Raw genomic sequence first — 72,089 nt, forward strand, 5'->3', positions numbered from 1 at the left:
TACAACACCATGGGGAACTTTCAAATATGTTAAAATGCCATTTGGACTTAAGAATGTAGGGGCAACCTTCCAACGAGCAATGGACATAGCTTTTGCAAAAGAAATTCATGATTTTCTGGTCATATATCTAGATGATCTTACTGTGTTTTCTAAATCAGATCAGCAACATTTAGATCATTTGAAAGAAGTGTTTTTAAAATGCAGAAAGTATGGTATTTCATTAAATCCTAAGAAGTCGTTTTTCGGTCTAGAGGAAGGAAAATTGTTAGGCCATATCATCTCCAAAGATGGCATCAGAATTGATCCTGATAGAATAGAAGCCATTCTACAAATACCCTACCCTAGAAATGTCAAAGAACTTCAAGCTTTCCTAAGAAAGATTAAATTTTTAAGAAGATTCATACCTAATTTGGCTGAATTAATTAGATTGCTGAACAATATGTTGAAAAAAGATTCCTAGGTTAAATGGACATTAGAAGTTAAACAAGCATTTGAAGAAATTAAAATGGCTTTGACCAGAACACCAGTCCTTACAAGTCCAAAGTTTGATAGAGACTTCATAATATTTTCATTTGCATCAGAACACACCATTGCTGCTGTTTTAATACAAAAAGATGATCAAGGATGTGAAAAACCCATAGCCTTTTTTAGTAAAGCACTTAGAGATGCACCGCTAAAATACCCAATCATGGAAAAATAGGCTGATGCACTTGTGAAAGCTATTAAAGACTTTAGAGTCTATGTACTGTAGTCCCATGTAATAGCTTATGTACCAAGTGCTGTTGTCAAAGATATCCTGATTCAGGAGGGAATTGAAGGCCAACGAGGCAAATGGATAGCCAATATATTGGAGTGTGATATTGAAATAAAACTTACAAAGCTTATAAAAGGATAGGGATTGGCTAAACTCATGACTGAAACCAATTGCCAAGCCCTGGATATTAATGAACAGGAGATGGCGACTCGACAAATCAGCCAGGCCTTCTTAGAATCACCTTGGTATGCTGATATAACTCATGTATTATTAAACTTGCAGGCTCCTCCAGGGTTATCCAAAACAAAGAAAAGGTTTTTAAAAATGAAAGCTTCAAAATTTTGTATTTTAGATAATGCTCTTTTTTGGAAAAATCACGAAGTTATTCTATTGAATTGTTTAATAAAAGAAAAAGCTGACAAAATCCTCATAGAATTTCATGCAGGGGACTGTGGTGGACATATTTACTGGAAATCAACTGCAGACAAAATCCTATGGGTTGGATTTTATTGGCCCACCTTGTTCGCCGATGTAAAGAAATTTGTCACCACTTGCTACAAATGCCAAATTTTTGAAGGCAAGAGAAAATTTTTACCTCTGCCCCTTAGACCAATTTCCATTGAAAGACCATTTCAGCAATGAGGTTTGGACTTCATTGGGGAAATCCATCCTCCCTCTTCTGGCCAACATAAATGGATCCTCACTGCCACAGATTATTTCACCAAATGGATAGAATCCATTCCTTCCAGACAAGCCAATGATACAGTAATTATAGGATTCTTAGAAACCAACATACTTTCTCGATTTGGCTGTCCTGAAAAGATCATAACTGACAATGCTGCCGCTTTCAAATCTAAGAAAATGATAAATTTTTGTAACAAGTACCACATCACCTTAGGCCATTCCACAGCCTATTACCCTCAAGGTAATGGTCTAGCTGAGTCCTCCAATAAAACCCTGATTAATATTATTAAGAAAGTGTTGGAAGAAAACAAGAAAAACTGGCACAAGAAACTTACCAATGCACTGTGGGCAGACAAATTAACTACCAAGAGATCCATTTGGACTAGTCCTTATGAACTAGTCTATGGTATGGAGGCTATATTTCCTTCATCATTAGGGGTCCATGTAATGAAATTACTGCAAGAAGCTTAGGTGGAACCCAATGACATTCAAAGGAGAATAAATCAGACCATCCATTTGCAATAGACCAGAGAAGAGGTATACCAAAGATCCCAAGTGTTACAAGAAAAACTCAAGAAAATATTTGATAAGAGGACCAAGGCAGAAGATTTTTACTTAGGGAAAAAAGTTTTAAAATGGGATTCCAGGAGAGAAGACAAAGGAAAACATGGGAAGTTTGAATTCCTATGGAAGGGACCTTTTATTATCCAGGCCTCACAGGGGAACAATACTTACTTTTTGAAGAACCTAGATGGTTCAGAAATAGAAGAAGATGTAGAAACTTTGAATAATTTAACACATATTCACAGAGATTATCCTGATCATACAATTATAAGCGGAACATGTATAATACATAATCTCCTCTACGTTGATCATCAATTTACAGAAGTAGAAACATTCACAGGGGCACATAGAAGCATCAATCACACATATCAACACAGTATTTTCCTGGGGAAAGCATCTCGCTAAAAACCCACACTATCTGTATATTATATTGATTGAATCATGTAACAATACATAGTACAATACTCATCCCAAGTACTCAGTACTATCTGCTCATGCTACACACAATACATCTCAGATCTGATCTCCAAATCTCCTCCGCTGCTTGCCTGCCTCCACAGCTCAATACCTGCTCAAGAACTGATGAGAATGGCTCACCAAACTCGTATTTCACCTCAAAATAATCACTCACACTTTGTTGGACATGAGCAAAGGCTACAATACTGGGCAAATACGTGAGCAAGCTCATTGGCATACTCAATCCCTTGATTGTGCAAGATCTGGTGCACAACTATAGTCACAACTGATAGCAATCTGATTCTCTACCACCTGTCCTTGTTGAACTGAACATGCACTGACATGCAACTGAGTTAACTGATGTATTCTATAGTTGCATTATGAGTTAATAACTTGTGAATTAATTAATAACTAATTCACCCAACTCATCTCTAGTCTATTGATCAGTTAGACTAAATACAACTAGTTTAACAAAGCTAAACTGAACACAAGTCCATCAACTGTACCTCCAGTCCACTAAACTCAACTCACTTGAGTTCTAATTGAAGTCATGCATGCAATAACTCAACTGACTCATAAGAAAAGCGTATTTCCTTCTAACAGCTGCATGTGCCACCTCTGTAGCTCAAACTGAAGTGCTCCAAGAGAATAAGATCAAGTTTATAGTCCAAATATTATTATGAGACAATAATATTTGACTTTTCTATTTTTGACAGCCAGTCTAAAAATAGACTTTGATCACTCACACTGTGATCACTCACACTTTGATCAAAAATAGAAGTCCATCTATTTTTCCCAACTTGACCAATCATCCATAAACAACAACCTGCAATCCATAGACATGATCCATATGTCTAAAAATAGACATAGTCTAAAAATAGACTTGGGCCAAAAATAGCCTGCGGGCCCACTTAGTGAAGGCGACTCTTTTCACTAAGCTCCATGATCTTGTTGCACTCTCAACAAGCATTTCTTGTTGCACACTTTTCAACAGAAGAGCCAGTTAATGGTCGAATGCTGAAACACTACTTTGATCCAACCTCTTGATGAAGGTGAAGCCCGAAGAGAAGGCCCTCAGCCTCATAAGTGTAACTATCATATATAAAATAAAGCAACCAGCAGAAGGAGATTTCAGAGCACAGTCAAAGTTATGGAGAAGGCCATCTGACCTGCTGTCCTTGACTTTCCACCAAGAAAAGCCATCCCCAAGTGGAGCCAGTGTTATGCTCCTATACCAATAGGTGTCATATTTCATGATTGACTTGATTAGCTCTGTAATATGTTCATACCTTTTCTTGATTGCAAAGGTTTCCATATTTTCAAAAAAATCAAAAAATTTTAAAAAATGTAAAGAAGGTATACCCTAAAAGAAAGATCAAAGGGTAAAAAAAATAAATGGTCAAAAGAAAAAATGAAAAGAAATGAACTCCAAATAAAAAAGACCAGGAAAGTGTGGAAGTACAAATGCCACTACTATTTCATTTTCTATAAATAAAGCATCATGTATAGCTTATTGAACTTTTTACCTCAATTGATGAATGACCAAATAGCTTAATCTTGGCTAGTTCATGTTTGAATTTCCTGTTTTAAAGATAGAGAATAAAAATTTGTCCAAACTGTTTAAATCTTGGAAGATAAGTAGATAGGTAGAGAAGCAAAGGAGCTCAACTGCTTAATCTGAGCCCTTGGAAGAAATAAGGGCAGACTTAGATAGGCTTATCATGCAAAGAAAGGAAAATTGATGAGGGTTTTCCAGTCCAAGTGCACCCAAAACATAAAGAAGAAAAAATGTTAGGTACAGTAGGCTGGGTAGGCAGTTTTGGTGTTGCAGAATGAGACTTGTGATTGATTTTGTCTCTCAGAATGTTCATCTTACTGTTATCACAAGTTCCATGGCAGATGTCTGGATGCAAATCAAGCGAAGCATGACTAACTCCCCTTCTTACTTTCCCTAATCATTTAACTAAATTCCCCCAGAGATAATAGGATCTACTTGATATCCTCTAAACCACTTATCTCATTCCATTTCATAAATGGCCTAAGTGAATTCCTATTTTACATAGGGAAATAGCCTCATTTCTTGTATAAATCCCAGTTTTTCCCTTTTTGCCTAAGTTTTGTAACATTATGCTTAACATGCATTCACTTTCAAAAGTTTCATATTAACAAATTAACATTTATTATATTAAATCCCTTGTAAATAAACCCCTTCTCGTATTATGTATTTATAATACAATCCTCAAAATGTTAAATATCCTGCCCGGGTTTACTATAACCATAGCACTATTTTTGTTAGGGATTAATAAGTTCAATTGGAGCTTATTATGAACCCTTTCCTCCGCATAAATCATGGAATAATTAACCATCCAGGTTAATTATAACCAAACCCCCAACCAATGACATTGCACCCAAAAAATATTAAAACCATTATATATTATATTGGGCCCCCGCGCATTAAACCCCCTTCATCTCCATTGACTGCCAACCATCAAATCAATGGCCTCGCATCTGACGGCTGAGATCTATATCACACCCCCCTCTATCGCTGAAAGTTAACGCTCGGGAAACGGGTGGTTTTGCTCCCGTACAATGGACACGCGTCACACTCCCACGCTGCTCACGGTCCCCCCGTCCAAAACCGCCCTAGCCCATAAGCGGTGCAGGGTAAAACCGCTTACCCCCCCCCACTAAACGACAAGATGTCCCATCGCTCTGATGTCATCCACCCAATAAGTGCTAAAAAAAATCCCTGCCAACCCGAATTTCGTTAAAAAACGATGAAATATCATTCTTGCTGTAGTTCTCTTTGTTCAAGCTCCCATGCAAAATAATGATTGGAGCCCCTGTACCAGCTTTTCAACTGCCAGTCCACCAAAGAGACCATAGCAACGTGCTCTTCAATCCATCATTCGACCTACAGTTACTCAATTTGCCTCCTTAATCCAGGTATTTATCTATTTTATCGATAACCTTGTAAATTTCAGTTCTTCGCTGAAAATTCTGCCTGTGAAAACCAAATTCAAGTAAAAAACAGTCTGTTTAGTCCAAAAAAAGACTCCTAAACCTGATGTTTAGTCCAATACTCCACAGAAACCCAAATTCCAGTTTGAATACACAAGAACCAAACATGGAAGTCCCTGTAGCTTTGAACGTCGCACCCATCAATGCTCCCCACAAAGACCTAGATTATCTGCCTCTTGCAGACAAAGATTTTCAAATAAAGAAGTTAACCACTGATTATAATCATCTTCAGGCCTTCTGCCAAATTAGGGATAGTTATCTAAGCAACTTTGATATTTCTGGACTGTAGGAACCAAACCTTCCCATGTACTTCTTTCTCTCAGTCCATGTTTTCCCAGACATCATTCACTAATGTTGTGTCAGCTATAACCCTGTCCATAAAGCAGTTATGTCTCCCTCCCAAAGTGTCCTTTTTTCCATAACTTCTGAATCCATCAATGAGATGATACATTTCCATTCCACTGAGCCCCTTGCTTGTCTTTCCATGGGTTTTTTACTTGAACAAGCATCTCAATTACCCAAGTCAGAGATAACCCACATTGCTCAGATGTTCATGATACCAACGCACCAACCTAAAGGCCCTCCTCCTTATCTGTGCACCTTTTTCACTGAAACTGGTAAACTCATTGATGACATGATATCCTTGATCTTGGGATTTAGGTTCAGTGAATATGTGGATGATATCACCCTGGTTCTATTATCAATCTTTACTCCAGGACAGCCCCCTGTTGTTAAGTATGACTATGCCACTTTTATTGCCAACAAAATCCCTGATCAAATTATAAATTTGGATAGAGAAGGAGTCTTCAAATACACATCTTTTATATACCTTTTATTGTTATATCATCAGCCAGACAACTTTCCATTTCCCATCAGGAAATTAGACTCAAAAGGAAATCGGAGGTTTGTGATCTTTTGGAGCTCAGTCTTCCATGATACCTGTGAATCCCCTTATACTTATAGTCAATTCATTGACTTATTTGTACACCCAGCTGTAGAGCTATAAAAAGGATCTCTTTCACCTCTAGTTACCTCACATTAGAATGTCAATACGGGAACGTCTTGCTATTTCAAAAGAGTGTCTCAGTCTGAGGCTTAGCACTTGTTAGAGTAATGCTCGTAGTACAGCTACTTAAAGGCTACAAAAGTAAATGGCTGCATGTCTACAACTTAACTACTTCAAAAGGCTAAATCACACCAAGCATTGCATCAGTCGAAGGTTCGGTAGCAATAACCCATCCTTTTCATAACTGACAAGAACAAATCCGAGGTCTGGGAGCTAGGTAGCAGATGTTGGGGCTCACTACAGCCTGAGAGCGTCCTTGATGAATATAAATGAAACGGCAAGTAAAGGAAATAACAATGAAATGGAACAACACATCAGCCAAGGGTTTGGTGGCAATAACCTATCCCTTTCATAATTGATGGGAGCAGATCAGAGGTCTGGGAGCCAAATAGCAGAAGCTGACACTCACTACAGCCTGAGTCTATCCTTAAGAAATGGCAAGTAAATGAAACAAAAAATCAGCAATCTTGAAATAGACCAGCGATTGAAATGGAACAGCAATTCAAAAATGGAACAACAACTAAATGGAACAGCAATTCAGAAATGGAACAGCAACTAAATGGAACAGCAACTGGAATAAACAATAACCAAGTTCATCAAGCTGTGATTCTATCTAACTACTCCAATCAAAACATCAATCCTGCAGTCTCAAAGGAATTACAACCCTAGAAACACAACGTGCTCAATCTGCTTCTGTTATTGATCTGAATAAACACATGCGATTGCATTTCAAGATATAAACAGTAACATTCAATAATCATCTGAAATCAGATTTCTCAAGATAACTTGTCATAATGCTAAAACACAATCACCATGAACTCTGTACTGGAGTGATACGATCCTGTAGAGATTAATCAACACTTTAATAAATTGGTAACATAATGCAGTGTCAATATAAGACTTCAATTTGCAGGAACATTAAACAAGTTAAACATAATAGAGCATGTAATATAATGTTCATAAAACACAACAGATTACCAGATCACGCCTATTATCAAACCACACAGAAACCACGCGTAATGGTACAAGAGCAAGTGTCCTCCAGGGCCGGGCCCTTAGCCTCCAGGGGTACACCGCTTAAAGTTGATCCAGGATCAAAGATAAAAGAGTAACCAAGTCTGTATTAATGCATGAAATAAACTTACAGCAGAGCAAGTCTTAACAGGATATAAAGATCATAGTCTTGATCTGTTAAAAAGGAATTACAATAGAACCTTCTTTATAGCCAACAATGCTATCTCTTATATAAGGATGATGACGGAGATATCTAGATACAAAAAATAGATAAAATAGCGATCCCTCGGGATCTAAGATCCTGAGGGATTCGCAGAATCATTAACCCTGAGTCACTTCTTTCCTTTTCTGCTCTGAACTGGTATCTCCGCTTCCTTTTCTGGGTTGGTCCATTTTGATCTGGTCTGTTTGCGGTTCCCCGTCAAAGGGACAGCAGTTAGCTCCTCTTTGTCTTTCCCTTTGAGATGGCTAATTTCTGCTTTTCCTCCTTCTTGCACGTAAGAACGACGATTATCAGTTTTGCCTATTAACCTCACGTGTTTCATCATTACCTAAGTTTAAAATGCAGAAAGGTTTGTATATCCTAATGAAAAAGATACTGAAATAACCATCAAAACATACCTTCTTTGAGACTCTACACACCCCCCAGCTTACCCTTTTTCATGACCTCATGAAAACATTGTAGTTGATATGCAATGCAGTGAGTGAGTAAGCTGGAGATGGAATCTCATGTGAGGGTCTACAGCCGTGATGCGAAACTAAATAATCAAAGAAGTGGCCTGTCTAACCCTCAGGCATCTCATATAGGGCTTGGTATCCGGGTGCTGGATGCCAAATGATTGGACTTCGGAACCTATATCCTAACCAGGATGGCCCGGCTCTCAAAACAATTTCACCATAGAGGGGAAAACGGCTAGCAGCAAGTCTAAAGTTCTCGTATTTAAATGGTTCTCTGAACTGAATATTCGGATTAGATACTTGATATTGAAATTTAGCTGCATTAATGGCAGGGTCCTTAATAGAGGAAAAGTATTCAAGTCCCTGCCGAATGATTGCCTCATGTATGGGTCCTAGCGCTTCAATCACTCCTAGAGCCCTCATAAGGTTTCTATGACTCTTCCATAACTGCGCTGGATCCCTAGGCTCGACTCTTACCCAAAGATCTAATCCGTTCTCTTGTTTTTGAAAAGCGTTATAAGCTTTGAGCCATTTAATTTGATTAACTGCAAATGAGATAAATGCTTACAATTGAATGTCCCCAACAAAAGGGCCTGGGTTCAATTCAGTCTCTTGTTCTAGTATAAGGTTATGCAAGTAAAATTCACATAATAATCTCTGCACTTTCACCCCGTAATGTTTACAGCAGTTTATGAAATCATCCATAGTATTAATCTGTATAGGAGTGCCTGCTTTGACAGCCTTTATTTTCAATTGTAAATACCTCTCCATTAAAAATAGGGCATAATTTTTGGCAGGGGCTCTACATGCTAGAATGTCATTATATAAAGAACACAAGGTATCCATTTGTTTGATAACTACATCTAATCTACGGGTTACCTTGGCAGCTTTCTCCTGTTCCCTTTGCCATCCTTCGAAAGCTTGGCTTTCAGATAAGTTGACGTTCCTTAGCTGCTGCTGTAATTCTTCATATTTTTCTCGGGGGACCATTTGCTCCCTGAGCTTTTCTGCTTCTTGCTGGGCCTGCTTCAAATGTTGGTGGAGGGTTCTTGTTTTCGGGTCTCTCTTCCATGCATCCATGGAGGCCGGGAGCTTTACTTGAACTTTCTTATTACGCTGTTTTGAGTTCAGAGCCCTTATTACTCCCAATGGTGGTGCTTCCGTCTGAACCATCTTATCATCCTTTTCAATTTTAACACGAACTCCAGCCCACTGCTGTTCCTTTTCAAATGGAATAGCAGTTTGTTTTTCAGCTTCATTTGGAATAGCCGTTTGGCTTCTGTCAAGGTTTTGAGCAGTGGGACGGCTTCTGGTCCTTCGCCTCCTGCCCTTAAGGGGTCTTACTAGTGTAGTCAGACCTTTTCTTCTTGAATTCCCCTTCACCCCTTGCCTTGCTTTTAGAATCATAATTTGCTGGTGAAGCTGGGCTATTATGTTCAACAATATCCGCTTTTCCCTTCGTAATTCCATTATTTCCATCATCTCTTCCGAAGGAACAGCAGGCTGTTCGCTGTGGTTTGGATTGTGGCTGGCTTCCTGATTTTCTTCCTGAGGTAACTGTTCCGGGGTGAGAACCTTACTTGTCTCCGTTATTTCTTGGGTTGATCCCTCTTTTGCCCTTATTTCCTCCGGATTTTCTTCTGGTGGCTTCTGACTAGGAACAGGTTGTTCCTGCTCAGCATTTTCTAATACCTTCTCATTATGAACTGGCAAGTTTTCTATTTCTACCTCTTCTTCATGCAATTCCTCGGGTGCATCTTTCTCCTGGGTTTTCTCTTCGGCATGGAGGTTTGATGGACTCAGGGGTTGGCCATATTCACCCATATTGGCCAAAATGTCAGCCAATTCATCTTCCCTTAACGGGTCTTGTAATGGGCTCCCTTCATGCTGTTCCATTCCTTCCTCCTGCTCGAACTGCTCAACTTCTTCCTTTTTGTCTCCTTTTTCTTTAGTCTGCTCATCTTGTTCTTCTTCTCTCCCTGCAGATTGCTCTGGATCCTCCTTTCCTTCTTCTATTTCTGCCTTTGCAGATTGCTCTTCTCCTTCGACGTCTTCTTCTTCCATTTCTATTTCTGCAGACTGTTCTTCTTCCTCGGCATCTTCTCCTTCCGTTTCTGTCTCTGCAGACTGCTCTGTTTCCTCACTGCCTTCTTCCTCTGTTTTTGTTTCTGTGGACTGTTCTGTTTCCTTACTGCTTTCTTCTTCTGCTTCTGTTTCTGCAGACTGCTCATCTTCGATTTCTATTGCTTGGCTCGTGCTTGCCTGGGGCTTCTTCAGCCCTCCTTGCAACCCTGCGAGCCTTGCTGACTTTCTACGCTTTTCTGGTTGTTCGGGTGTACTAGCGTCATGTTTCCGCTTTTCGGGTCGTTTTTCAGATTGTTTTTCAGGTTGCACCTCTGTGCAAGTGTCCTGTTTTCGTTTCTCTGGACATTGGGGTGTGTTATCAACTCGTTTTTCATTTTTTCGGACGTCCAGATGTGGCCGTCCCTTTATTGATAATAGCAATTAGTTCTTCCCAGCTGCTCTGCTGCTAGGTGAGACTGTAATTTACTATCAAGCGAATTAATCCGTGGTGGCTAATAACTGATTCTACGTGTTGTGCCTTCTTCATACTTCGTGTGACATCATGCAATAGAGAATTCAACAATGCAGGCAAATTCACAGAACATTTTTGTTTTAAGACAGCTAGGAGTTTAAGATGTCGTGGTCTTACCATGTCTTTTCTGCCTTCGCAAGTGATGTAGCTTTGGATGATTTTTGCCAATTCCGCCCATGGCTCTCCTAGCGTTGCTGGTAGCACCCCCTTTCCTCGGATTGTCAACTTCTGACCCTCGTCCTGAAAGATTTCCAAAATCTTCTGCAACATTTCCTTCTTTATTGTCCATACTGGTCCCGTGGCCGGTAGTCCTGTGACTCTTGCTATTATGTCGTTGGTGACTTCAATTCGCCTTCCTCTTACTGTGGAGTATTCTTCCTGTAAGTTCTGTAAAAATTCTCTTGCTACTGTTTCATTAGACTCCTTCAGGCGGTTGAAATAGGTCAACCATCCTGCTCTTTTCAGGATTCTTCGGGCTGCAACTGAAACAGTTAATGTTTGTGGTTCTCGGCGGACTGACCTTCCTCCCATAGTTTCACTGCCAATTTTTAAAGGAACATCAGTTGTTTGTTGAAGCGCAGAGAAGCTGGTAGCGTATTCCTCGTTCAAATTTAAATGCAACAGCATATGCAATGGAAATAGCTTCGAACGTCAGCTCATGCAGAGGAAAACAAAAATAGCAAAAGATCATACCGTTGAGCCATGCCGTGCTTCAGTACAAAATTTTTCAAATAACGGACTGACACGTACTCTGGGGAATGATGAGGTTACCTCCCCCCCCGCAAAGTGATAGGCTGTCCCAGCCGTCAAATAAAGGAGCAGCGTTTGTTCTGCCGCGAGGTCTTTATGGAACAACTTATGGATATATGACATGTTCGCCAAAAATAGCGTAATACTGAAATCGAGGTAAAAAGTTAGATTGCTTTTAATATTATGGGGCTACGGTGATTTGATGGAAGTTCGGGGATAAGACATTTGCCATAAATAGAAGGTCTCATGCGGTCACTGTCAGTAGCTTCGTAATGATTGGCGATGATATATAGTCATATGCTATATGGTTGGGTAATATTATATAATTTAATTATCACGGCATAGGAAGCAAAAGGATGCAATCTTCATACCTATTGGTGTAAACATACGACTTCAATACCATTAACAGTGCTCTGCTGCCGACAAGTGTCCATAACCTTGGCAGAGTTGTTTGTTTCACCCCTGGAACCATAGTCCTTTGTGTATACGAGGAAGCGTTTGAGCAATGTCAAAATGTAGGCCACTATGCTGGCTTGGTGACTAGTTAGTCATAATGCCATTCACGAGGAAGGAGCGAATAGTGGGCAGGCCGGCTCATGGTGAGACCTCCTGTTCCAAGGATTATTTGTTTGATATACCTTTTGGACCATTTCCCAGGTGTGGTGGCCCTAATGGGAATGCCACTTCGCTTCCATCCTGATGATCATGGTAGGTCAGCTCGTAATGAGACTTCCTATCCTGCAATTTGACAGTCTTTAGAAATTCTGTTTTGCTTCTTTTTAATAGAGAGCCTTTCCTGTTTATGCACAAAGGGTGGTTCAACACTCCTTAAGAGTAGGAATGGTGGAAGAAGTCTTAATATCCCAATAGAAAGGTATAGATCTTTTGATCCTATTGCCATATGATAATTAAAGAAAAAGAACCATCATAATACAGATAACCAATCAAAACGATGTTAGTAGAACAATGGCAGCAAGAGATGATAAGTAAGCATGTCTTTCTCCGCATCCTTTCACCAAATCAGGGAAATTTCTTATAAAGATAGCGATTTATGATTTAGTGATTTCGGTATGCTGCGTTTTCGCTTTAATCTCTTAAATGTATAGCTGTATTCCAAAATACTTGAAAGAACATCAGCAATAAACATCCTTAATTTGAGGTAGAGGGAGCAAGCTGTTTCAAAATCGTATGAGTAATGTTCCTTTCAAGGAAGGTCATAACAATAGTTCACAGATGCTGTTCGTTTGGAGAAAGGAACAGTAGTTTCAAGGAAATGTCGTTCCCTTTTTTAAAAAAAAAGATCGGCAGAAATCAAAAGTGTTGTTCCTTTTGGAAGCAACAAAAACACACAAGTGCTGTTCCTTTTGAAAAAGGAACCGCAAAAATCGTAAGTTGCAAGTGTTGTTCCTTTTGGAAAAGGGACAGCAAAAATCAAAAGTGCTTGTTCCTTTTGGAAAAGGAACAGCAGAAATAAAAAGTGTTGTTCCTTTTGGAAAAGGAACAACAGAAATCAAAAGTGTTGTTCCTTTTGGAAAAGGAACAGCAGAAATCAAAAGTGTTGTTCCTTTTGGAAAAGGAACAGCAGAAATCAAAAGTGCTGTTCCTTTTGGAAAAAGGAACAGCAGAAATCAAAAGTGCAAAAATCAAAAAGTGCTGTTCCTTTTGGAAAAAGGAACAGCAAAAATCACCAGTGCTGTTCCTTTTGGAAAAGGAACAGCAAAAATCACAAGTGCTGTTTCTTTTGGAAAAGGAACAGCGAAAATCACAAGTGCTGTTCCTTTGGAAAAGGAACAGCAAAAATCAAAAGTGTTGTTCCTTTGGAAAAGGAACAACAAAAATCAAAAGTGTTGTTCCTTTTGGAAAAGGAACAGCAGAAATAACAAAACATACTGCAAAAAATATGTACAAAAATAATTCGATAAGTTATATACAAATTATAAAGAAAAGTAGATTTTTTAGTGAGTTACAGGCAGGGAAGACTTGTCTTCCTCCCCTAAGATCTCCATATCTGAATCCTGGCGTAATTTTTGGCAGAAGGACTCCCGAGTAAGTGGTTTGCGATAGAGACGGACTCGATGGCCGTTTGCCTTGAAGGTATATCCAGAACCATCGATAGTAGTCAAGGTAAGGGTCCCATTGTCATGCACTTTCTGAATTTCATATGGTCCCAACCAACGAGTCTGGAGTTTCCCGGGGAAGTCCTGAAATCTAGAGTCATACAAAAGAGCCTAGTCTCCTTCATGGAAGACTCTGTTTTTAATGAGAGCATCATGCCATTTAGCTCTCTGCTGCTGTATCAGAGTAGTGTGTTGAAGTGCAGAGAGCCTAATTTCATCGAGCTCGTTAATCTGTTGTAGTCGATTAGTCTGTGCCTCAGTTAAATCTAAACCAACTTGTTGTGTTGTTCGTAATGTCTAGATTTCAAATTCTATAGGAAAGATAGGTTGTTTTCCAAACATTAGCTGATAAGGTGAGTGACCAGTAGTGCTTCTCCATGTTGTTCTATAATCCCACAGTGCTTCTGGTAGTTTGGCTGCCCAGTCACGTCTATGTGATGCAATTGTTTTTGTTAGAATCGTCTCTATTATTTTGTTACTTCTTTCTACTTGCCCATTTGCCTGCGAGTGATATGGGGTGGTAACTTTATGTTGAACATGATAATTATTGAGTGTTGCCGCTATTCTGTTCCCAACAAACTGTGGCCCTCCATCTGTAATTATCTCTCTAGGGAGGCCATAACTCACAAATAGATGGAGCAGGAACTGTATAACAGATTCTTCTGTTGCTCTGGGCAAGGCCTCTGCTTCAACCCACTTGGTGACGTACTCTGTTGCCACCAAAATGTATGTTTTTTGGTTTGATGGCGGGTTGATTGGTCCCACGAAATCAAGAGCCCAACGCTCAAATGGTTCAATGACTAACTATGGTTTCAAAGGCATCTCATTTGAGTGGCTAGGGAATCCCGCTCTCTGGCAACTGTCACATGCTTGGACGAATTTCTTTGCATCTTTAAAAATTGTGGGCCAATAATACCCTGTTTGTAATACTTTATGTGCAGTCCTACGATCAGCGAAATGTCCACCACATGGTTGGTCATGGCATGCTTTCAATATATCAAAAATTTCATCTTGTCTAACGCATCTTCTGATTTGCATGTCTGCCCCTGTATGAAACAAATAACCCCCAATCCAGGAAAATCTGGTACTTCGTTGGACAATCTGTTTTCGCTCATTAGGGGTTAGATGCTTTGGTAACTTACCTACTGCTAGGTAATTTGCGACATCTGCATACCAGGGTGTTTGAACAGCAACAGAAAAGAGATGCTCATCTGGAAACTGATCTTCAACTGCTGCTGCATCGACTGGTTTTGGCACTCTTGAGAGGAAATCAGCTACCGGGTTTTCTTTCCCGGGTCGATCCTTGATTGTAATATCGAATTCCTGCAATAAAATCAGCCATCTAGTTATTCTGCCATTTGTGACAGGCTTATTTGCTAAATATTTTATAGCAGAATGATCTATGTACAGAATAACAAGATATCCAGTAATGTAATGTTTGAATTTATTGATAGCATGTATAACAGCTAAAAATTCTTTTTCAGTGACAGTATAATTCAATTCAGCAGGGGATAGATTTTTGCTAATGTAATAAATTGCATATGGTTTTCTATCCTCCTCCTGTCCAAGGACCGCTCCAATGGCTGTATCTGAGGCATCAGATGATATCTGGAATGGCAAATCCCAATTTGGTCCCCGAAGAACTGGGGCTGTAGATATGAGCTTCTTCAGATCATTGAAGGCACGTTCGCATTTTTCTGTCCAACAGAAATCAATATTACCAGTTAATGCATACAATGGTGCAGAAATACGTGAATAATGTTCTATAAATCTTCTTTAATAACCAGAGAATCCAAGAAAGCTATGTACCTCTGTTTGAGTAGTAGGAGTAGGAATAAGCAAAAGTATTTGGATTTTGACTGGGTCTACCTGAATGCCAGCTACTGAAATGTAATGTCCTAAAATAAGTCCTTCTGTCATCATCATGTAACATTTTTCATGGCTTAAACAAAGCCTGGTAGCTATGCAACGTTGTAGGACTTTTTCTAGTGTCTCCAATGTTGGATCAAACTCATCTCTATATGGAGTAAAGTCGTCCATATATACTTCCAGTCCTTCAATTATTAGATCTGCAAAAATGCTAAGGATAGCCCTTTGGAATGTGGCAGGGGCATTACATAAACCAAAAGGTAAAACTCGGTAGGCGAATGTTCCCCAAGGACAAGTAAAAGTAGTTTTGTCCTGATCTTCAGGGGCAATCTGTATTTGGTTATACCCATTGAAGCCATCGAGAAAAGAAAAGAATTTCTTCCCTGCCAAAGTGTCCAATACTTGATCGATGAACGGGAGAGGAAAGTGATCTTTTTTTGTTGCCTTATTCAGCTCCCGGTAGTCCACGCAGATCCTCCACTTCCCATTCTTTTTTGGTACCACCACAAGCGGGGAGACCCATTTACTATCAGAGATGAGGTAGATGAAGTTAACATCTAAAAGTTTTTGAAGCTCAGCTTTTACTACTTCTTTTAGGTGAGGGTTTAGTCTTCTCTGAGGCTGCCTAACAGGTCTTGCATCATTTTCTATATAGATGTGGTGTGTACATAACTGCGGGTCAATTCCTTTCATATCAGGGTAATCCCATGCAAATGTTTCTTTATATTTTCTTAAAATATAGATGAGTTTTGTTTCTTGTTCGGGTGTAAGGTCAGCGTTAATGTTTAAGTTCTTTCCAGGTTTGATTTCCACAATTTTACTATGTGCAACTGAAGTGATAGGGATTGTGTGATCGTGTGCATCTTTCAGAGGTTCCTCTTCTACTTCGTTATCAAATGCTGCTTTTATCATATGACACTGGGTACGAGATGTGAGTTCAGTTTGACTAATGAAATTACTGATGGCATCATCTTCTGTTCGGTCTTTGAACTCTAGTGCTTCTTGTATAGTCAATGGAGATCTGATGTTGTCAGTCAGGTATGATACAGGGTGCCTATTAGTTTTAACTATAGTGATACTTGGCTGCACTGGGGGATATAGTACTAAATTCTTGATATCTGTCCCCTTGGTTATAATCATGTTCCCTTGCCGACAGCCGATGTAGGCATCAGCGGTAGCGAGCCAAGGTCTTCCTAAGATCAGTGGATGTCCATCAAGTCGGGTTTTAGGGTTTATTATCAGAAAATCAGTTGGGTATTCCCAGGAGTCAACTGAGACCATGACATCATGCAGTATGCCTTCTAGTCTAACCACAGACCGATCGGCCAATTCTAGCAGAGTTGAGGTAGGTTCTGCAGATGTAATGCCTAGCTTTTGGCAAGTAGCAGTTGTCAATATATTGATTGCAGCTCCAAGATCAACTAAGGCATTGGTTAGGGTTTGACCATAAATTTGAACAGTTATTATTAGGTTTCCTGGGTCCTCATACTTAATAGGTGTTTCCTTTCCTGACAATAGGTCAGATAAAGTACCGACTACTTGAACTCTTGGGTTATCCATTATATTCCTCCTTGGCCTTTTTATGCACAATTCTTTAATAGTTTTTGCGTATATTGGGATGTCTTGAATGGCCTGAAGGAATGGAATTTTTATGTACAAATTTTGTAATTCTCCCAGAATGTCAAAATTAGATTGTTGTATCGGTCGAGGTATGACTAAACGTTCTGGGAACGGGGGAGAGGATGTGGTTGCTTGATTATGAGTTTGCTGTCTATTCATATCCTCTTCTTGTGACAGATGTTCTCTAGGTAACTGTTCTTCAATATGAACTGTTTTATTTCCCTCTGTTTGGATAATACGCCCAGATCTTAGCTGAAGATCATTGCACTCCCTCAGATCGGGTCCTTATTCTGGTGTTTCTAAAATTTGGAGTGCTTGGACCGGTCTGTTATTTGGATTAGGATTGGGCTGGGCTGGGAGTTGCGGTCTCAGATTAGCCTGGGGATTCTGCTGTAAAGCTGGCAGTGTAGGTTGAGGGAGAGGGACATTTCCTACTGGCTGATTTGTTGGTCTCTGCTAGTTATTCTGCCAGGCTGAACTTTGTGAAGTAGGGGGAGTCCATTGTGGAGGATATGGGCTGTTTTGCCAATATGGTGGGGGATAAGGAGGATTCGACCAACCGGATTGGCTCGTCTGATTTAGCCATGGATTAACAGAAGGATATGACTGTGGTGACCAGTTTGGAAATGGGGGCTGAAATTGGCTTTGCCATGTATTATACTGTTGAGCGTTATACTGGGGATACTGAAAAGAAGAAGTTGGATTTGAAAACATATCAGTTTTTCGCGGCTGCCACTAACGACGCTGGTTCAGCATGTACATGGTTTTTGGTTCTTCTTCTGCCTCCTTATATACTACTTTTAGTCCAGGTAGTGAGGGACAACTTTCTATCGAATGATCCTTTGCACAAATGGCGCATGCTTGGACTGCATCTAGTGGGCATTCATTATGGCTATGCTTCTTCCTACATCTGGGGTAGAAGATAGCTAAATTCTGTTCTACCTCCCTTTGCTTTTGCTTGGCTTGCAAAATGTCCAATTGTGTAGTCAGTGTTCCTAGTATATCAGTTTTAAAGTTTTCCAATAAATTTCCGATTTCAACCCGCGTTACTCCTTCTGATGAAATTTTGTTTTCTCTTGCAAACCGATCATGTTCTGCTGGTTTGATCCATGTACTGCCTCTCGAACTCCTGATGCATAGATCAATTATGTCAGCAAAATTTTCCTGATAAATATCCCCCTTTCCCATAATGTTTAATGTTTCAATCCATTGTTCTTTCATACCTCTTATTAATGCTGTTTTCAACACATTATCGGGTAAGGGTGATGATGCATAGGGCGATCTTTGCAAATTATACTGAAAACGCTCCACATATTCTTCTAATGTTTCGCTTGGTCTAGCCACCATCTGGAATATTTCATCTTTTAGTTCTCTAGACCAGCAGTAATCTTGATATTTTTTTAGAAAAGATTCCTTCATTTGATCCCAATTATTTATAACCCCACCACCTAATCCCATAAACCATCTTAAAGCAGCCCCTTTCAGGGTCGAGGGAAAGAGTTTTAGTTTCTGGGGGTCAGTGGTGTAGTCATATCCCCTGCATAGTATATCAAATTCAAATAAAACTGCATCCGGGTCTTCTGATGTAAATCCGTGAAATGTAGGGATATGTTGAAGGGGAATTGCTTTCATGGGGGCATTTGCTGCAGAATCCACTATGGGGTATTGTAATGTAGAGGTTTGGGTGTTTGGTGGATTTTGAGCCATTAGGTCAAATATATGCCAATAACCTTCCGGAATATCTAGAAGAGTGTTCCTTGGTTGAGCGGGGATGGTTTTGACAGGATTAGTTTTAATAGCACTTCCTTTATCTAGAATTCCTATCTGAGGGGATTGGATCTTTTCAATAATAATTTTTACCGCACTTCCTTTGTCTGGGCTATTCAATGGCTGAGTTATCCTAGGAGGAGATCTTGGCTCTTCCCCTGTTTCCCCTTCTCCTTCACAAAGATTACTAAAATTCCCTTCTTGCAATCGCTCTGGAATAGAATTTTCAATTTCTTGAAAGTCCTGTTCGTCAGTTTGACTATGCACTTCAGCAAAGGCTATAGATGGTGAACCTGTGGCCTGAAGGGAGCTAGTAGGATGTCTGGAAATAACTTTCCTAGGTCCTACTAAAGGCTGAGATTCGGCTTTCTTATAGATTTCGTCTATGAACGTTGTTCGACCAAGGGTCACTGGCCCCTTAGCTTTTTCTGGCTTCGGCAAAGGTTTGGGATTTTTCTCCGGCTTTTTCTGCTTAGTCATGCACTCAATTTAACTACTAAATCTTTCTTAAGCAGATAGCAGCAATTCTGCAAGAAATCGAGCAAAGGAGCAGGGCTTTTACATGCTCTGTATGTAGGTTCTTACCTTCCATTTTCAAAACCCAATTCTTCCCTAGCAGGTTCGTACACTACCCTGAAAAAGACAAATGGCTACACTCTTTCCCCGGCAACGGCGCCAAAATGTAGAGCTATAAAAAGGGTCTCTTTCACCTCTAGTTACCTCACATTAGAATGTCAATCAGGGAACATCTTGCTATTTCAAAAGAGTGTCTCAGTCTGAGGCTTAGCACTTGTCAGAGTAATGCTCGTAGTACAGCTACTTAAAGGCTACAAAAGTAAATGGCTGCATGTCTACAACTTAACTACTTCAAAAGGCTAAATCACACCAAGCATTGCTTCAGTCAAAGGTTCGGTAGTAATAACCCATCCTTTTCATAACTGACGAGAACAAATTCGAGGTCTGGGAGCTAGGTAGCAGATGCTAGGGCTCACTACAGCCTGAGAGTGTCCTTGATGAATATAAATGAAACAGCAAGCAAAGGAAATAATGATGAAATGGAACAGCACATCAGCCAAGGGTTTGGTGGCAATAACCTATCCCTTTCATAATTGATGGGAGCAGATCAGAGGTCTGGGAGCCAAATAGCAGAAGCTGACACTCACTACAGCCTGAGTCTGTCCTTAAGAAATGGCAAGTAAATGAAACAACAAATCAGCAATCTTAAAATAGACCAGCGATTGAAATGGAAAAGCAATTCAAAAATGGAACAGCAACTAAATGGAACAACAATTCAGAAATGGAACATCAACTAAATGGAACAACAACTGGAATAAACAATAACCAAATTCATCAAGCTGTGATTCTATCTAACTACTCCAATCAAAACATCAATCCTGTAGTCTCAAAGGAATTACAACCCTAGAAACACAACGTGCTCAATCTGCTTCTGTTATTGATCTGAATAAACGCATGCGATTGCATTTCAAGATATAAACAGTAACATTCAATAATCATCTGAAATCAGATTTCTCAAGATAACTTGTCATAATGCTAAAACACAATCACCATGAACTCTGTACTGGAGTGATACGATCCTGTAGAGATTAATCAACACTTTAATAAATTGGTAACATAATGCAGTGTCAATATAAGACTTCAATTTGCAGGAACATTAAACAAGTTAAACATAACAGAGCATGTAATATAATGTTCATAAAACACAACAGATTACCAGATCACGCCTATTATCAAACCACGCAGAAACCATGCGTAATGGTACAAGAGCAAGTGTCCTCCAGGGCCGGGCCCTTAGCCTCCAGGGGTACACCACTTAAAGTTGATCCAGGATCAAAGATAAAAGAGTAACCAAGTCTGTATTACTGCATGAAATAAACATACAGCAGAGCAAGTCTTAACAGGATATAAAGATCATAGTCTTGATCTGTTAAAAAGGAATTACAATAGAACCTTCTTTATAGCCAACAATGCTATCTCTTATATAAGGATGATGACGGAGATATCTAGATACAAAAAGTAGATAAAATAGCGATCCCTTAGGATCTAAGATCCTGAGGGATTCGCAGAATCATTAACCCTGAGTCACTTCTTTCTTTTTCTGCTCCGAATTGGTATCTCCGCTTCCTTTTCTGGGTTGGTCCGTTTTGATCTGGTCTGTTTGCGGTTCCCCGTCAAAGGGACAACAGTTAGCTCCTCTTTGTCTTTCCCTTTGAGATGGCTAATTTCTGCTTTTCCTCCTTCCTGCACATAAGAACGACGATTATCAGTTTTGCTTATTAACCTCACGTGTTTTGTGATTATCTAAGTTTAAAATGGAGAAAGGTTTGTATATCCTAATGAAAAAGATACTGAAATAACCATCAAAACATACCTTCTTTGAGACTCTACACACTCCCCAGCTTACCCTTTTTCATGACCTCATGAAAACATTGTAGTTGATATGGAATGCAGTGAGTGAGTAAGCTGGAGATGGAATCTCATGTGAGGGTCTACAGCCGTGATGCAAAGCTAAATAATCAAAGAAGTGGCCTGTCTGACCCTCAGGCATCTCATATAGGGCTTGGTATCCGGGTGCTGGATGCCAAATGATTGGACTCTGGAACCTATATCCTAACCAGGATGGCCCGATTCTCAAAACAATTTCACCATAGAGGGGAAAAAGGCTAGCAACAAGTCTAAAGTTCTCGTATTTAAATGGTTCTCTGAACTGAATATTCGGATTAGATACTTGATATCGAAATTTAGCTGCATTAATGGTAGGGTCCTTAATAGAGGAAAAGTATTCAAGTCCCTACTGAATGATTGCCTCATGTATGGGTCCTAGCGCTTCAATCACTCCTGGAGCCCTCATAAGGTTTCTATGACTCTTCCATAACTGCGTTGGATCCCTAGGCTCAGCTCTTACCCAAAGATCTAATCCGTTCTCTTGTTTATGAAAAGCGTTATAAGCTTTGAGCCATTTAATTTGATTAACTGCAAATGAGATAAATGCTTGCAATTGAATGTCCCCAACAAAAGGGCATGGGTTCAATTCAGTCTCATGTTCTAGTATAAGGTTATGCAAGTAAAATTCACATAATAATCTCTGCACTTTCACCCCGTAATGTTTACAACAGTTTATGAAATCATCCATAGTATTAATCTGTATAGGAGCGCCTGCTTTGACAGCCTTTATTTTCAATTGTAATTACCTCTCCATTAAAAATAGGGCATAATTTTTGGCAGGGGCTCTACATGCTAGAACGTCATTATATAAAGAACACAAGGTATCCATTTGTTTGATAACTACATCTAATCTACGGGTTACCTTGGCAGCTTTCTCCTGTTCCCTTTGCCATCCTTCAAAAGCTTGGCTTTCAGATAAGTTGACGTTCCTTAGCTGTTGCTGTAATTCTTCATATTTTTCTCGGGGGACCATTTGCTCCCTGAGCTTTTCTACTTCTTGCTGGGCCTGCTTCAAATGTTGGTGGAGGGTTCTTGTTTTCGGGTCTCTCTTCGATGCATCCGTGGAGGCCGGGAGCTTTACTTGAACTTTCTTATTATGCTGTTTTGAGTTCAGAGCCCTTATTACTCCCAATGGTGGTGCTTCCATCTGAACCATCTTATCATCCTTTTCAATTTTAACACGAACTACAGCCCACTGCTATTCCTTTTCAAATGGAACAACAGTTTGTTTTTCAGCTTCATTTGGAACAGCCGTTTGGCTTTTGTCAGGGTTTTGAGCAGTGGGACGGCTTCTGGTCCTTCGCCTCCTGCCCTTAAGGGGTCTTACTGGTGTAGTCAGACCTTTTCTTCTTGAATTCCCCTTCACCCTTTGCCTTGATTTTATAATCCTAATTTGCTCGTGAAGCTGGGCTATTATGTTCAACAATGTCCGCTTTTCCCTTCGTAATTCCCTTATTTCCATCATCTCTTCCGAAGGAACAGCAGGCTGTTCGCTGCAGTTTGGATTGTGGCTGGCTTCCTGATTTTCTTCCTGAGGTAACTGTTCCAGGGTAAGAACCTTACTTGGCTTTGTTATTTCTTGGGCTGATCCCTCTTCTGCCCTTATTTCCTCCGGACTTTCTTCTGGTGGCTTCTGACTAGGAACGGGTTGTTCCTACTCAGCATTTTCTAATACCTTCTCATTATGAACGGGAAAGTTTTCTATTTCTGCCTCTTCTTCATGCAATTCCTCGGGTGCATCTTTCTCCTGGGTTTTCTCTTCGGCATGGAGGTTTGATGGACTCAGGGGTTGGCCATATTCGCCCATATTGGCCAAAATGTCGGCCAATTCATCTTCCCTTAACGGGTCTTGTAATGGGCTCCCTTCCTGCTGTTCCATTCCTTCCTCCTGCTCGAACTGCTCAACTTCTTCCTTTTTGTCTCCTTTTTCTTTAGTCTGCTCATCTTGTTCTTCTTCTCTCCCTGCAGATTGCTCTAGATCCTCCTTTCCTTCTTCTGTTTCTGCTTCTGCAGGCTGCTCTTCTCCTTCGATGTCTTCTTCTTCCGTTTCTTTTTCTGCAGACTGTTCTTCTTCCTCGGCATCTTCTCCTTCCGTTTCTGTCTCTACAGACTGCTCTGTTTCCTCACTGCCTTCTTCCTCTGTTTCTGTTTCTGCGGACTGTTCTGTTTCCTTACTGCTTTCTTCTTTTGCTTCTGTTTCTGCAGACTGCTCATCTTCGATTTCTATTGCTTGGCTCGTGCTTGCCTGGGGCTTCTTCAGCTCTCCTTGCAACCCTGCGAGCCTTGTTGACCTTCTAAGCTTTTCTGGTTGTTCGGGTGTACTAGCGTCGTGTTTCTGCTTTTCGGGTCGTTTTTCAGATTGTTTTTCAGGTTGCACCTCTGTGCAAGTGTCCTGTTTTCGTTTCTCTGGACGTTGGGGTGTGTTATCAACTCGTTTTTTGTTTTTTCGGACGTCCAGATGTGGCCGTCCCTTTATTGATAACAGCAATTAGTTCTTCCCAGCTGCTCTGCTGCTGGGTGAGACTGTAATTTACTATCAAGCGAATTAATCCGTGGTGGCTAATAACTGATTCTACGTGCTGTGCCTTCTTCATACTTCATGCGACATCATGCAATAGAGAATTCAACAATGCAGGCAAATTCACAGAACATTTTTGTTTTAAGACAGCTAGGAGTTTAAGATGTCATGGTCTTACCACATCTTTTCTGCCTTCGCAAGTGATGTAGCTTTGGATGATTTTTTCCAATTCCGCCCATGGCTCTCCTAGCGTTGTTGGTAGCACCCCCTTTTCTCGGATTGTCAACTTCTGACCCTCGTCCTGAAAGATTTCCAAAACCTTCTGCAGCCTTTCCTTCTTTATTATCCATATTGGTCCCGTGGCAGGTAGTCCCGTGACTCTTGCTATTATGTCATTGGTGACTTCAATTCACCTTCCTCTTACTGTGGAGTATTCTTCCTGTAAGTTTTGTAAAAATTCTCTTGCTACTGTTTCATTAGACTCCTTCAGGCGGTTGAAATAGGTCAACCATCCTGCTCATTTCAGGATTCTTCGGGCTGCAGTCGAAACAGTTAATGTTTGTGGTTCTCGACAGACTGACCTTCCTCCCATAGTTTCACTGCCAATTTTTAAAGGAACAACAGCTGTTTGTTGAAGCACAGAGAAGCTGGTAGCATATTCCTCGTTCAAATTTAAATGCAACAACGTATGCAATGGAAATAGCTTCGAACGTCAGCTCATGCAGAGGAAAACAAAAATAGCAAAAGATCATACCGTTGAGCCATGTCGTGCTTCAGTACAAAATTTTTCAAATAACTGACTGACACATACTCTGGGGAATGATGAGGTTACCTCGCCCCCCGCAAAGTGATAGGCTGTCCCAGCCGTCAAATAAAGGAGCAGCGTCTGTTCTGTCGTGAGGTCTTTATGGAACAGCTTATGGATATATGACATGTTTGCCAAAAACAGCGTAATACTGAAATCGAGGTAAAAAGTTAGATCGCTTTTAATATTATGGGGCTGCGGTGATTTGATGGAAGTTCGGGGATAAGACATTTGCCATAAATAGAAGGTCTCATGCGGTCACTGTTAGTAGCTTCGTAATGATTGGCGATGATATATAGTCATGCGCTATATGGTTGGGTAATATTATATAATTTAATTATCACGGCATATGTTAGACCCCTATACTACTAGTGTAACCCCTTATTGTTATTAGTATAACCCACTAATTATATTGATGTACCCATGTAGTGCCCATATTGTTACTATTGTGCCCCATAGAAGCCCACTATTGTTATTATTGTGCCCTTACATTATTATTGTTATGTCGGCTCTGATTATGTTATAACCCCTTAGAATCCTATATATAGAAAGGAGGTTTTTTCATTTGTATCATCCAAGAATTGTTCATTTATGTAATGTAAAGGAGGTTGCCCCCTCGAAGAGGCTGAATTCTAAGGCGTTGATCTATCTTTTCTATCTTTTCTTGAGATGGTTTCATAACAGCATAGGAAGCAAAAGGATGTAATCTTCTTACCTATCGGTGTAAACATACGACTTCAATACCATTAACAGTGCTCTGCTGCCGACAGGTGTCCATAACCTTGGCAGAGTTGTTTGTTTCACCCCTGGAACCATAGTCCTTTGTGTATGCGAGGAAGCATTTGAGCAATGTCAAAATGTAGGCCACTATGATGGCTTGGTGACCAGCTAGTCATAATGCCATTCACGAGGAAGGAGCGAATAGTGGGCAGGCCGGCTCGTGGTGAGACCTCTTGTTCCAAGGATTATTTGTTTGATATACCTTTTGGACCATTTCCCAGGTGTGGTGGCCCTAATGGGAATGCCACTTCGCTTCCATCCTGGTGATCATGGTAGGTCAGCTCGTAATGAGACTTCCTATCCTGCAATTTGACAGTCTTTAGAAATTCTGTTTTGCTTCTTTTTAATAGAGAGCCTTTCCTGTTTATGCACAAAGGGTGGTTCAACACTCCTTAAGAGTAAGAATGGTGGAAGAAGTCTTAATATCCCAATAGAAAGGTATAGATCTTTTGATCCTATTGCCATATGATAATTAAAGAAAAAGAACCATCATAATACAGATAACCAATCAAAACGAAGTTAGTAGAACAATGGCAGCAAAAGATGATAAGTAAGCATGTCTTTCTTCGCATCCTTTCACCAAGTCAGGGCAATTTCTTATAAAGATAGCGATTTATGATTTAGTGATTTCAGTATGCTGCGTTTTCGCTTTAATCTCTTAAATGTATAGCTGTTTTCCAAAAGACTTGAAATAACATCAGCAATAAACATCCTTAATTTGAGGTAGAGGGAGCAAGCTGTTTCAAAATCGTATGAGTAATGTTCCTTTCAAGGAAGGTCATAACAATAGTTCACAGATGCTGTTCGTTTGGAGAAAGGAACAGTAGTTTCAAGGAAATGCCGTTCCCTTTTTTAAAAAAAAAGATCGGCATAAATCAAAAGTGTTGTTCCTTTTGGAAGCAGCAAAAACACACAAGTGCTGTTCTTTTTGAAAAAGGAACCACAAAAATCGTAAGTTGCAAGTGCTGTTCCTTTTGGAAAAGGGACAACAAAAATCATAAGTGCTTGTTCCTTTTGGAAAAGGAACAACAGAAATAAAAAGTGTTGTTCCTTTTGGAAAAGGAACAACAGAAATCAACAGTGTTGTTCCTTTTGGAAAAGGAACAACAGAAATCAAAAGTGCTGTTCCTTTTGGAAAAAGGAACAACAAAAATCAAAAGTGCTGTTCCTTTTGGAAAAAGGAACAACAAAAATCACCAGTGTTGTTCCTTTTGGAAAAGGAACAACAAAAATCACAAGTGCTATTCCTTTTGGAAAAGGAACAGCGAAAATCACAAGTGTTGTTCCTTTGGAAAAAGAACAGCAAAAATCAAAAGTGTTGTTCCTTTGGAAAAGGAACAACAAAAATCAAAAGTGTTGTTCCTTTTGGAAAAGGAACAGCAGAAATAACAAAACATACTGCAAAAAATATGTACAAAAATAATTCGATAAGTTATATACAAATTATAAAGAAAAGTAGATTTTTTAGTGAGTTATAGGCAGGGAAGACTTGTCTTCCTCCCCTAAGATCTCCATATCTGAATCCTGGCGTAATTGTTGGCAGAAGGACTCCCGAGTAAGTGGTTTGCGAAAAGGAACATCAGAAATAAAAAGTGCTGTTCCTTTTGGAAAAGGAACAACAGAAATCAAAAGTGCTGTTCCTTTTGGAAAAGGAACAGCAGAAATCAAAAGTGTTGTTCCTTTTGGAAAATGAACAACAGAAATCAAAAGTGCTGTTCCTTTTGGAAAAAGGAACAACAAAAATCAAAAGTGTTGTTCCTTTTGGCAAAAGGAACAGCAAAAATCACCAGTGCTGTTCCTTTTGGAAAAGGAACAACAAAAATCACAAGTGCTATTCTTTTTGGAAAAGGAACAGCGAAAATCACAAGTGTTGTTCCTTTGGAAAAGGAACAGCAAAAATCAAAAGTGTTGTTCCTTTGGAAAAGGAACAACAAAAATCAAAAGTGTTGTTCCTTTTGGAAAAGGAACAGCAGAAATAACAAAACATACTGCAAAAAATATGTACAAAAGTAATTCGATAAGTTATATACAAATTATAAAGAAAAGTAGATTTTTTAGTGAGTTACAGGCAGGGAAGACTTGTCTTCCTCCCCTAAGATCTCCATATCTGAATCCTGGCGTAATTGTTGGCAGAAGGACTCCTGAGTAAGTGGTTTGCGATAGAGATGGACTCGATGGCTGTTTGCCTTGAAGGTATATCCAGAACCATCGATAGTAGTCAAGGTAAGGGTCCCATTGTCATGCACTTTCTGAATTTCATATGGTCCCAACCAACGAGTCTGGAGTTTCCCGGGGAAGTCCTGAAATCTAGAGTCATACAAAAGAGCCTAGTCTCCTTCATGGAAGACTCTGTTTTTAATGAGAGCATCATGCCATTTAGCTCTCTGCTGCTGCATCAGAGTAGTGTGTTGAAGTGCAGAGAGCCTAATTTCATCGAGCTCATTAATCTGTTGTAGTCGATTAGTCTATGCCTCAGTTAAATCTAAACCAACTTGTTGTGTTGTTCGTAATGTCTGGATTTCAAACTCTATAGGAAAGATAGCTTGTTTTCCAAACATTAGCTGATAAGGTGAGTGACCAGTAGTGCTTGTTACACTAAAATTTTTCACCATGACTATTTGCAGTTAGTATGGCTCCATCAACTGTCATACTATCCTCCTTGGCAAGTCTTATACCTCTGCTCCTCATGTCAAACTCCAAGAAACAGAGAAAGTCCTTAAAAAGTCAAATAACTCTGGTTACGCAGTTTCTCTTAACCTTACCTGCGTGTACGCACCTCAAGTTCACAATACCTGCGTACTTGTACGCTCTGTCTGTAAAGGGGTGGGTGCGTACTCCTGTAAAGGTCAAAAGGCGCGAGTTTTACTTCAAAAAAGTTACTTGTGGTCGAATCTAGAGCATTCTAGAAGATGGTTTGACGTGTATTGAGCACCCCCAGATGGTTCATGCATCCCTATGAAAGAGGAACTTATCCCATCAAGAGGGGAGCTATCCCATTCAAAAAGGGGCTTATCCCATTGATGGTGGACCTGATTAACTTCCTCCAAAGCATTATAAATACAGGCATTGGGCTAGAGGGAGGAGAGGTTGAAAGCTGAACATTCCTAAGGGTAGATGCTGCTGAAATTAGGACTCCCTTATAGAGCTTGAGAGGAGAGATTCCCATTCTTTCTTAGCTTCATTTGGAAGTGGGTGAGCTGATCAAATTAAAGGAGAACTCTTGCTGGACCCTGGGAGGGACCTGCACAACACCAAGGCACTGGTTGTAATGGTTTCTTTTGTTTCCACTTAATACAATTAAGTTCATTTTTCTCAACAAGTTGTTATATATAATTTGTTTCATATACTCCTTGGTCTTTATGATGAATATGTTTTATTTTATGAGTTATTCAGGTGCTATGTAATCGTTTGCTTGTTAGTGAATGCAGGTTTCAAAGAGAAGGAGGAGCTCATCTGGATTGGAGAGGCTGGACTGCTACAAACAGTGTTGGGCTAAAGGTATGTTTTAAACACCTGATTTCTTGTATTCTAAATGCATATTTAGGGAAAGATAGTGCTTAATTGTCTTGTTTGTCACTAGAAAGCCTTAGCTTCTAGGGAGGTCGGTTTTGTCCGCAAAATTGACTCTTTCCGCATGACAGTGCTTCTCCATGTTGTTCTATAATCCCACAGTGCTTCTGGTAGTTTGGCTGCCCAGTCGCGTCTATGTGATGCAATTGTTTTTGTTAGAATTGTCTCTATTATTTTGTTACTGCTTTCTACTTGCCCATTTGCCTGCGGGTGATATGGGGTGGTAACTTTATGTTGAACATGATAATTATTGAGTGTTGCCACTATTCTGTTCCCAGCAAACTGTGGCCCTCCATATGTAATTATCTCTCTAGGGAGGCCATAATGCACAAATAGATGGAGCATGAACTGTATAAAAGATTCTTCTGTAGCTCTGGGCAAGGCCTCTGCTTCAACTCACTTGTTGACGTACTCTGTTGCCACCAAAATGTATGTTTTTTGGTTTGATGGTGGGTTGATTGGTCCCACGAAATCAAGAGCCCAACGCTCAAATGGTTTGATGACTAACTGTGGTTTCAAAGGCATCTCATCTGAGTGACTAGGGCGTCCCGCTCTCTGGCAACTGTCACATGCTTGGACAAATTTCTTTGCATCTTTAAAAATTGTGGGCCAATAATACCCTGTTTGTAATACTTTATGTGCAGTCCTATGATCAGCGAAATGTCCACCACATGGTTGGTCATGGCATGCTTTCAATATATCAAAAATTTCATCTTGTCTAACGCATCTTCTGATTTGCATGTCTGCGCCTGTATGAAACAAATAACCCCCAATCCAAGAAAATCTGGTACTTCGTTGGACAATCTGTTTTCGCTCATTAGGGGTTAGATGCTTTGGTAACTTACCTACTGCTAGGTAATTGGCGACATCCGCATACCAGGGTGTTTGAACAGCAACAACAAAGAGATGCTCATCTGGAAACTGATCTTCAACTGCTGCTGCATCGACTGGTTTTGGCACTCTTAAGAGGAAATCAGCTACCGGGTTTTCTTTCCCGGGTCGATCCTTGATTGTAATATCGAATTCCTGCAATAAAATCAGCCATCTAGTTATTCTGCCATTTGTGACAGGCTTATTTGCTAAATATTTTATAGCAGAATGATCTGTGTACAGAATAACAGGATATCCAGTAATGTAATGTTTGAATTTATTGATAGCATGTATAACAGCTAAAAATTCTTTTTCAGTGACAGTGTAATTCAATTCAGCAGGGGATAGATTTTTGCTAATGTAATAAATTGCATATGGTTTTCTATCCTCCTCCTGTCCAAGGACCGCTCCAATGGCTGTATCTGAGGCATTAGATGATATCTGGAATGGCAAATCCCAATTTGGTCCCCGAAGAACTGGGGCTGTAGATACGAGCTTCTTCAGATCGTTAAAGGAATGTTCGCATTTTTCTGTCCAACAGAAATCAATATTACTAGTTAATGCATACAATGGTGCAACAATACGTGAATAATGTTCTATAAATCTTCTGTAATAACCAGAGAATCCAAGAAAGCTACGTACCTCTGTTTGAGTAGTAGGAGTAGGAATAAGCAAAAGTATTTGGATTTTGGCTGGGTCTACCTAAATGCCAGCTGCTGAAATGTAATGTCCTAAAATAAGTCCTTCTGTCATCATCATGTAACATTTTTCATGGCTTAAACAAAGCCTGGTAGCTATGCAACATTGTAGGACTTTTTCTAGTGTCTCCAATGCTGGATCAAACTCATCTCTGTATGGAGTAAAGTTGTCCATATATACTTCCAGTCCTTCATTTATTAGATCTGCAAAAATGCTAAGGATAGCCCTTTGGAATGTGGCAGGGGCATTACATAAACCGAAAGGTAAAACTCGGTAGGCGAATGTTCCCCAAGGACAAGTAAAAGTAGTTTTGTCCTGATCTTCAGGGGCAATCTGTATTTGGTTATACCCATTGAAGCCGTCGAGAAAAGAAAAGAATTTCTTCCCTGCCAAAGTGTCCAATACTTGATCGATGAACGGGAGAGGAAAGTGATCTTTTTGTGTTGCCTTATTCAGCTCCCTGTAGTCCACGCAGATCCTCCACTTCCCATTCTTTTTTGGTACCACCACAAGTGGGGAGACCCATTTACTATCCGAGATGGGGTAGATGAAGTTAACATCTAAAAGTTTTTGAAGCTCAACTTTTACTACTTCTTTTAGGTGAGGGTTTAGTCTTCTCTGAGGCTGCCTAACAGGTCTTGCATCATTTTGTATATAGATGTGGTGTGTACATAACTGCGGGTCAATTTCTTTCATATCAGGGTAATCCCATGCAAATGCTTCTTTATATTTTCTTAAAATATAGATGAGTTTAGTTTCTTGTTCGGGTGTAAGGTCAGCGTTAATGTTTAAAGTCTTTCCAGGTTTGATTTCCACAATTTTACTATGTGCAACTGAAGTGATAGGGATTGTGTGATCGTGTGCATCTTTCAGAGGTTCCTCTTCTACTTCGTTATCAAATGCTGCTTTTATCATATGACACTGGGTACGAGATGTGAGTTCAGTTTGACTAATGAAATTACTGATGGCATCATCTTCTGTTCGGTCTTTGAACTCTAGTGCTTCTTGTATAGTCAATGGAGATCTGATGTTGTCAGTCAGGTATGATACAGGGTGCCTATTAGTTTTAACTATAGTGATACTTGGCTACACTGGGGGATATAGTACTAAATTCTTGATATCCGCCCCCTTGGTTATAATCATGTTCCCTTGCCGACAGCTGATGTAGGCATCAGCGGTAGCGAGCCAAGGTCTTCCTAAGATCAGTGGATGTCCATCAAGTCGGGTTTTAGGGTTTATTATCAGAAAATCAGTTGGGTATTCCCAGGAGTCAACCGAAACCATGACATCATGCAGTATGCCTTCCGGTCTAACCACAGACCGATCGGCGAATTCTAGCAGAGTTGAGGTAGGTTCTACAGATGTAATGCCTAGCTTTTGGCAAGTAGCAGTTGTCAATATATTGATTGCAGCTCCAAGATCAACTAAGGCATTGGTTAGGGTTTGACCATAAATTTGAACAGTTGCTATTGGGTTTCCTGGGTCCTCATACTTAATAGGTGTTTCCTTTCCTGACAATAGGTCAGATAAAGTATCGACTACTTGAACTCTTGGGTTATCCATTATATTCCTCCTTGGCCTTTTTATGCACAATTCTTTAATAGTTTTTGCGTATATCGAGATGTCTTGAATGGCCTGAAGGAATGGAATTTTTATGTACAAATTTTGTAATTCTCCCAGAATGTCAAAATTAGATTGTTGTATCGGTCGAGGTATGACTAAACGTTCTGGGAACGGGGGAGAGGATGTGGTTGCTTGATTATGAGTTTGCTGTCTATTCATATCCTCTTCTTGTGACAGATGTTCTCTAGGTAACTGTTCTTCAATCTGAACTGTTTTATTTCCCTCTGTTTGGATAATACGCCCAGATCTTAGCTGAAGATCATTGCACTCCCTCAGATCGGGTCCTTCTTCTGGTGTTTCTAAAATTTGGAGTGCTTGGACCAGTTGGTTATTTGGATTGGGATTAGGCTGGGCTGGGAGTTGCGGTCTCAGATTAGCCTGGGGATTCTGCTGTAAAGCTGGCAGTGTAGGTTGAGGGAGAGGGACATTTCCTACTGGCTGATTTGTTGGTCTCTGTCAGTTATTCTGCCAGGCTGAACTTTGTGAAGTAGGGGGAGTCCATTGTGGAGGATATGGGCTGTTTTGCCAATATGGTGGGGGATAAGGAGGATTCGACCAACCGGATTGGCTCGTCTGATTCAGCCATGGATTAACAGAAGGATATGACTGTGGTGACCAGTTTGGAAATGGGGGCTGAAATTGGCTTTGCCATGTATTATACTGTTGAGCGTTATGTTGGAAATAATACTGAGAGGGGGGGTGAATCAGTATTATCAGATCGATAAAACTTTTCAAATACTCTGAAACATATACACGACTTCAGTTAAGTGAACCAGCGTGTACACGCTACTGTGTCTAAAGAAACCAGCGTATAACCAGAAAACTTATGATTCAGTTAGTTTATCTTCAGTAAATGCATTAGGACATTATTAACCATATTAAAAGTAAACAGATGCAGTATATCATTTCATCACACAAAAGCCACACACATGAACACCATGATATAAGGTGGAAACCCAATGTGGGTGAAAACCACCTGCTGCAATATGTCTCTATCTTCTTTCAAATTAGAAACTCCTTTTACAATGGTTTTGTACTAGTGCAGTCCTTTACCAGTACGCAGGCTGCAACCTGCAGAGAGCTACAACTCTCTCTCGTTCTCCAAACTTCCTTGGAAGGGAGCTCCAACCCCCTTTGCTCTTGTACTAGCTAAGATACTAGTATGTAGGTGCAGGCCTACAATCTTCTTTCCTTCAGGTACCACTTTTCATACATTTTCAGACTGGATATTCCTGAAGCACAACATTACAATCTGAAGACCACAATTTATTCAACTTTCATAGCAGATTACAAAACAACCAATACTTGCATCAACAAATACTGAACCATTGATACCCTGTCAAACCCAGTCACCAGAACACGGAGCAGACTACAGAACTCTGCAATAACAGTCAAACCCAACTGCAAACCCAAAAATCAAGCTTCAAAAGATATACGCTACTTCAATGAGATAAACCCGCGTATACACGCTCTTTTAACGAAGACAACCTGCGTACAGATCTAAAAATAAATTCTCTCAACTTGCAGCTGTACCAGACATCAGTTAGATCCAGAACATAACATTGCGTCAGTATGCAGATCTAGAAATACGCATAATCAACCATATCATAATAGAGCATTTCAAACCATTAGATCCCGATCTGTCCTTAGATCTAGTCTTCCATCAACCGATGTGATCTCTCCTTAGCTTAGATCAAGCAATCCAGAACCTGCATACGAGATCTCTTTCTTTTTCAGATATTCAAGACTTTTTCAGTGTATATGCCTAATGATCTTCTTCTCCTTATATAGCCTTAGGCCTTGCTCAATACCAAGGGCCAAAACCATAGAAATCCAATACCATCAGCTTCAAAACTAGAGATCAACACGTCTGTCGAGATACTTTGGTCCAAAGACATAGGCTCAAGTACCGAGGACTAACTACCACGGACCAAAGGGAAGCTTCCCGACATATACGCCCTTTTAAGTTCATGCATCTGCGTGTATACGCGACTTCGTATGTAGCTCACCTGCGTATACGCGACTTAGACTGTAGATCACCAGCGTGTATATGCAACTTGGACATAATTAACCTGCGTATATGAGATTTCTCTTCATACTTGTAGTCTGGACTGAGATCTGTCATCAAAGAGAGTTGCCATCAAGGACAACACCTGTATCGTAGCGCCACACCTGTGCCAAAATGCCAACAATCTCCCCCTTTGGACTTGATGGCAACCCTACGATCCTTAGAATCATTCTCCCCCTTTGTCATCAAGGGCAAAGGGCTGTGCTCCCCCTGAGTACATGCTGATATCTCTGCTTGGCTGTGCTGAAATATGCTCCCCCTGACTGTAGGCAAGATCTGCAAAAGATGTGCTTCAAAAGGAACCAAGACTTATACATCATAAGGGACCTTCCTATCACCAAAAGACTCAAGACATACATCCATACTCCCTACCAAGAGGGGATACATCAGAACCAACCAATTATATTACATCATTCATCCCAGGCATAGTGGGGAAACCAACAAAGGCCGTTACATGACCTTGACACCATAAAAGAGATATCACAGAAGAGATACATGACATAGAGACAACAAATCTAGACCAAGACTTATGAAAGTCACAAGCAGCATCTGATACACATCATTTAGATCAGCAACCAAGATTTCCTTCTGAGATCCTTCTCCTGAAACCAACAACTAGAACCAAAAGCATCTAAATGCCAACAATGCTTTATGAGACTTTGAGCTGCTCCCCCTGAACCTGTGCCTGAAGAATTCTGGCATACCCATTTCAGACCTTCTCCAACCGGAGTCTGCCCTTGCTGTTCAGAACTCCATATACGCGACTTCTTCTGCATAAAACAGCGTATGTCCGCGGATATAATTTCTGCAACACGCGTACACCATACACGCGACTTTCCCTGCACAAATCGGCGTATATACGCGGATATCCCTTACGTAACTCGCGTATACCAACTTTTCTGTAGAACAGACAAGCTTCAACAGCAGGATGAAGCATCAATTACTCCCAGCTTTTGTCTGAGATACTCAAAAGTTTCCCTGGGCAGTGGTTTTGTGAGAATATCAGCAACTTGTTCCTTAGAAGGAACATACTCCAACTTGACCTTTTGCTCAAGCACTTGTTCCCGAAGAAAATGGTACTTGATTGGTATGTGCTTGTTCTTTGAGTGCATGACTAGATTCCTTGAAATGTTGATTGCACTTGTATTATCACATAAGATAGAGACTGGTGGAGTGCAAGTGATTTGAAAATCCTCCAAGGTTTGCATCATCCAAAGAAGTTGTGTGCAACAAGATGCCGCAGCCACATATTCTGCTTCAGCTGTAGATAAGGCAATCGAACTCTGTTTCTTGCTGAACCAAGATACTAATCTGGAACCCATGAAGAAAGCACCACCACTTGTGCTTTTCCTATCATCCACACTTTCGGCCCAATCTGCATCTGTGTAAGCATGAAGAGTGAGATCTGTATCTCTAGGATACCATAAGCCATAGTTTTGGGTCCCTTGAAGATACTTGAAGATTCTTTTGACTGCCTGAAGATGAGTTTCCTTTGGGTTGGCTTGAAATCTTCCAACAATTCCTACTGCATGCATAATATCTGGTCGGGTACCTGTCAAATAAAGCAAACTCCCAATCATGGATCTATAAGTTGGTTGGTGAAATGTTGCTGATTCATCATTTGCACTGAGGCTGCATCCTGTAACCATGGGGGTACAAACTGGCTTTGAATCTTCCATGCCATACTTCTTCAAGATCTGCTTGAGGTACTTGGTTTGAGACAAGAAAATACCTCCTTCATTTTGTTGGATTTGCAATCCAAGAAAGTATGTCAATTCTCCAAGTAATGACATTTCAAATTCTTTCTGCATAACCGAGACAAAGTTTTGACTCATAGCCTCTTCATTGCTGCCAAAGATAATATCATCTACATACACAACAAGTATTAGCAATTTGTTATTTTCAACTTTCATATAGAGATTGCTATCTGCTGATCCTTTTGAAAAACCTTGTTGGTGAAGATATTTGTCCAAACGATAGTACCAAGCCCTTGGAGCTTGTTTGAGACCATAGAGAGCCTTTTTCAATCTGCATACAAGGTTTGGATCATTCCCAAGAATGAAACCATCTGGCTGCTTAATATATACTTCTTCTTCTAAGTCTCCATTCAGAAAGGCTGATTTCACGTCCATTTGAAATACCTTGAAGTTTTGAAAGCTTGAGAGAGCAAGGAACATTCGGATGGCCTCAAGTCTTGCAACAGGAGCAAAGGTCTCTTCAAAATCTATTCCTTCTTGCTGCGCATACCCTTTACAAACAAGTCTGGCCTTGTTTCTAATTACTTCTCCATTTTCATTCAATTTATTTTTGAAGACCCATTTAGTCCCTATGACATTTTTATCTTTTGGTCTAGGAATCAATTCCCAAGTATTGTTCTTTTCAATCTGCTCAAGTTCTTCATCCATTGCTTTGACCCAACATTCATCTTTGCATGCCTCTTTCACATTTTGTGGTTCAGTGGAAGAGAGTAATGCCAAATAGCTTGAAGCTTCTGCAATTCTTCTTCTTGTTTGTATTCCTGCTTCTTTCTGCCCCACAATCTGAGATTATGGATGATTCTTTTGAACATATCTGGATGGAGTCTTCTCTTCTATTCTTGTCTGCTCCTCTGGTTCTTCTTGAGGTTCTTCTTCTTCTTGAGGTTCTTCTTGAGGTTCTTCTTCTTCATCATTCTGCCTTTGAGGGTAGCCTTCATCTTCTTCAATGTCTTCATGATGAACTTGCCTAGGAATATATCCCTTCTCATCGACCACTACATCAATGCTGTCAACAATTCTGCCAAGTCTTTTGTTGTAGCACTTGTATGCTTTGCTATGTGGAGAATAACCAAGAAGAATGCCTTCATCTGCTCTTGGTTCAAGTTTTCCAAGTTGCTCATCAGTATTCTTAATATAACATTTGCTCCTAAAGATTTTGAAATGCTTCACCGAAGGAGTCTCACCACTCCAGAGCTCATGAGGTGTTTGAGTGCTGTTTACTCGGACATTTGTTTTGTTAAGAATAATAACCGCAGCATGTGCAGCCTCACCCTAGAAAGTTGCAGGAGTACCTGATTCATCAAGCATAGCACGAGCCATTTGTTGGATTGTTCTGTTCATTCTTTCCACAACCCCATTTTGCTGAGGAGTTCTAGCTGTAGAGAATTCTCTTCTTATCCCATGTTCTTCACAGAAATCGAAGAATTCGTTTGAGGTAAACTCCCCACCTCTGTCAGATCTGAGGCACTTAATTTTGTGTCCTGATTCATTTTCAACCAAAGTTTTGAAGGATTTGAATTTTTCGAATGCTTCATCTTTGTGCTTCATAAGCCCTAACCAAACAAACCTGGAGAAATCGTCAATGAATAATATCAAGTATTCTTCTCCTTGAGGTGTCCTTTTCCTGAATGGACCACATGTATCTGTATGAACTAGCTCAAGAGGCATGCTAGCTGATCCTTCCTTCTCTGGAAAGTTAGTTCTGGTTTGCTTTCCAAACTGACAAGATTTGCATATAGCGTTGTCTGGAATTTTGATATCTGGAAGACCGCGAACTGCCTGATATTTGCATGCTTTCCTTATTTGTGAAAAACTTAGATGCCCCAACCTCCTATGCCATAGCCAGTGTTCATCATCCTTGCTCAAATAGCATTGTTGTGGTCTTTCTTCAAATATGTATAGATTATTTGGAGTCCTTCTTCCTTTGATCACTGTTTTGCCTATATCAAGATCACGAACACAACATATATTTGATCTAAATATTACCTCTGTTCCTTGATCGCACATCTGACTGACACTCAGAAGATTATGCTTTAATCCATCAACATACAAAACATTTCCAGCTTTGACCTTCTCTTTCAATGGTGCAACACCTTTTCCTTTTATGGCTGCAGAGATATCGTTTCCAAAAGAAACTTTCTTCCCTTTTTCTAATGCGGTATATGACTCAAGATTTTCTTTGTCCCCTGTCATATGCTTCGAACATCCGCTGTCAATGTACCATAGACTTTCTTGACCTTCTGCATAAAAGGCTATCCCACATCTTTCTGGTTGTGGTTCCTTTATTCTCCATGTTCTGACATTTGAGTTTTGCTCCTTCTGAATTGTCTTCCGGAACCTGCTCCTGCATTCAGAGTCTTCATGACCAAAGTTATTACAAATAGAGCATTCAACTTCATTTTCAAGAACCGAAAAGTTGTTATAAGTCCTTTTCATGGTTTCAGTCATTCTCCCTTGCTTTTGAGCTTCTCTAGTCATGATTGTCTTGTAGGCAACACATTGAGCTGCTTTGTGACCGAAGTTATGGCAAGAAAAGCATTGGCCATTAAAGAAACTTCTGCGATAATCAGATCTATCATCCAACCGATTGTAGCTTCTATTTATTCTTGGAGCAAATTGGGAAGATTTTACCTGTGGCTGATTGTAGCTTCTGTTTGTCCTTAAGGCAGTTTGTCCCCAAATTTCTTGATGGTCTTTATTTGTTCTTGAGGTAAACTGTCCCTGATTCACCTGATTACTTTTATTTGGCCTTTGCTCGCTTCTCCTTGCTGCATCAAGATAACTTTTAGAGGTAGAGGCTTGAGATGTTTCTCCATTATATCCAAGACCTGTCTTGATCAGAGGAGATCGCTGCACATTGATAATCTCATCCAAGGTTTCAGATCCTTTAACAAATTTAAGATTAATAGCTTTTGTTTTCTCAATCTCTTTTCTAAGACCAACAATTTCACCTTCTAGTTTTTCCAGATGTTTTTCCTTTTCATCAATTTGAAATTGTAGAGTATCAATGATCATATTCTTTTCTTCTATACATCTTTTGAGTCTAGTAATTTCATCATAAAGGTTATCCACATCTATAGCATCCATATAATCATCATCTTCAAATGCCATTAACAACTTATATTCATTACCTCGTTCATCTTCATCACTATTCGATAGACCATCACTATCTTCATGAGTGTAGTAGCTTTTCTTATTTGCACTCTGTTTCTTGTTCCATCTAGCAGGTTCCTTTCCTTTATCCTTATAAGGAAATTTTGCAGCATAATGACCTACTCTTCCACAAGCAAAGCATTTAAAAGGTAACTTACCTCTGAACCTTCCAGAACCCCTTTGAAGATTTCTGACAAAATTTGATTCTTCTTCCTCTTCTTCTGGGACGTGGCTTGCTTCATAATAATCTTCTTTGCCTGATGCCTTGAAAGCAGCTTCTCTTCTGTCTGATGGACCTCCCTTTCTCATTTCATAAGCAGTTAGAATTCCATGTAGCTGAGACATAGTAAGAATTCGTAGATTTTCCTTTTCTTCTATTGCAGATACTTTAGATTCAAACTTGGGGGACAATGATCTTAGAACCTTTTCAACCACTATAGCCTCTTTTATTTCTTCACCCAAATTTTTCATACAATTAACAATCTCATCTACCCGAAGAAAATAGTTAGCCACACTTTCATCATTATACATCTTGAGAGTCTCATACTGAATCCTGAGAGTTTGAAGTTTAGCACGCTTTACCTGTTCATCTCCTTCATAGCTCGTGACAATTTTGTCCCATATCTCTTTAGCGGATTTGTAGTGCATTACCTTCATGAATTCCGTTTGGGATATACATCCTAATAGGGTACTGACTGCTTTCGCATTTGTTTCATACTTCTTTTTCTCAGCTGCATCTGTAGGAGTAGCTGAAGGAAAAGCGTAGCCTGTTTCTACGATGTCCCAAACTTCTGTACCAAGAGATTGAAGATAGGCAGTAACACTTACCTTCCAATAATTGAAGTTTGTCCCATCAAAAACCGGTGGCCTGATTGATGCTTCTCTCTCATAGTTGCTCATGATGAACGATCTACCTTCAAGCGATCAAGCTACTCTGAAGGACCTGCTCTGATACCAATTGTTGGAAATAATACTGAGAGGGGGGGTGAATCAGTATTATCAGATCAATAAAACTTTTCAAATACTCTGAAACATATACGCGACTTCGGTTAAGTGAACCAGCGTGTACACGCTACTCTGTCTAAAGAAACCAGCGTATAACCAGAAAACTTATGATTCAGTTAGTTTATCTTCAGTAAATGCATCAGGACATTATTAACCATATTAAAAGTAAACAGATGCAGTATATCAGATCATCACACAAAAGCCACACACATGAACACCATGATATAAGGTGGAAACCCAATGTGGGTGAAAACCACCTGCTGCAATATGTCTCTATCTTCTTTCAAATTAGAAACTCCTTTTACAATGGTTTTGTACTGGTGCAGTCCTTTACTAGTATGCAGGCTGCAACCTGCAGAGAGCTACAACTCTCTCTCATTCTCCAAACTTCCTTGGAAGGGAGCTCCAACCCCCTTTGCTCTTGTACTAGCTAAGATACTAGTACGTAGGTGCAGGCCTACAATCTTCTTTCCTTCAGGTACCACTTTTCATACATTTTCAGACTGGATATTCCTGAAGCACAACATTACAATCTGAAGACCACAATTCATTCAACTTTCATAGCAGATTACAAAACAACCAATACTTGCATCAACAAATACTGAACCACTGATACCCTGTCAAACCCAGTCACCAGAACACAGAGCAGACTACAGAACTCTGCAATAACAGTCAAACCCAACTGCAAACCCAAAAATCAAGCTTCAAAAGATATACGCTACTTCAATGAGAGAAACTCATGTATACACGCTCTTTTAACGAAGACAACCTGCGTACAGATCTAAAAATAAATTCTCTCAACTTGCAGCTGTACCAGACATCAGTTAGATCCAGAACATAACATTGCGTCAGTATGCAGATCTAGAAATACGCATAATCAACCATATCATAAGAGAGCATTTCAAACCATTAGATCCCGATCTGTCCTTAGATCTAGTCTTCCATCAACCAATGTGATCTCTCCTTAGCTTAGATCAAGCAATCCAGAACCTGCATACGAGATCTCTTTCTTTTTCAAATATTCAAGACTTTTTCAGTGTATATGCCTAATGATCTTCTTCTCCTTATATAGCCTTAGGCCTTGCTCAATACCAAGGGCCAAAACCATAGAAATCCAATACCATCAGCTTCAAAACTAGAGATCAACACGTCTGTCGAGATACTTTGGTCCAAAGACATAGGCTCAAGTACCGAGGACTAACTACCACGGACCAAAGGGAAGCTTCCCGACATATACGCCCTTTTAAGTTCATGCATCTGCGTGTATACGCGACTTCGTATGTAGCTCACCTGCGTATACGCGACTTAGACTGTAGATCACCAGCGTGTATACGCAACTTGGACATAATTAACCTGCGTATATGAGATTTCTCTTCATACTTGTAGTCTGGACTGAGATCTGTCATCAAAGAGAGTTGCCATCAAGGACAACACCTGTATCGTAGCGCCACACCTGTGCCAAAATGCCAACACGTTATACTGGGGACACTGAAAAGAAGAAGTTGGATCTGAAAACATATCAGTTTGTCGCGGCTGCCACTGACGACGCTGGTTGAGCATGTACACCGTTTCTGGTTCTTCTTCTGCCTCCTTATATACTACTTTTAGTCCAGGTAGTGAGGGACAACTTTCTGTCGAATGATCCTTTGTATAAATGGCACATGCTTGGACTACATCTAGTGGGCATTCCTTATGGCTATGCTTCTTCCTACATCTGGGGCAGAAGATAGCTAAATTCTGTTCTGCCTCCCTTTGCTTTTGCTTGGCCTGCAAAACGTCCAATTGTGTAGTCAGTGTTCCTAGTATATCAGTTTTAAAGTTTTCCAATAAATTTCCGATTTCAGCCCGCGTTACTCCTTCTGATGAAATTTTGTTTTCTCTTGCAAACCGATCATGTTCTGCTGGTTTGATCCGTGTACTGCCTCTCAAACTCCTGATGCATAGATCAATTATGTTAGCAAAATTTTCTTGATAAATATCCCCTTTTCCCATAATGTTTAATGTTTCAATCCATTGTTCTTTCATGCCTCTTATTAATGCTGTTTTCAACACATTATCGGGTAAGGGTGATGATGCATAGGGTGATCTTTGCAAATTATACTGAAAACGCTCCACATATTCTTCTAATGTTTCGCTTGGTCTAGCCACCATCTGGAATATTTCATCTTTTAGTTCTTTAGACCTGCAGTAATCTTGATATTTTTTTAGAAAAGATTCCTTCATTTGATCCCAATTATTTATAACCCCACCACCTAATCCCATAAACCATCTTAAAGCAGCCCCTTTCAGGGTCGAGTGAAACAGTTTTAGTTTCTGGGGTCAGTGGTGTAGTCATGTCCCCTGCATAGTACATCAAATTCAAATAAAACTGCATCCGGGTCTTCTGATGTGAGTCCGTGAAATGTAGGGATATGTTGAAGGGGAATTGCTTTCATGGGGGCATTTGCTGCAGAATCCACTATGGGGTATTGTAATGTAGAAGTTTGGGTGTTTGGAGGATTTTGAGCCATTGGGTCAAATATATGCCAATAACCTTCCGGAATATCTAGAAGAGTGTTCCTTGGTTGAGCGGGGATGGTTTTGACAGGATTAGTTTTAATAGCACTTCGTCTATCTGGAATTCCTATCTGAGGGGATTGGATCTTTTCAATAATAATTTTTACCGCACTTCCTTTGTCTGGGCTATTCAATGGCTGAGTTATCCTAGGAGGAGATCTTGGCTCTTCCCCTGTTTCCCCTTCTCCTTCACAAAGATTACTAAAATTCCCTTCTTGCAATCGCTCTGGAATAGAATTTTCAATTTCTTGAAAGTCCTGTTCGTCAGTTTGACTATGCACTTCAGCAAAGGCTACATATGGTGAACCTGTGGCCTGAAGGGAGCTAGTAGGCTGTCTGGAAATAACTTTCCTAGGTCCTACTAAAGGCTGAGATTCGGCTTTCTTATAGATTTCGTCTATGAATGTTGTTCGACCAAGGGTCACCGGCCCCTTAGCTTTTTCTGGCTTCGGCAAAGGTTTGGGATTTTTCTCCGGCTTTTTCTGCTTAGTCATGCACTCAATTTAACTACTAAATCTTTCTTAAGCAGATAGCAGCAATTCTGCAGGAAAGCGAGCAAAGGAGCAGGGCTTTTACATGCTCCGTACGTAGGTTCTTACCTTCCGTTTTCAAAACCCAATTCTTCCCTAGCAGGTTCGTACACTACCCTGAAAAAGACAAATGGCTACACTCTTTCCCCGGCAACAGCGCCAAAATGTAGAGCTATAAAAAGGGTCTCTTTCACCTCTAGTTACCTCACATTAGAATGTCAATTAGGGAACGTCTTGCTATTTCAAAAGAGTGTCTCAGTCTGAGGCTTAGCACTTGTCAGAGTAATGCTTGTAGTACAACTACTTAAAGGCTACAAAAGTAAATGGCTGCATGTCTACAACTTAACTACTTCAAAAGGCTAAATCACACCAAGCATTGCATCAGTCGAAGGTTCGGTAGCAATAACCCATCCTTTTCATAACTGACAAGAACAAATCCAAGGTCTAGGAGCTAGGTAGCAGATGCTGGGGCTCACTACAGCCTGAGAGCGTCCTTGATGAATATAAATGAAACGGCAAGTAAAGGAAATAACGATGAAATGGAACAGCACATCAGCGAAGGGTTTGGTGGCAATAACCTATCTCTTTCATAACTGATGGGAGCAGATCAGAGGTCTGGGAGCCAAATAGCAGAAGCTGACAGTCACTACAGCCTGAGTCTTTCCTTAAGAAATGGCAAGTAAATGAAACAACAAATCAGCAATCTTAAAATAGACCAGCGATTGAAATGGAACAGCAATTCAAAAATGGAACAACAACTAAATGGAACAGCAATTCAGAAATGGAACAACAACTGGAATAAACAATAACCAAATTCATCAAGCTGTGATTCTATCTAACTACTCCAATCAAAACATCAATCCTATAGTCTCAAAGGAATTACAACCCTAGAAACACAACGTGATCAATCTGCTTCTGTTATTGATCTGAATAAACGCATGCAATTGCATTTCAAGATATAAACAGTAACATTCAATAATCATCTGAAATCAGATTTCTCAAGATAACTTGTCATAATGCTAAAAGACAATCACCATGAACTCTGTACTGGAGTGATACGATCCTGTAGAGATTAATCAACACTTAAATAAATTGGTAACATAATGCAGTGTCAATATAAGACTTCAATTTGCAGGAACATTAAACAAGTTAAGCATAACAGAGCATGTAATATAATGTTCATAAAACACAACAGATTACCAAATCACGCCTATTATCGAACCACACAGAAACCACGCGTAATGGTACAAGAGCAAGTGTCCTCCAGGGCCGGGCCCTTAGCCTCCAGGGGTACACCGCTTAAAGTTGATCCAGGATCAAAGATAAAAGAGTAACCAAGTCTGTATTAATGCATGAAATAAACTTACAGCAGAGCAAGTCTTAACAGGATATAAAGATCATAGTCTTGATCTATTAAAAAGGAATTACAATAGAACCTTCTTTATAGCCAACAATGCTATCTCTTATATAAGGATGATGACGGAGATATCTAGATACAAAAAATAGATAAAATAGCGATCCCTCAGGATCTAAGATCCTGAGGGATTTGCAGAATCATTAACCCTGAGTCACTTCTTTCATTTTCTGCTCCGAACTGGTATCTCCACTTCCTTTTCTGGGTTGGTCCGTTTTAATCTGGTCTGTTTGCGGTTCCCCATCAAAGGGACAGCAGTTAGCTCCTCTTTGTCTTTCCCTTTGAGATGGCTAATTTCTGCTTTTCCTCCTTCCTGCACGTAAGAACGACGATTATCAGTTTTGCCTATTAACCTCACGTGTTTCGTCATTATCTAAGTTTAAAATGCAGAAAGGTTTGTATATCCTAATGAGAAAGATACTGAAATAACCATCAAAATATACCTTGGCAGCTTTCTCCTGTTCCCTTTGCCATCCTTCGAAAGCTTGGCTTTCAGATAAGTTGACGTTCCTTAGCTGCTACTGTAATTCTTCATATTTTTCTCGGGGGACCATTTGCTCCCTGAGCTTTTCTGCTTCTTGCTGGGCCTGCTTCAAATGTTGGTGGAGGGTTCTTGTTTTCGGGTCTCTCTTCGATGCATCCGTGGAGGCCGGGAGCTTTACTTGAACTTTCTTATTATGTTGTTTTGAGTTCAGAGCCCTTATTACTCCCAATGGTGGTGCTTCCGTCTGAACCATCTTATCATCCTTTTCAATTTTAACACGAATTCCAGCCCACTGCTGTTCCTTTTCAAATGGAACAGTAGTTTGTTTTTCAGCTTCATTTGGAACAGCCGTTTGGCTTCTGTCAAGGTTTTGAGTAGTGGGATGGCTTCTGGTCCTTCGCCTCCTACCCTTAAGGGGTCTTACTGGTGTAGTCAGACCTTTTCTTCTTGAATTCCCCTTCACCCTTTGCCTTGCTTTTAGAATCCTAATCTGCTGGTGAAGCTGGGCTATTATGTTCAACAATGTCCGCTTTTCCCTTCGTAATTCCCTTATTTCCATCATCTCTTCCGAAGGAACAACAGGCTGTTCGCTACGGTTTGGATTGTGGCTGGCTTCCTGATTTTCTTCCTGAGGTAACTGTTCCGGGGTAAGAACCTTACTTGGCTTCGTTATTTCTTGGGCTGATCCCTCTTCTGCTCTTATTTCCTCCAGACTTTCTTCTGGTGGCTTCTGACTAGGAATGGGTTGTTCCTGCTCAGCATTTTCTAATACCTTCTCATTATGAACGGGCAAGTTTTCTATTTCTGCCTCTTCTTCATGCAATTCCTCGGGTGCATCTTTCTCCTGGGTTTTCTCTTCGGCATGGAGGTTTGATGGACTCAGGGGTTGGCCATATTCGCCCATATTGGCCAAAATGTCAGCCAATTCATCTTCCCTTAACGGGTCTTGTAATGGGCTCCCTTCCTGTTGTTCCATTCCTTCCTCCTGCTCGAACTGCTCAACTTCTTCCTTTTTGTCTCCTTTTTCTTTAGTCTGCTCATCTTGTTCTTCTTCTCTCCCTGCAGATTGCTCTGGATCCTCCTTTCCTTCTTCTGTTTCTGCCTCTGCAGACTGCTCTTCTCCTTCGACGTCTTCTTCTTCCGTTTCTGTTTCTGCAGACTGTTCTTCTTCCTCGGCATCTTCTCCTTCCGTTTCTGTCTCTGCAGACTGCTCTGTTTCCTCACTGCCTTCTTCCTCTGTTTCTGTTTCTGCGGACTGCTCTGTTTCCTTACTGCTTTCTTCTTCTGCTTCTGTTTCTACAGACTGCTCATCTTCGATTTCTATTGCTTGGCTCGTGCTTGCTTGGGGCTTCTTCAGCCCTCCTTGCAACCCTGCGAGCCTTGCTGACCTTCTACGCTTTTCTGGTTGTTCGGGTGTACTAGTGTCATGTTTCTGCTTTTCGGGTCGTTTTTCAGATTGTTTTTCAGGTTGCACCTCTGTGCAAGTGTCCTGTTTTCGTTTCTCTGGACGTTGGGGTGTGTTATCAACTCGTTTTTCATTTTTTCGGACGTCCAGATGTGGCCGTCCGTTTATTGATAACAGCAATTAGTTCTTCCCAGCTGCTCTGCTGCTAGGTGAGACTGTAATTTACTATCAAGCGAATTAATCCGTGGTGGCTAATAACTGATTCTACGTGCTGTGCCTTCTTCATACTTCGTGCGACATCATGCAATAGAGAATTCAACAATGCAGGCAAACTCACAGAACATTTTTGTTTTAAGACAACTAGGAGTTTAAGATGTCGTGGTCTTACCACGTCTTTTCTGCCTTCGCAAGTGATGTAGCTTTGGATGATTTTGCCAATTCCGCCCATGGCTCTCCTAGCGTTGCTGGTAGCACCCCCTTTCCTCGGATTGTCAACTTCTGACCCTCGTCCTGAAAGATTTCCAAAATCTTCTGCAGCCTTTCCTTCTTTATTATCCATACTGGTCCCGTGGCCGATAGTGCCGTGACTCTTGCTATTATGTCGTTGGTGACTTCAATTCGCCTTCCTCTTACTATGGAGTATTCTTCCTGTAAGTTTTGTAAAAATTATCTTGCTATTGTTTCATTAGACTCCTTCAGGCGTGTTGAGGGGCCCGAAGTCGGGTCAACAACAAGGGGGATACCCACCCGGTCCGGAACCTGGTTGGCGGTTCCTTGCCCGTTTGGAGTAGCGGGTCCGACTGGGGGTAATGGGACCAGTTTCCCAATGTGATGGGTGTGTGTGTGTGCGTAGAGTCTGATGATATTAATCTAGAGGTTTTTCTAAACTAGTCTCGATTCTAACTTCTAAACTAACTCTATGCTAATGCAATCTAATGAAGAGAAATACATCTGATCTATGCTAACCCGGGGTGTTTTTCTTTTGTTTATGCGATCTAGAGAGATTTCTAATAGCAGCTGGTAATAAAGATCATTCAACTGATATCAGAATATAAACCAATAAAGATAAACCATTCTGCATAAGAAGTTAGGCAGAGTAGTTGTGAACAGCATATCGCATAATCAGTCTTCTATATGTTAAGCATGATTAAATGATCCCACCGTACAGAAGTGCCAAATGGTAATGCAGACATTCATACAATAACATATAAAGAACTCAGCTACATATCACTTTAGGGATACTAGCAGAATCTAGTCAAGAGATAAAAGTACCATTTATGACTAACTTCACTAATAAACTTCAAGTAATAATGATTTATTTCTACTTGTTCTAACATCTGCTAAGAGTACAGAAGTGCAACATCAGTAACAGATATTAAAATGCAAACATAAATAAATCTTGATCCATCTATTCATCAAAAACCTCCTCTGAGGGTGCAGAAGTGCATGTTCTGAGGATAAGTTTTTTGACAGATTTCCGGACCCTTCTCCATGAAATACTACTAACTAATCAATCTTAATTACATGAAATTAGGGAATCGGCTTCAAATGACCGCCCTTTTACTAAAAGCAACTTTATTTCTAAACTTAAAATCTAATTTCTGACCATTTCTGTATATTCTCTTTAGTGCTGTCAACAGTGCAACGTTTTCCTGGGAAGAGTCGGTTGGCCGCTTTCTTCTTTCGCTCTGGAGATAAAAGTGGAAATAACAGGAGCTGGCACTTCCTTCCGGCAGACCAGAAGATATTTTCGAAAACCTTTCTCTAGCTGGGTGTATTCGCCACGTGTATACTTAGCATAACCCAGGTTCTTCTCGAACTGATTTTGCTGTTGCTGTTTTCGGTTTCCGGTCGTGCGAATGACTGAGTGGGTTAGGAGTCGTGCTGTATGGACATCCCCCTGTTTTAAGAATTGTTTCCGTTCTTTGTTCCAGGCTTTTCTGGAGCGTCCTCCTTCTTTTGCGTTTCTCTTTCTGCTTTACCCAGTCTGAGCCTCAAGATCTTTTGTGAACACGCTGCTTTTGTGCGCCTTTGACTCTGAGTCCTGAATAGTCTAATTTCATCAGTGCCGGTTGGCTGATGGTCTGGAATCCGCGGTTCTGCTGCATGCGGCATCCGTTTGCGGAGGCATTCTCTCTTTACTATCTGATTGGCGCTTTCCTCTTTCCCTCAAATGTTTCCTGCATATAAACTTATATTAGTTGCGTGTCTTGCAGTCTACGCAAAGAAGAAGGGAAATGAAAAGATTTGACGTGAAAGTATTAATCTCTAATGAATGCATAACCCTGACATTCATCATGACTTGACTCTTCGATAAATGTAATGCAATCATTCCTAGATACTCAAGCATGCAGTCATTAAATTCCTTCAAGGCGCGCACTTAATTCGGGGTTTATCGTGTGATAAGTCTTTTCAGATCGCAGATCGCAAATCGCTGCCATCGCAGATCGCAAATCGCAGATATCGCAAATTTTGTTTAATGGTTTATGCCGTATAGCACGATGCTTGCGATTTGCAATATCGCATATCGGCGATCGGCATTTCTCGAAGGTCTTCTTTTAAAGGGGCGCGTGTGATGTATGCGACGCGATGAACTTCGCATCGCTCCTTCGCAGTCTTGCTTTTCGCGCTCGAACAATGCTTCGGCCTTTCTTTGCAATGCGATTTAAGCCTTAGGGAGAGAAATACAAAAACTTTAGAAAAATATTTTTTGGGATTTTTGTTCAGGGTCCCCTCTTTGCTTGACGTTATTGCTAATGTCAAGTGAAGAAGGGGGGTTGTTGGTGACCACAACAATGGCGATTCACTGTGAAGAACCAGTTATCTCTGCTTGTTCTATTGCATTTTCACTTCCAAAACAGAAAAGTTTTCTTATGCCTAAATTTTGTTATGGACAGATAGAGTATTACCTTTTATCCTGTCAATGATGCTTCGTCACAACTTCTTATTTCATTCTGATTGTTTGTTTCCTCTGGGTTATTTCTTGCATTCATACCTAGTCATTACTCAGTCTTTTCAAAGACAAAATAAGGTCTTCTCTGCGTACTGGCTTTGTAAAGTATGCTCCTTTGTCGTAGGTAGAGCCTCTGCTGCCCGCAAGCGTCCATAGCCTCGACAGGGTTACCATGTTATCCAGCAATGATCCTTTTTCCTGCTTGAGGTTATTTACAACATTCCAGAGAAAAACCCTTTTGACACTTTTTTTTTTTTTTTTTAATTTTTTATTCTCTAAAGAACAATGTCTTGGTTTGGTGGCCAAATTATGACACAGTCATCCACTTGATTTACACTTTTGCTGAACAAGCTGGCTCATGATGAGACCCCTTGTCTTTTGATTGCAACAATCTTGAGTCGTTGCCTTGTTTTGATAGACAGTAGTGGCAAAGTCAGCAAGTTATAATATCTGTGATCATGATAAGCCGGCCCACGATGAGACCTCTTATTCTTTGAGATATAGTGTTTTCTTGGATTGTTTCTCTGGATGCTGTGATTCTCCTTAGCAGGGAGGAAGTCATTGTTTTTTCCTTAAGAAAGCTCTGGACGACAATAATAGAGTTTAAGAACAACAGTTTTGCAGAGAATACTTATTTTGCTATCGATGATACTTTTCATTGCATTGGCATAAAACAATTTTTTGCCAAAAGTTACTTTCATCCCAGATTTCTTTGTAAAGTTGAAACTAACATCACATTCAGGCTAAAGTTAACTCTACCTGTCAATAATAAAAGTCAGATTTTTCGAAAAGTTTTGCTATTTATACAAGTGAAATCAAAATCTGATAGAGAAATGGTATGTTTCTTCATGAATCCTATTTATGATCGTTCACAACCAACCCTATTTATGAAGAAAAAAATGGAAAACTAACGTAAAAAAAATTAAAATTATCCTACAAAAACAGAAGGATGACCTTCTATGGGAAATACATTTTGAGGATTTATCCGTTTACAGGCAGAGAATCTCTCCTACCTGTCAAGTCCTGCAACACAAAAGTCGATGGGCCTATGACTTCTACGATTTGAAAAGGACCAAGCCATAGCTTCTAGAATTTCGAGTGTTTGCCCTTTTCTTCGTGAGCCTTATCCCACTTCAAAACTAAATCACCCATCTGAAAGTTTTTTCTGGTCATTATGTTCGAATCAAAAGAGGATTTTATCAGCGCTTGGTGGTGAGCATGGGTTTTCTTGGCCTGCTCTCGTCGTTCTTCTAACTTGATTATTTCCATTTGCCTTAGTTGTAAGGGAGAAGTAGGTACTTGATCAATGTATTGCACTAAGGACAAGGAGGGAATGAGTAAGTGAGTAGGAAGAACTGCTTCTCTCCCGTAAACCAAATTAAAGGGAGAAGTCCCGATAGAGGCTTTCTTGGTAATTCTGTCTGCCCATAAGGCATTTACCAGCGCTTTGTGCCAATTCTTTTGGTTTTGGTCGACTGTCTTTTTGATGATCCTGATTAGGTTCTTGTTCGTTGATTCAACCAACCCATTACCTTGCGGATAGTAGTTGGCGGAATACTTCAGTTTGAACCCTCTTTTGAGTGCGAACTCAGTCATGGTATTTCCAGAAAAATATGAAGCGTTATCAAATATTAAGGCCGTTGGCAATCCAAACCTAGTAATGATGAACTGATCTATGAATTCAACAATGTTTTCAGAATTAGTTGTCTTGAGAGGAACTGCCTCTACCCATTTAGTAAAATAGTCAGTTGCAGTGAGGATATACCTATGCTGTTTAGAGGAGTGAGGAACGATCTCACCTATTATGTCCAGGCCCCATTGGCTGAACGGCTGTTCGATGTTAACCGGCTGCAGTGGCATGGATGACTTCTTTTGTTTCCCTGCAGCCGTTTGGCAGACTTGGCATTTTCTTACGTGATTGTACGAGTCTTTGAACAGCGTGGGCCAGTAGTATCCTGCACGTAAGATTTTGTGTGCGGTGGCTTCTCCAGCATAGTGTCCACCTGCTGGTCCATCGTGGAGTTCCTGCAAAACCTTTTCGGCTTCAGTTTTCTCAAGACATCTAAGAAGCACAGAATCATAGTTTCTTTTAAACAAGACATCATCTACGAGCTGATATTGTTTAGCTTTCAACCTCAGGGCTCTCTTTTTGATGTGATCCAGGTGAAATGGAGCATATCCGTTTTTCAGGAAATAAATGATGTCAGCATAAAATGATTCTACGTCGTTTAGGCTTACCTCATACGTGTGTACCTCTTCAGGCGATTCTTCGGGGATTTGCAATGCTCCGGCTAACATCTTGCAGAAGCCTTGGCCTCTTACGATGTGTGCCGGCTTGATTTCCAGGTCGTATTCTTGCAAGGCGGTGATCCAATTCGCTCTCTTTTCACCCACGTCTTTCTGAATCAGGAGGTTTCTTACCGCTGGGAATGGTACTATGACCTTGGTATGGGCCTTTAGCAAGAAGGGTCTGAAATATTTGACCACTTTGAAAACAGCACACGCCTGTTTCTCTACGTTTGAATATTTCAGCTCAGCACCTTGTAAGTTTGAGCTAAAGAATGCGATTGGGGCTTCTGCCTTTTCTTGGTTTGCCTGGGTCAAGATCGCAACATAAGAATTTTCTGAGGCAAACGTGTATAAGATGAATGGTTCTGAAAAATTTGGGGTTGCTAGGGATGGAGCGTTGATGATGGCTTGTTTGATTAAGTTAAACGCTTCGTGCTCGTCTAGACCCCATTTAAAGTTTGAATTCTTTTTTATCATTTTTTGTAAAGGAGAAATAATACGTGAAAAATCTGGGACAAATCTTTTCACAAAATTGATCTGTCCTAGGAAAGATTGCATGGTCTTTTTGTTATGGGGCATGGATATCTCGGAAATTTCTTTGATTCTGTCAGGTTCAATGTGGATGCCCGATTTGGACACTATGAACCCTAGCAATTTTCCTTCACTCAACGCGAAAAAAGATTTCTTCGGGTTAAGCGAGATTCCATACCTCAAACATCTTTGAAAGATTTGCTTCAAATCTTTGAGATGGTCGCTTCGGTTCTTGGAGTACACAGTTATATCATCTAGGTAAATCACTACCGATTTGTTGACTAAACCTTTAAAAGCGATGTCCATAGCCCTTTGAAAAGTAGCGCCGGCGTTGATCAGACCAAACGGCATTTTCCGATACGCGTAGGTACCCCATTTAGTTCGGAAGGTGGTTTTTAACTGATCATCTGGGTGTACCAACACTTGGTTATATCCTGAAAATCCGTCCAGGAAAGACATTAACTCTGAGCCTGCGACTGCCTGTAATATTTGCTCCATAGGTGGGAGGGGAAAATTGTCTTTCTGACAGGCTTTGTTGAGATTCCGGAAATCGATGCAGATTCTAATATCTCCGTTTTTCTTTCTAACAGGTACCATATTGGATACCCATTTGGAATGTCTGACCGGGAAAATTATTCTGGCTCTCAACAACTTATTCAGCTCAGTTTTTATCTGATTTTCCTGAGCTTCTGTTGGACGGGTTTCTCGTTGTCAATCATAGGGATAGTGTGCTGAATGATAGAAGTGTTATAAGTTTTCAGCTCATCGTAGTTCCAGGCAAAGACGTTTTTGTACTGTCGTAGAAGACGGATGTATGCTGACTTTTCTTCAGGAGCCAGGCCTTGGCCTAGATTGACGTTTTGGGGTTTCTCTTCGGTTCCTAAGTTCACTGATTCGTAGTTCAGAGTTGAACTGTAAAGTTTGGCGTTAGCTGACCTTTTGAACCAACTTTTTAAGTCATACAAATCTTCTAATTTGACCACTGATTTGGGTATAGCATTATCAGTGCCATTTTGTTGTATTTGGTGGTCATGATAGTCCTCGTCGATTATCTGGTTTGAGTAGGATCCTTCAGAGGTAAGGAAACTTACGATGTCTGGGTCGTCGTTGAATACTCTCCAGTTGGTGATGTTGTCAGGGATAGACGGTTTAAAAATTAATTCTATGGAAAACCTATCTGGACTAAAGTCTTCGGAGGGGATGAGTCTGGAGGCTACGTTTGCTAGCAGGTCTGCGCTTGCATTGTGAAGTCTTGGGATTGATGAAATATTGAATGCTGTAAAATGCGCAGTGAGATCTTGCACTAAAGATTGATAGTGCTTTAAATGACTAGACAGGCAGTGTATGGTGTTACGTACCTGTTTGACGACGATCTCAGAATCTCCAAAGACTTGAACATATTTGACGTTGCAGCCGATTGCTTTGTATAGGCCTTGCACCAAGGCTTCGTATTCCGCTGTGTTGTTCGTGCAATCGAATTCCAGCCTGCATGTGAGAATGGTCTTATTTCCGTCCGGGCTAATCAAGACGCATCCTGCTCCCGCTCCCTCATTGGACTTAGAGCCATCAAAATATAATTTCCAAACTAAAGAAGTATTTACAGGGTTATCTAAGAAACTAACACATTTTGAATCATTAGTCTGGGAAAAGTTTTCTACTTGGGACACGACTGAATTTTCTAAATATGGTGATATGTGAGCATTGAAATTTCCAAGGAAAGAGTCTACCGAGTAGTTGCCTATGATGCTGCTGTTGTATGCTATGGCTTCGTTCTCTCCCTCCAAATCCGTCACTATGTACTTTTGGTGTAGTTCTCGTTCAACCTTTATTTGATTTGGCTTCCCGTTGAAGGGTAACCACATGTGTGACCAGTCAGTCGAAAAGTATCCGTGGAGCTTCTCGGACCAATCCCTGCTAAGAATTAGACCATAAAATTCAGGGATGTCAGCAACTAGAATATCGATGACCTGGCATACCTTGGGGTTGGACGACAGTCTTATGTTCACTTGATTAAGTTCGCCTATCACTTCGACTTGTGATCGATCAAGTTGAACTATGCGCACTGCGGATTTTTGCGGTTGAACATTAAGTTTGGCACATATTGACTTGGGTAGAATATTGGTTGAAGCACTAGAATCAACCAAGCAGTTATGCACGTTTCTGTTAAAGATCTCGTAAGTGAGGAGGAAAGGAGGAGTGTGAGATCTAGACCTCCCTCCAATCAAAGCGATGTCATTTGGATCGATTTTATTGATCGCGTTGATTGGGGGTCTTCCTATATTATGGGAAGCTATAGCTGTAGGTAGAGGTGCAGTAGGTACGGCGTGTAACTCTTTCATCATGATCTTCTGTTGGTGTTTCAATTTGCTCAACTCGTACAGGGTGATATTAGCCCTAGTCTTCTTCATGTCGTCGATGATGTTATACTCCATTTCATCCAACACTATTAGTGTCTTTGATGGAGGCGATTGCTCTGATTGGACTGGACTAAATGAGGTCGCTTTAGGGGTTGTCTTCTTTGTTGCGACCTTTTCTTTCGCTGGAGGGCTTGCGCCCTTCTGTTTTGGGGTAGTCTGGGGAGGATCAAGTTGATTTCTGCTTCGTGTGCTAACCGGAAGTGCTTCTTGATCTTCCTCTTGTGGGAGGATGAAATCCCACATTCCTTGCAGTTCCACCACTTCTTCGTCGTCGGTCTGTGTTTCGATGGTGCTCTCTTCTTCTTCTTCTTCAGATTCCACATTTGAGACCACGTTGGGTGGCTTCGTCTCCATGGGGGGATTTCTTTTGAAATTCCTAAAAGGCTTTCTTGGGGACGATTCTGCTACTTGCTTTCTTATGTCAATCATCTCATTAGACATGGCTTTCAAGACTTTTTGTAATCCTTCCATGTCGAAAGGATCCTTCGTTTGCTTCTTCTTGGTTTCTTCTTTGAAAGAGATTTTCTTAGATTTACGCTCTTCGATTGTAGATCTCTTTTCTAGGGCTACTACGCGTCTTTCGACTGCCAATGCCTCAGCCAAGTTTTCGACTAAGGTTGTCTTGCTTGCCCTATCTACGAAGATGGCCAAGTTTGAAGGTAAGGCCGTGATGTACCATTCGCATCTTACTTCCTCGCTGGGCTGGGAAGCAGCGGGGATTTTATTGAGGATCTTGTTGAACTGTAAGTTAAAATCTTTAATGGGTTCCCTAGCCTCAGCTTTAAGATTGGACAGATCGTTGATCAGTGTCGCTGTCGATCTATCATCGCCGAATTTGGTGAGAAATTGATTTTGAAAAATATCCCAGCTGGTGATAGATCCGGAGGGTAGCGAAAAGTACCATGACCCGGCTGTCCCTTGCATCGTATAGGGGAAGAGTCGGACCACGGCATCTTCGTTGGTGACCCCGTTGAGATTAACAGAAAGCATGAAATTATTGATATGTTCTTCAGCTAGCATTCCAGTTTCTGGATTGAACTTTGGTAACCACTTCTCAGGATGGGCAGGTATTGGACTCAGGGGTGGAGGCATTAAAACCGCCCCAGGGTTGTTCCATGGAGATTGTGCCATCGCTGAGTTGCTGGTTAATAAAAGTGCAGAAGATGATCTTCGAGGTTGAGAAGATAGATATGTTACGATCTTTGACGATTGTGGAGGAAGGGTTGCGGAAGATGGATGAGTGATTTGAGGTGGAGATGTGGGTGGTTGACTTCGCGGAGAGGGAGTTGAAATGGACGAGGTGGATGAAAGAGTCTCTCTGTCAGACTCTTGAAGTGCTTTCCTTGCTCTTTTCCTAGTGGGGAGAGGGATTTCAGTTGGCTGAATGCCGAACTTTTCACTCTTCAATCGGGTCAGGGGATGAGCAGGGTTGTATTGCGAAGTCAAGCTGCCTTTAGATTTATCAGATTTCTGGTTAAAAATAGAGAATCCCTGGAGTTTACGGATCAAGGTTTGAACTTCAGGGGGATCGACAATAAGTTGTTCTGATGTATCGGGATGTATAGCAGTGGTGGATGTCCGAGCGACTTCCAGTTCCGAGTTTAGTCGTACCGGGGAAGTTGGTGAGGGTGATTTGCTCTTAGAATGGTATTTGAATTTTGAATTATGCGCCATTCATAGCTTGGCCCTCCTTCTAGCGCCAGAAATGTTGAGGGGCCCGAAGTCGGGTCAACAACAAGGGGGATACCCACCCGGTCTGGAACCTGGTTGGCGACTCCTTGCCCGTTTGGAGTAGCGGGTCCGACTGGGGGTAATGGGACCAGTTTCCCAATGTGATGGGTGTGTGTGTGTGCGTAGAGTCTGATGATATTAATCTAGAGGTTTTTCTAAACTAGTCTCGATTCTAACTGCTAAACTAACTCTATGCTAATGTAATCTAATGAAGAGAAATACATCTGATCTATGCTAACCCGGGGTGTTTTTCTTTTGTTTATGCGATCTAGAGAGATTTCTAATAGCAGCTGGTAATAAAGATCATTCAACTGATATCAGAATATAAACCAATAAAGATAAACCATTCTGCATAAGAAGTTAGGCAGAGTAGTTGTGAACAGCATATCGCATAATTAGTCTTCTATATGTTAAGCATGATTAAATGATCCCACTGTATAGAAGTGCCAAATGGTAATGCAGACATTCATACAATAACATATAAAGAACTCAGCTACATATCACTTTAGGGATACTAGCAGAATCTAGTCAAGAGATAAAAGTACCATTTATGACTAACTTCACTAATAAACTTCAAGTAATAATGATTTATTTCTACTTGTTCTAACATCTGCTAAGAGTACAGAAGTGCAACATCAGTAACAGATATTAAAATGCAAACATAAATAAATCTTGATCCATCTATTCATCAAAAACCTCCACTGAGGGTGCAGAAGTGCATGTTCTGAGGATAAGTTTTTTGACAGATTTCCGGACCCTTCTCCAAAAACCATGAGAAGGGTTAAATACTACTAACTAATCAATCTTAATTACATGAAATTAGGGAATCGGCTTCAAATGACCGCCCTTTTACTAAAAGCAACTTTATTTCTAAACTTAAAATCTAATTTCTGACCGTTTCTGTATATTCTCTTTAGTGCTGTCAGTAGTGCAACGTTTTCCTGGGAAGAGTCGGTTGACCGCTTTCTTCTTTCGCTCTGGAGATAAAAGTGGAAATAACAGGAGCTGGCACTTCCTTCCGGCAGACCAGAAGATATTTTCGAAAACCTTTCTCTAGCTAGGTGTATTCGCCACGTGTATACTTAGCATAACCCAGGTTCTTCTCGAACTGATTTTGCTGTTGCTGTTTTCGGTTTCCGGTCGTGCGAATGACTGAGTGGGTTAGGAGTCGCGCTGTATGGACATCCCCCTGTTTTAAGAATTGTTTCCGTTCTTTGTTCTAGGCTTTTCTGGAGCGTCCTCCTTCTTTTGCGTTTCTCTTTCTGCTATACCCAATCTGAGCCTCAAGATCTTTTGTGAACACGCTGCTTTTGTGCGCCTTTGACTCTGAGTCCTGAATAGTCTAATTTCATCAGTGCCAGTTGGCTGATAGTCTGGAATCCGCGGTTCTGCTGCATGCGGAATCCGTTTGCGGAGGCATTCTCTCTTTACTATCTGATTGGCGCTTTCCTCTTTCCCTCAAATGTTTCCTGCATATAAACTTATATTAGTTGCGTGCCTTGCAGTCTACGCAAAGAAGAAGGGAAATGAAAAGATTTGACGTGAAAGTATTAATCTCTAATGAATGCATAACCCTGACATTCATCATGACTTGACTCTTCGATAAATGTAATGCAATCATTCCTAGATACTCAAGCATGCGGTCATTAAATTCCTTCAAGGCGCGCACTTAATCCGGGGTTTATCGTGTTATAAGTCTTTTCAGATTGCAGATCGCAAATCGCTGCCATCGCAGATCGCAAATCGCAGATATCGCAAATTTTGTTTAATGGTTTATGCCGTATAGCGCGATGCTTGCGATTTGCGATATCGCATATCGGCGATCAGCATTTCTCGAAGGTCTTCTTTTAAAGGGGCGCGTGTGATGTATGCGACGCAATGAACTTCGCATCGCTCCTTCGCAGTCTTGCTTTTCGCGCTCGAACAATGCTTCGGCCTTTCTTTGCAATGCGATTTAAGCCTTAGGGAGAGAAATACAAAAACTTTAGAAAAATATTTTTTGGCATTTTTGTTCAGGGTCCCCTCTTTGCTTGACGTTATTGCTAATGTCAAGTGAAGAAGGGGGGTTGTTGGTGACCACAACAAGGCGGTTGAAATAGGTCAACCATCCTGCTCTTTTCAGGATTCTTCGGGCTGCAGCCGAAACAGTTAATGTTTGTGGTTCTCGGCAGACTCACCTTCCTCCCATAGTTTCACTACCAATTTTTAAAGGAACAGCAGCTGTTTGTTGAAGCGCAGAGAAGCTAGTAGTGTATTCCTCGTTCAAATTTAAATGCAACAGCGTATGCAATGGAAATAGCTTCGAACGTCAGCTCATGCAGAGGAAAACAAAAATAGCAAAAGATCATACCGTTGAGCCATGTCGTGCTTCAGTACAAAATTTTTCAAATAACGGACTGACACATACTCTGGGGAATGATGAGGTTACCTCCCCCCCCGCAAAGTGATAGGCTGTCCCAGCCGTCAAATAAAGGAGCATCGTCTGTTCTGCCGCGAGGTCTTTATGGAACAGCTTATGGATATATGACATGTTCGCCGAAAACGGCGTGATACTGAAATAGAGGTAAAAAGTTAGATCGCTTTTAATATTATGGGGCTGCGGTGATTTGATGGAAGTTCGGGGATAAGACATTTGCCATAAATAGAAGGTCTCATGCGGTCACTGTCAGTAACTTCGTAATGATTGGCGATGATATATAGTCATGCGCTATATGGTTGGGTAATATTATATAATTTAATTATCACGGCATAGGAAGCAAAAGGATGTAATCTTCTTACCTATTGGTGTAAACATACGACTTCAATACCATTAACAGTGCTCTACTGCCGACAGGTGTCCATAACCTTGGCAGAGTTGTTTGTTTCACCCCTGGAACCATAGTCCTTTGTGTATGCGAGGAAGCGTTTGAGCAATGTCAAAATGTAGGCCACTATGCTGGCTTGGTGACCAGTTAGTCATAATTCCATTCACGAGGAAGGAGCGAATAGTCGGCAGGCCGGCTCGTGGTGAGACCTCCTGTTCCAAGGATTATTTGTTTGATATACCTTTTGGACCATTTCCCAGGTGTGGTGGCCCTAATGGGAATGCCACTTCGCTTCCATCCTGATGATCATGGTAGGTCAGCTCGTAATGAGACTTCCTATCCTGCAATTTGACAGTCTTTAGAAATTCTATTTTGCTTCTTTTTAATAGAGAGCCTTTCCTGTTTATGCACAAAGGGTGGTTCTGTTAACACCCAGGTTGTTCCCTATGACTCCCAAGGGAATACGGCCAGGGTAACCACTAACCAATCTTTTGATCACTGTTTCTAGCCAAACTGTGATCAGAGAGGGCTCTCTCTTTATGATTTGTATCTGTTATGATAGTGTTTTAGGCTAGGTATTATGCACAGGTTTTGTTTATGTTTTGGTTGAAGATTTTCTTTCAGGTCTTGTGATATAATGTTCAAAGAGTCAAATATCATTGGGCAATGGAGTCTATGGCTGTAGGTGTCTAGAAACCTTGAGGTGAATTGGTGAAATTTACAGGGCCATTTGGATACTTCATACAACAAAATTTTTGATTTATAACACAAACAGGTGAAAAAACCAGTGAAAGCAATTAAGAATTTTCACTAAAGTATTTAAGTATTTCCACCAAACTAGGTATGAGAAACGGATAGATGTCTCAGGAGCAAACTTGAATCCCTGGGAATGTCTATCACTTGTAAAAGATATAGTTTTAAAGTGCAGCAATTAAGAATTACACTTCATTCACTGTAACTGAAGAAAACATGGATAATAGCTCAGATTGAGTTCAGGGTAATCAGTGATTAAATCCTGGAACTATTCTTCTACTTTGCTATTAAGTGTAAAACATTTAAACAATAAAAGAGAACAAAAGACTCGAAAACATGTAACACAGAGATTTAAGAAAGACTTATTGTTTTATGAAACACTCTGGAATCCTGCAACATTCACCATTCATCACAATGCATCAAGGTACGCCAAGCTTTGGAAATTCCATTCACCCTTTGTATTATTTCTCTGAGAAGTTTACAGCAAGTGAGATCTCCAAAATGAAAATAACAACCACCCCTCAAGCTTATGTGCGGGGCGAATATATACATACGATTTTACAAAAAATATCTGAGTTCTAAGTTATCTCAGACTTAATGTTCTCACCAACTTTTGAGATATTATTATCAGAAATTTATTACAGCATTGAATACAAAATGAAGGCGTCTTGATGTTCTGTCAGAAGATATTTTAGCCTTTGGGAGCTGCTAAGTCGGTTGGGATACTTTGATCAAATGCTGGAGAATCCGACTTTATGGCTCGTGCGCTGTATTTTGGGTCTGCCACCTGTGATTGTGATTGCTGTTGTGGTGAGTAAATAGCCCTGCTGAGTTGGCTCAGCATCTGTCTTTTCCTTGTGGAGTTATCCACCAAATTTCTGCCTGTGCATGACTGTTCATAAACTGGAGAAAATTAACGCTACAGGTTCGGGCCTGATAAGATTATCTGTGTCAAATTCCTCCATACTTCCTGTGTGGGAAATTGGTGTTTTATGATTGCCTGCATAGTTTCATCTGCTTCTGTATACTTAAAGAAATTTGGTGGTGTATCAAACAGGTGATCAATTTCATTCATGATAAAAAACAGGTTATCCACCCTATCATACAAATTCTGCCCTAATGCTGGCCCTGTTTTTGCTGAGGTACTGGGCTGTTTTGCAATTTGTGCTGCAGCATGGGCATCAACCCTTTTGATGTAATTTTCCAGGGTAAGCAGTCTTCCTACACTGCTTAATATGTTGGGGAGGCCTCTGTTCTGTAATGCCAGGAATCTGTCCAGGAATTTGTTGATCTCAGTCTGCATATCCTGTGTTCTCCTCTCCAGCGTTCCAACTAGACTTCGTAGTGTCAGGACTCTTTTAACTACTGAGATTGTTTCAGTCCTGTTAGTAATTCCCATGGTAGCTAGTTGAGAGCTAGTTTTGTTATTTAAAATATTGATCATTCTGCTGGCAGCATCTGGCATGTGACCAAGGCTTGCTCTAGCTCTGTGTATTTCCTTGTTTGCCTTTGTGATGAGTACTATTTGCTCATCCATAGTTTCAATATACTGCCACTGATTGGTGATGGATCGGCCAATGTTGCCCCAGAGGACTGCTTTTAATTCTGCTGTTACTTTTTCTAGTGCAAGCTCCTTTTCTAGTTCAGCTATTCTCTTTTTTAGAGCTTTTACCTCTCTTTCCTTTGCTGCCTCATTCTGCTTGCTTTTGTCAAATCTTTCATTCACCTTAGTCAAAGACCTTTTGACTTCATCAAGCTCTTTCATTTGGGATTCAAGAACTTGGATCTCAGCTTGCAGCCTCTGCATATCCAAACTAGGAGTCTGCTCTGTTGTTGGCGTAGTTGTTGCTGTAGATGGTGCTGTAGTTCCTGTCTGCTGAGGAGGAAGAGTAGTTGTTGGAGGAGCTTCTTCAAGATTGATTACTTCCGGAGGGGGCTGGGAAGTTTGGCCCTCTTCTCTCTGTTTCAATGCTATCTGTAATGCTGCCTTTGCAGCTTCTGATTGTCCTAGCTGGTCTTGAGTCCGAACCAGCTCCTTGTATAAGGATATCATCAAATCCGTAGCATCCTTTTCTAGCCTTTGCTGAGCAACTTCATCTGTTTGAGGATGGATGGTGGCTGGGAGCTTGATTTTCTTCCTTAAGGCAGCCATGTCTTGATCCCTTATCTTTAACAATTCTTGGATACCTTTAACATCTTTAGGATCATGTCCTATTTCTATAATTACATCCTCCAAGGACTTGATTCTGTTGTCCTTGGCTTGTGATGAAGCCCTCTCCAATTCTAGCTGAGAGGCTGTATTATCCAGGCTGCTCTTCAATTTATAATTTTCCAATGTTTCATCTGCCAAGGAGGCATACACCATTTCACCAGTTTGTTTATGTAATTCGATTTTATCCATAGGGTGTATGTCTTTAGCCAGAACCTCCATGTTAGTCCTTAGGTAATCCGAGGTAGATTGGGGATGCAGAGTTGTGGGCATGAAGTGACTCATGATCATTTTGCCTTCACTTACATCAAAGGCAGACATGAGTCTTTGCTGATTGGTGGGAGCCAGGTTCAGCAAATGATTGTACAACTGTACTTTAATAGGATCACTCCTCCTTTTAATGTCGATAAATTGCTGTTTGATGCTTATTTGTCCTTCTTGGTGCTGGCTGGAGGAACTGACCTCTCCTCCCATAGCTCTATCATGTTCATGCTGGAATGAACTGGCTGACATTTCTCGGCTGGGTGGACCCATGCCCATTGCTTGTCTTATTGCTATGTCATCCTCTGGAAAGTCATTTAATCTTTGTCTTTTCTCTCCCTGATTGATGGATGAAGTCAGGGGAGTCTCTCTATCTCTTTTCCTGGTTAAGTCCTCCTTTTGTGGGGTTTGGAGGACCGAGGCATCAAAAGTAGTTTCCGCCCTAGGAGGCACTATATTCTGAGCTTGTTGCTCAGTGGAACTAGGAGTGTCAATCACCCTTTCTTGCTGCAAGGGTTGCTGTTTCTTAAGTGACACTTCTTCTTGCTGTTGCCCTTCTTGTTGCTGCTCCATCTCTTCTTGCTGTTGCACCAATGTTTCCACTTGCTCTTCTGTCAATGGAGGTGGCTGTTCCACCTGTTTCCCTTTATCTTTACTGGCTGTTTGTGGTGTTTTCCCGGCAGCTTGCTGCTGTGTTGTTGATGATGAAGCGGCTGATCCAAGCTGTCTTCTGTATGAATGAGGAACCTGTCCACAATTTTCCAAGTCAGCTTGCTTTTGTATATTTCTAGCTTCTTTTTCTAGAAGCTCTTCAGCAGTTATTTCTTCTTCTAAGGTACCCTCTTCCCAATTTGATGCATTGGCATACTGTTCAATCTCAGGTTGTCTCTTGTGTGCATAACTACCCAATTTGTATTTTATCCTCCTGAGGGAGACAAAATGATTGGGGTCATAGGGTATCCATTCAAAACTAGTTTGCAGTCTGAGGCCTTCCAGAATAGTGTTTGCCTCTTTCCATCCCTCCTCTTTTCTGTTATATAGGAAAGGACCCAGCTGGCTTCTCACCTTTAGCTGTGACTTCTTGTTCTTGCTCTGAAAATGCAGGTAGTCTGAGTTGCCAAACTGTCTGAAATATTCCAAGGCAAAAAGCCTCATGGGGACATACCTTGGCAACCTAAAAGGTGTCAACTCACAGCCATATATTCTGATGACTGTGTGGTTTTGGTAGAGGTACCAATTACCAATGCTGTAGGTTTTGTTTAGGTGAAGAACTCTCTTCATATCATCAGTTAGCCTTGGAGGAGGAACACCATGCAATACTGCCAAGGCTTGGATTTCCCTGGGCATTGAGTTGCTTCAAAGGAAAAGAGAATGTGGCTGGCTGATAAAACAAGAAGAGGTGGTATATGTATGAGGTGTACCTGAATAGTCTTTCCCTCTTCAAGTTCATAAACTGGTCATGGATTTTATCTGCAATGTATGCAGCATAATCATAATGCACAGCTGGGGGCTTACCAGGAGAGAATAGAGACAGCATTGCCATTATGGTTTCATCCACATCCTCCATTCCCTTGAATCCTAGGGCATAGCTGATCAAATCCACTAACATCCTGCCCAATTCATTCAAGTACTGATATCCAATAGGAGGAGTTCTGATGGATTTAGAGCCTGGTTTTACAAACAGCTGATTGATTTTAATGAGTTGGTCACTTGACAGCTTGCTCCCTCTCTTTATCAAATTCTGCATATTGAGGGGGGTCAATTGCTTGGCAGTATGGAAGTGCAGCATCTCATTAATACTCTCTGAGGTGATCTGGAACAAAACTAGGCCTGAGGGGCTAATGACAGCTCTTCGGCTTGGGTCATAGCATTCCTGGCAGCTGTATATCAACTCTGGCATAGGGTTTACCTGGGGAAGGTTATAGATTGGCAGGTTTGAGTCCCAGATTCCCAAAATGTCTGCTCCACTAAGATGCTGGGCTTTCAACTCATTCAGCATCTGAATATTGTATTTGGAGCCCATAAGAAACCAGTCCATCATTTGGTAATCCATATCTCCCAGGGCTTTCCACTCCAATTCCTGGTGAGGGGCATTGAGGGGCTTGATGTTGAGAGCAGTGGGAGTCTCCATGATCTTCTTCAAAGTTCAACAATTGTAGGTGGATGGTTTAATGGAAGCAACACAGAGTAGAAGTGATTTTCTGTAAAAACAGTTTGTATCTCAGATACCAGAGGAGGAATTTACACAACAGCAGTTGAAATACTGTTTGTTTCAGGTGCAGGGCTTCTCTATGGTCTCACTATGTCCTCTTTTAGCGGGTGAATTGAGTTCAACAAGAAATTTGCCGGGAATACGCGGTGAATGCTGTTTTTTGAGCGAAATTACAGGTATTAAGGCTCGACTGATGTTTTTGGACTTCACAGTTGCAAATGTGGACGTGCAGAGGGAAATGGCCGGTGAAAATATAATTTTTAAGGTCTCCTTAGCCCTCTGAGTAACTTTAATTTCAATAATAGGCGTATGGAGGGCAGCAAACGGTAAATACCTGTTAATTGACGAACAGAGGTCGCATGGGCGTGCACGGTTGGAGCTCTGGAGGTCGCCTTGGTTAACTGAGCAGGTTGGCGAAAATTTGGACGTAAACAGCGATGCAGAGCCGAAGTAGCGACAGGAGTAAAAAGTGAGAAAAACACGGTTTTTTGGGTTAATATGGACCTTTTTACCATTTTGGCGCTTTCTAGTGATGACGTCAGCATGACGTCATTGGTGGGTCAAGGTGAGGTGACGTCAGTTGACGTCATAGGGTGACGTGGCGGTATGCTATTGGTCCATGGGGAATGGTGTGGTGGCAGCCACGTCAACGGCGAGGTGGACGAATAACGGAGACAAGGACAAGCGGGCGTGACGTGGCGGTATACAGTTGGAAAACGGTTGGTGGTTAGGACCGTAGCGGTTACGGTTAGGGCTAGCCGCTATGGTCTCTCGGGGCGGTTTAGGTACGGTCCCAGAAATGTCAGACCCGGCTCCGAGAGCCCTTATTGTTTGACGCGTGGCCTGCCCGTGACGTGACGCAACGTCACTTTCTCGGGCGGTAAAGGACCACCATGGGGGCCGCTCCGATATTGCTGTGGATCGTCGGATCCTCGGGACCTGATCCGACGGTGGGCGGAGCAACAACGTGCTCGGAGTATATGCGCGGGCGGAAAACTTTGGGTTGTGGGTTTTTTTGATGGTTTTTCAATGTTTTTCATTAAAACAAACTGCGCGCTAACCTTTTGGAAATGTGCCAGAGGCGGGCTTTTCAGACTTTGGGTAATTTTTGCAAAGGTTTTTAAGGGTAAAAGAGGGTTTATAGGGGTTTTTTCAATGCAAATGGTGGTTTGAGGGGCAAGTTGGCTTGTAGCAAGGGGGAATGGGACGTGATAAGTTCACCAAGGTGACCAGAGGTCACTTTGGTTCCTTTTGAAGAACATATGGCTATAATGCCAAGGGGAGGAGTATTTATAGAATTTGGGGCTTTATACACCATAGTGTTAATATTATTAGGGGAAGGGTAAGATAGGGGAGCTATATAGTAGAATTAGAGGTTAATATGAATGAAAGGGGCAAATGAGGGGATCTTACTGAGTTTATCTGAAATTGATTTAGTTTTGAGAGTAGATCAAAATGAAAAAGATTTTAGACAAGAAATGTGGCTTCTGAATGAACAAGAACCACCATAAAACCATGATCTCTCTCCATGAATCTCAGCTGAAAAGGGAATGTTAATAATGAAATGAAAGGGAAAGGGAGGTTAGTCATGCTCCTTGCTGCAATTTGATGGAATTAACCATTTTGTCCATTGATAGATTTTGCCTTGGCAATACATCTTTTGACATATGTGCAATGGTGAAAATGCCCTTTCTGCAACCACAACTACTTACCCTGCTATTTTCCTAGCATTTTTTGTTTCTCCATTGGAGGGTGCACTTGGACTTGCAAACCCTTACTTGCCTTTTCTTTTCTTTGGCTTTTTCTTTATTCTTTTCTATCTATTTCTACCCTTATCTCTTCCAAGGTCCCAGATTAGGCTGTTGGGATCCTTTTCTTCTCTACCTAAACTAGTTGTCTGCCAAGATTAAGCAGTTTGGACAGACTTCTTTCTCTAGTCTATAGCACAAAATTGAACTCATGGCATGATCCAGATTAAACTGTTGGATCATCCATCAAATTTCGAAATAAGGTCATCAATATTTGAAAACACTTTACACAGCTCTTGTTCTCTGGGAAATATGGGATCTTTGTGATACCAAAGCAGAGCATATTTGGACTTTCCTTGGCCAATCATGAAATATGAAACCTATTGGTATAGGTATCCAACAGTGGCTCCACATGGGGATGGTTTTTCTTTTGAAAGACCAAGAACAGCAGGTCAGATTGCCTTGTTCCTTGACTGTCCATCTTAATCTTGAAATTTGCTGCATAAATGTGTCAAAATTGTGTGCTTCCTCTTTGAAAGACCTCTGATTCTATTTGCCTCTTGCTGGTTGGTGAATCACTTGGAAAACTGTATTTTACAATCTAAAACAGAAAACTATATGTACATCGGCATATATACAATGAACCCTTAGTTTCTACTCATGGGGAATAGTCAAAGTAGTGCTTCAGCATCCTGCCATTGACAGGACCTTCATCCAAGTCAGTTTCAGTCAGACTTTTAAGGAAGTAAGTGTTGTTACCTTGTACTGCTTGGACAGCAAATGGTCCTCTCCATAAAGAGTCAAACTTTCCATGTTTTCCTTTCTCTTCTCTTCTTGCATCCCACTTTAAGACTTTGTCCCCCACATTGAAATCTTCTGCTTTGGTTCTCCTATCAAAGGCCCTTTTCAATTTTTCTTGTAATATCTGCACTCTGCTGAAAACTTGTTCTCTAGTTTGCTGTAAACAGATTATCTGATTGATCCTCCTTTGCATATCATTTGGCTCTGCTTGACTTTCTTGCAGAAGCTTCATAACCGGTACTCCTAGTGATGAAGTAAATCTGGCTTCTAATCCATAGACTAACTCATATGAGCTGGTCCCAATTGATCTTTTGGTTGTTAGTCTATCTGCCCATAAAGCATTTACTAGTTTCTCATGCCAGTTCTTTTTGTTCTCTTCCAGCACTTTCTTTATGATAGTTATTAAACTTTTGTTTGATGATTCAGCAAGGCCATTTCCTTGAGGATAGTAAGCAGTAGAATGGCCCAAGGTAATGTGAAATTTATGGCAGAAGTTCACCATTTTCTTGGATCTGAAGGCAGCAGCATTGTCTGTTATTATCTTGTCTGGACGGCCAAATCTAGCTAGTATATTGTTTTCCAAAAACTGAATAATTACTGAATCATTTGCTTGTCTGCATGGGGCAGCTTCAATCCACTTGGTGAAGTAGTCTGTTGCTGTTAGAATCCATCTGTGTTTCCCTGAAGATGAGGGATGAATTTCCCCAATGAAATCCAAGCCCCATTGTTGGAAAGGTCTCTATGTTGCAATGGGCTTCAAAGGAAGTGGCAGCAACTGTCTTTTGCCTTCAAACAGTTGGCATTTGTGGCATGAGGCTGTAAATTTCTTAACATCAGAGAACATGGTGGGCCAGTAGTAACCAGCCCTCAAAATCTTGTCCACAGTGGACTTCCAGTACAAATGTCCACCACAGTCTCCAGCATGGAAATCTTGCATGATATTGTTAATTTCATTCTCCATTAGACAGTGCAGCAATATACCTTCATGGTTTTTCCAAAGTAGATTTCCATCTATCACACAAAATCTAGACGTTTTCATTTTTAGGAACCTACACTTAGTTCTGGACAGTCCTGGGGGAGCACACAGGTTTTGTAACACGTAGCAGATATCAGAGTACCAAGGAGATTGTTCAAAGGCTACATTGATCTTTGGAGTCGCCAGCTCTGTTTCACTGTCCAGTTGGTTGATATCTAAGGCTTGGAAATTTGCTTCTGTCATTAATTTGGCCAAACCTTGCCCTTTTATCAGCTTTGTAGGTTTTATTTCAATGTCAAATTCTAGTATGTTTGCAATCCATTTTCCTCTCCTGCCCTCTAAGTTTTCTTGGGTGAGAATGTCTTTGACAATAGGACTTGGTACGTAAGCCACAACATGGGAGTAAAGGATGTAAATCCTAAAGTCTTTAATAGCTTTGATCAAAGCATAGGCTTGTTTCTCCATAATTTGGTACTTTAGAGGGGCATCTCTAAGAGCTCTGCTGAAAAAGGCAATAGGCTTCTCCTTCCCTTGGTCATCTTTCTGTAATAAAACAGCAGCAATAGTATGCTGGGAGGCAAAAGAGAAAATGATAAAGTCTCTGTCAAACTGAGGATTAGTTAACACTGGGGTTCGAGTCAAGGCCAATTTTATACTTTCAAAGGCTTGTTTTGTTTCAACAGTCCATTTGACCTTTGAATCTTTCTTTAGCATATTGTTTAGTAATCTGATTAATTCTGCTAAATTAGGGATAAACCTTCTTAAAAATTTGATTTTCCCTAAGAATCCTTGCAACTCCTTGACATTCCTTGGGTGAGGCATTTGTAGGATAGCTTGTATCCTATCTGGATCAATTCTTATGCCATCTTTTGAAATAATGTGTCCTAAGAGTTTCCCTTCTTCCAAGCCAAATAATGACTTCTTGGGGTTTAAGGAAATACCATATTTCCTGCATGTTATGAAAATCTGTCTCAAATGTTTCAAGTGTTCTTGGTCAGATTTTGAAAAGGGTGTAAGATCATCTAAGTAAATGACCAAGAAGTCATGAATTTCTTTTGCAAAAGCAATGTCCATTGCTCTTTGAAACGTTGCCCCTGCGTTTTTCAATCCAAAGGGCATTTTCACATACTTGAAAGTTCCCCATGGGGTTGTAAATGCAGTTTTGTCTTGATCATCGGGGTGTACTAGGATTTGATTGAAGCCTGAGAATCCATCAAGCAATGATATCCTTGAAGCCCCTACTACTCTTTGAAGAATATGATCCATTTTGGGTAACGGGTAGTTATCTTTGAGTGATACTTGATTCAAATTCCTTAAATCTACACAAAGTCTAATCTCACCAGTTTTCTTTCTTGTAGGGACCAAATTTGAAATCCACTCAGAGAACCTGATTGGTGCTATGATACCAGCTTTGAACATTTTTTGTAATTCTTTTTCAATGGAAGGAAGGAGCACAGGATTGATCCTTCTCAATTTCTGCTTGAATGGTTTTTGATTAGGCTTGAGGGGAATGGTGTGCTGGATGACAGAAGTATCATAGGACTTCAGATCCTCATAACCCCAAGCAAAATCATCTTGAAACTCTTTAAAGAGGTCAATGTATTTGGGTTTTTGATCAGGGGGCAAAGCAGCAGATAGTTTTATTATTTTAGGCTTGTCAATAGTACCAATGTCGCATTCTTCAACTGCTGCATCTAATGGTTGCATCTTTGGCTTCCTAGGGATGTCATTTGAATCAAAAATGTCCTCTAGTGGGGTAAGGCCTACTGGAAGGAAATTGTCTTTGAGTTGTATGATTTCAGCTTCTGCGCTGGTCATCTCTTCACAGTCAATTTGGTGAATTTGCTGAATGTTTTCATTGCTGAAAATGGTTGGACTCAGTAATTGTTTTGCTGTTCTAGGTGACATTGGGTGAGCAGACTGTTGAAACTGTATTTGTGATGGACTTGCTCCATCAAGTATTTGTGATTGACATGCTGACTCAAGTATTTGTGATTGACTTGCTCCATCAATATCAATATTTAATCCTGTGAACTCTTGTTGCAAGGTTAAAAAATTGTTTATTTGCATGTCATCCTCAAATACTTGCCATTCTTTGACATTGTTTGGAATAGAGGGTCTGTATTTGACCTCGGCTGTGAAACAGTTATTGGGTTCTAATGGGAATTTAAAGGTGCTGGCAAACGTTGCCAATCTGTGTGCATGGAGATTGTGGCCCCTTGAAATTTTTGTGATAACACACTCTGAGAAGGTTTCTAATATTTCAATTACAGCAGATCTGTAGGACCTCAATCTTTTGTCATTGGTGACAAAATTTCCTTTTACTTGTTGGATTACTAGATCAGAGTCTCCCATGATGGAGAGCCTAGGTGCTTGTAGTGATTTTGCTAGCTTTAGGCCCAGCAACAGAGCTTCGTATTCTGCCATATTGTTAGTGCATCTAAAATTCAATCTATAAGCCCTGCCTTCTGCATAGTCTTTCTCTTTGTCATGTATCCACACTCCCGCTCCTGCCCCTAACTTGTTAACTGAGCCATCAAATTCTAGGACCCACAGGGTATCTTGCTGAACAGGAGATTTAAAATTCTGTCCATGGGATGGCAATGTGAGCATGGGTTGGGGTTTCTTTTCCCATTTGTTTTCTAGGACAGCTTTATCACTTGTTTGACAATCTTTAACAACTAGAGGAGGGATGGGGTGTATTGTTGGTATGCTTAATGTTTTGCAGGTGCTACTTACTTGATCAATGTTTTGTTCTTGTATGAGTGTTTCGGTCCTAATCTCATTGTTTGAAAGGCCTGCGCTGTCATTGAAGAGGATGAAGGAGTCTATGTCCGAATGGACAGCATATATTGGAAAATTTTGAGGCTTTTCTTCACTGCTGACCATATACTTCATGAGTGTTTCCCTGTACAGTCTTTTTGGTTGCCCAAAGACAGAGATAGTGGCATATGACATGTCTAATTGCAGGGAACCTTGGAGCTTGGCTCCCCATGATCTTGATAACAGCATCCCATATTTAGGTGGGATATCAGCGACTACAACATCCATTAGAATGGTTTTGTTGGGATATTGAACCAGAGACACACATAAATCTTTTATCAGGCCCAAACATTTGACTTGGCTAGAATCAAAGGAAAACAGGTCTTTGTATGGTCTTGTTATATCCAAGTTCAATCTTTCCATGACTGCTTTTGGCATAAGGTTGTGAGAGGCGCCTAAGTCGAACATTGCATTATGTAGTATTTTATCATGAACATGCAGGCTGACAAAAAAAGGTAAAACCCCTGTGACCATTGTTTTTCCATCTACCTCTGGGCCAAACAGTAATTCTGGAGTGTCATCTAGCACATTTACATCATCTTTGCCAGTAGTGAGTTGAAGGGATTTTTTGATCTGTTATTTGTATATGTCATGCTTGGCTAGCTCTGAGAGGGGAATTGCTATCTTTAGTTTGCCAATCTCTGTGCCTAGGTCAAAGGGTTTGTCAATTTGGGTTTTAGAGTCACGGATAGCAGTCTTTTCTTTGTTCATTAAATCTTCTTGTTGGATTTCATCTTGATTTTGAGACCTGCCCCTTTTACTCATGTCTTGAGGGGTAAAATTTGAATCAGGGTGAGAGGACGAAGTTGCCATGGGCTGTTGTAGTGGGGACAGCAGTTCAGTAACCTCCTCAACTACAATTTCTTCTGCCGGAAAGTTTATTTTGTCATTGGGTTCTGTGATCATGGTTTCTTTAGACCTCTGT

Source organism: Pinus tabuliformis, chromosome X (genome assembly GCF_031772625.1).
Source record: "Pinus tabuliformis cultivar Carrire ecotype Pingquan chromosome X, CPIR1, whole genome shotgun sequence".
In the NCBI taxonomy this organism is placed as follows: Eukaryota; Viridiplantae; Streptophyta; class Pinopsida; order Pinales; family Pinaceae; genus Pinus; species Pinus tabuliformis.